We start from the raw sequence: 72,089 nt of genomic DNA, 5'->3' as shown, positions 1-72,089 counted from the left end.
TAAGAACAGTTTAGTAACTAAGGTATAACACAGATCACTACTGCTACCACCAATGATAATAATGATAAAGGAAATAACAAGGGAAGAGAATACAACACCTCAGCACCAGCTGACCGATAACTCAGCCCCCAAGCCCGACCAAGCTCCGACCCATACCTCCTCCAACCCTGCAGTCTCCCAGCCCTTCTGGCTAACTCCGTTACATCCTGGGCATGACGTGCTGTGGTATGGAATACCTCTTTGGTCAGTTTGGGTCAGGTGTCCTGTCTCTGCTTCCTCCTGGCTTCCCCTCCTCCCTGGCAGAGCATGAGGCTCACAAAGTCCTTGGCCAAACCAAAACATCGCTATCAGCTCTGTTCCCAAGCTGAAAGTCAAAGCACTGCACTGCACCAGCTACCAAGGAGGAGAAACATGACTGCTACTGCTGAACCCAGGACACATGCCATGAAAAAGTACAGATTATGTCAAAATTACGGCACAATACCCTCTCAGTTCCTGCACAATCCATTATAATATTGGAGATCTGTTACTTCTAGAAATGTTGATAAGGGCATGCATAATTAGCTGGTCTCTCATTGCTAACTCTTCCCCTTCTCTTATACTATACTACAATAAAGCTGCAACTATGCAATATACTTTTGTGAAAGCTATTTTGGATGTACATATACATGTATATATATAACTATTTATAGCACCAAAAGACCAAAATATGAGTGCTTAGATACCTAAAATTTACCTAAAGTCCTAAACCACTCAAAGTGTCTGATTGGATTCTCAGGCATCTAATGTAGCACTAAGTTGAGCTTAATAGCTGATATCTACCTTTCACACTGCAAGAAGGTGATCAGATCAGTGGTTTAGGACATAGGACATCCAGATTAAAAAACTCCAAACTTATTCAGATCAATATCCCATCTCTACTACTGGGGAAGAGACCAAACAGTGAGATCCAAAAAAAGTATGACTCAGGGTCCCTCTCCATGCTTCTTTGAGTACTCCCCTAGACACAGAGAAGGGTGCATCATTATAAGTGAGTTTCCTAGATATCTACTTTGCTGTTGATTTGGTATGAGTAAGAGTTATCACCCTGTTTTCTGGTGAAAATCTGCCTTGTTTAACTGCATATGAGTGTTACATAAAAAAGGGGAAACCTCTGTTTTCTCATTTAATTACTTCAGTGAATTGAATGCTACCTGGTGTTCACAGAAAATTTCTCTGTATCCCCTGTTGTCTAACACTGAATCACAAAATGTTTGTCTTTTCCACTGGTTTGTCTAGCTTATTTGTTTGTCTGTTCTACTGAAAAGAAATGAATCTGATGACTTAATATTTATATGAAGTCATCCTGTCCTTACGAGATGACTTACATCCTTACAGGACAGGACTCATTCAACTAAATTTAGATTTCTATAATGTACATCCTTATATTCAGGCTAGTTCCCCTAGGCTTCATTGTCCTGACTGAAAAGAAATAGGGTCTTTTAAAAATAAAATTCACCTCATCCTAAAAATAGGTCAGATACATTACTCCTTAGAAGTACCCACTTCATCAATTATAAAAGATGCCTTGGTGATTAATTCAGATTAAGACATTTAGGCCTTAGATATCTGATGGGTGGTTCAGCTAACTAAACATCAGTGTCTGGCAACATTTGCAATGCCCTAGGTTATCCAAGGGCACATGCATAAGACTGGAAAGTGTAACAGAAGGCTCAAGAGAGAAGCCGGCCCTTCCAAAGTGGGAGCTGGAAGCCAGTCAGGGTTCATTAAGAAAACTCACATGAGCTACTTAAGAAAATTTATCAAGTCCTATAGGTATTCCAGTTCCAGATTAGACACCTACATTTGAGTACCTATAGTATAGAGGGATTAAGCATTTCACTAAAACTAATTAATTAACTATACTTTAGCAACTGTACAGTTACCCAAACTCCACAGACTATATTTACAGACATACAATAACAGAAGTTAAAAATTCCAATCACATTTAAGCACCTAAATTTACATGTTAACAATCTGGGAGTAAATCTAACCCCTGAAGTGAGACAAAACAACTCTTATTTCAAATGTATTGATTACAAATATATCAAGTCTATTTAAATTCATATAACTACCTTTTACACATTTCAAATTAAGCTAAATAAATATTTTACAAAATATCTCTGGAAAACTCCAGTGATTTTTAAGTAGGTAGCTCATGGTTCACATATTCATATGCTGGAACAGTAGACACAAGCTGTTAGATTCCAACTGTGAACTAGAATCTTTTTAAGAAAGGCCATCAAGATGTGGCCCAGTTATGGCACGAAACTCTGAAAATCACCTTTATTAAACAGTGACACCCAGGCAATTAAGAAAGGGCAAACACAGGTGATAAAAAGAAAGTAGGTGACTTGAGTGAGCACTAGAAACTATATCAAGAATTATTTAATTAGCTAAGTAAACATACTTAACTAATCAGGCTTTTCTTGCACAGTTTAAATCTCCTTCCTGTAACCTTCTGCCTTCTTCTCAGTCCTTGGTTCAGTTCCTTCTTAGCTTTTGTACATTCATTATCTTCCTTTTCTCACTGTTTCTTTTAACAACTATTTTCTCTTCCCTTACCTTGCTGCTGGGAACTCCCATATACTTCTACATTTCAGCTTTCCCCTTGCCACATTTGACTCTTTTCAAGCATTCTAAATGTCTTTTTACACTTCACAGTGAGGTCTTCCTTTGCTCTTTCTTGTTTGCTTGCAACTCTGAAAAATATCATTTCTTTCAAATGCTTTTCCCTTTATTTTTGTAATCTTTCTAGGTTCATTTCAATCATTCTTTACTAACACCTGATGTTAACAATCTGATTTTAACAAATCATACTGTTCGGTGTGACTAAGCAAATCCTTCTTAGTAAAACAAAGTGCCTGAGAATCTGAATCCATATTAGACCTTCATGACCAATACACAGTTTTCTCTTTGTTATACTGGTTTTGCCAAAGTCTGTGTACATACTGGTAAGTTATACTACAGCTTTTTGTTTTTTGAGCAGGAGGTGTCAGAAAAGTTACCACAGGGATAACTGGCTTGTGGCAGCCAAGCATTCATAGAGACGTCGCTTTTTGATCCTTCGATGTTGGCTCTTCCTATCATTGTGAAGCAGAATTCACCAAGCATTGGATTGTTCACCCACTAATAGGGAACGTGAGCTGGGCTTAGACTGTCATGAGATAGGTTAGTTTTACCCTACTGATGATGTGTTGTTGCAATAGTAATCCTGCTCAGTACCCCTGGTGCATGCGCTTGGCTGAGGAACCACTGGCACGAGGCTACCATCTGCGGGCTTACAACTGAACACCTCTAAGTATCCCGCCTAGATGCTTGTTGTGCTGTTGCGTCATCGAGTCTTGTTCAGAATGCGTGGGTGAAGGTCATCTCAAATCTTCATTAGCGAAGACAGGCCTTCCTCATAGGAGAAGGAAAACTCCTATCTTCAGACCCGGGCTGATGGAGCTCGTCTAGCCTTGTATGGTCTTCCATCAAAGAGAAGGACACTCTTACAAAACCTATGACCTGTGGACTTTGCTGTCACCATCCAGCTAACTAGGTCGTGGCAGTTAAACCTCAGGTGTAAAGGGTGGGGCCAATTCTGTGCAAGCTGCGCCTCACCTAAAAAATCCACTGCGCAGGCTGGAAGGGCTTACTCTCACTTGTCTGAATGGACAGGTGATGGTTGAAACGGTAGGTGTCAAGGTGCATGGGAAGCTGCAGATCTAACCTTGCATGCGGGCAGACCAGCGCATGAGTAGCTTGAGATCACTCAGGAGATGACAGTCCTGGTTGGACACTTCCTGTTTGCCTGAGCACCCTTTTTTCCAACCAGATTTGCATAACCCCCATGCCCTTGGTCATCGTGCTTGTAGTAAGTGTGGTTAAAGCCCTTCCCAAACCTTTGCTCGCAAAGCCAAGCCATCATCATACTACAGCTATGTATATCTTTCTGGTTTTTGTTTGTTTTTGGGTTTTTTTTGAAGCTAATGATCAAACCCAGGTATTCTTCAAATGTCCCAATCTAATAACTTGAAGTTTCTTTTTTTTTTTTAAAGTATTTATTGTTTCTTGCTTTCTTTCACACATACATACGAGTGAGAGAATATATCCATTTAACTGAAGCCACCTGGCAGTACCAGAACAGAAATCTAAAACTGACGAAGCAACATGAGCTTTAAATATGAGCAGCTTCTTCCCTAATAACCATGCCATTCTTTAATGGCTGTAAAATATTCTTTATGCTATACTAAACCAATAGTCTCAGAAGAATACTAAATGCTAGGAAAATGGTACAATAATAAATAAATCTACTTTTAACAGATGAGAATGAAGGGAAAATTACAGAAAAAAAAGAGCTTCTTAAATTACAATGAAGTTCTTAGTCTCAAATGAAAAGCTAGACAGCTGTGTTACCCATTGTGGGCCAAATTGTATTCAGAGCTATGCTAACATCAATTTCAGTTAATCCCCAATGAATTCAAGAGTTATTGCATTAAAAAATTGGAAGGAAAAAAAAAACCCAGACAACGAAACATTCTACTTCTTTGTGTTGTTAGTGCAATTCTTTTTAGCAGAACATGTTGTAATGAGTTTGTCCCCAATATTCTCACACATAATTTCATTATGTTTTTTTTTTCTGAAATACTAAAAAAGACTGGATTCCCTGACTTGAATTTGAAAACAGAGCCTGAAGAGTTCAGATACTGTCTCCATTACAGACTCTATGGCCAGTTTTGGCTTTCCCCAAAAAACAAGTACAGGTTGCATACATGTAGAACTGCAGCTTTCAGGTTTTCAAAAATGCCTTAAAAATACCCAGATCCCTTCTATTTTCCATGAAAAACTAATTCTACACCAGCATTTCTTTGTTTCTACCTTTTTTTAGCTACTGTGTTGTCATGGAAGATATCTGATTGGGAAATATCAATTATTGAAAATTTAATAGAGAATGCATTCTGTAACAAGGGTAGAAATAGAACAAAGAACCACTGACCCATTATCCAGTCTCAAACACAAACCAGTTGCAAATGTTTAGTGTGCCTTAAGTTTTAGGAAAACACGTGACAATACTTCCCAGGAATAAATTCCCACTTCCTGGTGCTATCTCAACAACTTCCATTAATCAAAGAGCTGCATGCAGATACAATAATCTTACTGCCGTAGAAAAAATATGGACTCAGTCACAGATCAATATGATCAGACCAAAGCCATTTATTGCAAAGCCTTAACTCCTTATATACTATTGCTTACATACACTTACAGTGATTTGACATATTATGATTGGATACATGTCTTGAAGACCCTTAGAGGCTAACATATAATTGGTTAAGCACAGGTGTGAAAACTTGACCTCGAAAGCTTGTCAACAGTCCACAGTTCTCATAACTCAGTGAATTCCAGCTTCTTCTCATCTTGCTTGCTTAAGCTTCCTCGGGCCTCTCATGGCCTTGCTATAACTTTCAGGATTATTTAGAGTTCATATACCAAACATATTCAAGGGTAACCTGCTACAAGCTCAGGAGTGTTGCACCCCAACCAGAAGGAAGTGCCAGGGGGGGAGTGCAAGGAGGGCCAGGAGACCTCCTTGGATGGATAAGGAGCTCCTGAGGAAAATTTGAAGGAAAAAAAAGGCTTTTAAAATGTGGAAGCAAGGACAGGCGGACTGGGAAGAGTACAGGGATGTTGTCCAGGAAGCTAGGGACAGGTGAGGAAAGCTAAGGCCCAGTTACAATTAAAGTTGGCTAGGGATATTAAGGATAACAGGAAGGGATTCTACAGGTACATAGCAAATAAAAAAAAGACAAGGGAGGATGTAGGCCCCCTCAGGAAGCTCTCAGGAGAACTGGCTACACAGGATTTGGAGAAGGCTGAGGTTCTGAATGACTTCTTTGCCTCGGTCTTCACTGGCAAAGGCTCTGACCACACCACCCAAGTCTTGGAAGGAAGATGCAGGGACTGTGAGAATGAAGACCTTGCGCCCACTGTAGAAGAGGATCTGGTTCAACACCATCTTAAAAATCTGAACACGCACAAGTCCATGGGTCTTGATGAAATCCACCCGCTGGTCCTGAAGCAGCTGGCAAATGAAGTTGCGAAGCCTCTGGCCATCATATTTGAGAAATCATGGCAGTCAGGGGAAATTCCAGACAACTGGAAAAAGGGAAATATAACCCCCATTTTCAAGAAGGGGAAAATGGATGACCCAGGGAATTACAGACCAGTCAGTCTCACCTCTGTGCCTGGCAAAATCTTGGAGCAGATTCTCCTGGAAGGCATGCTAAGGCACATGGAAAACAACAAGGTGGTTGGTGACAGCCAGCATGGCTTCACTAAGGGGAAATCCTGCCTCACCAATTTGGTGGCCTTCTATGATGGTGCTACAGAACTGATGGACAGGGGTAGAGCAGCTGATGTCATCTACCTGGACTTGTGTAAAGCGTTCAACACTGTCCCACACAACATCCTTGTCTCTAAATTGGAGAGACATCAATTTGATGGATGGACCACTCGGTGGATAAAGAACTGGCTGGATGGCCGCACACAAAGAGTTGTGGTCAATGGCTCAATGTCTGGCTGGAGACCAGTAATGAGTGGCGTCCCTCAGGGACCGGTGTTGGGACCGGTCTTGTTTAACATGTTCAATGCTGACATGGACAGTGGGATTGAGTGCACCCTCAGCAAGTTTGCTGATGACACCAAGCTGTGTGGTTCGGTTGATACCCTGGATGGAAAGAATGCCATCCAGAGGGACCTCGACACGCTTGTGAGTTGGGCTGATGTCAACCTCATGAAGTTTAACCATGCCAAGTGCAAGGTCCTACACCTGGGTCGGAGCAATCCCAGGCACAGCTACAGGTTGGGCAGAGACAAGATTCAGAGAAGCCCTGCAGAGAAGGACTTGGGGGTGTTGGTTGATAAGAAAATGAACATGGGCCTGCAGTGTGCGCTTGCAGCCCAGAAAGCCAACCGTATCCTGGGCTGCATCAAAAGGAGTGTGACCAGCAGGTCGAAGGAGGTGATCCTGCCCCTCTACTCTGCTCTCGTGAGACCTCACCTGGAGTATTGTGTGCAGTTCTGATGTCCTCAACATCAAAAGGACATGGAACTGTTGGAACAAGTCCAGAGGAGGGTCACAGGGATGATCAGGGGACTGGAGTACCTCCTGTATGAATATAGGCTGAGAAAGTTGGGGCTGTTCAGCCTGGAGAAGAGAAGGCTGTGTGGAGGCCTCATAGCAGCCTTCCAGTATCTGAAGGGGGCTTATAAGTATGCTAGAAAGGGACTCTTCATTAGAGACTGTAGTGATAGGACAAAGGGTAACAGGTTAAAACTTCAACAGGGGAAGTTTAGATTGGATATAAGGAGGAAATTCTTTCCTGTTAGGGTGGTGAGGCACTGGAATGGGTTGCCCAGGGAGGTTGTGAATGCTCCATCCCTGGCAGTATTCAGGACCATGTTGGATGAGGCCTTGGGTGATATGATTTGTGTGAGGTGTCCCTGCCCATGGCAGGGGGGTTAGAACTTGATGATCTTAAGGTCCTTTCCAACCCTAACTATTCTGTGATTCTAATATCCATTCTCCTGTGAGAGCACTGTCTTCACATCTTCCCCTTTTAGTTTAATATATCTTTTGGATGACCCTACTTGAGCAGGGGATTTGGGCTAGATCATTTCTCCTATATATGGCAAATACAGGCTGCTGGGCCTGCTCTTTTTCTCCTGTATGGCTTTCCTATAAGAGGGGAGGCCATCCCTCACATCAAGGTCTGGCATGGCATGTGTCCCTACTGCTCCACGCCTGCTGGGTTGCAGCCAACAGCAGAGCTAAAGGTTCTTCTTGGTGGCAAACACAGAGGCCAACACAGTCTTGCCCTTCACTGTGGTAGCAGGCATTTGGTCTACCTCAGTCCTTGCACCTTGTTGTCAATGCAGAGTTTCACCTGCTTCATCCAGTACCAAGTCGCTACTGTGGCAAAGCACACACAGATTTACATTAGCAGAGTAACTATTACAGGGTGCAGCAGCATGTTGAAGATGCTGATGGCAGCGAGGGACTAGCCAAAGAAATTTCTTACCAGTGGAGTTCTCTCACCCTCTTAATTTGTTCCATTACCTGCTTTATAACACTACCATTGTATTAGAAACTTTCCAGCTTTTGCCTTAGCATTTTTTAGCAGCTACTGCAAATTTCCATACTCTAACATCTCTTTTACAAGTGACAAATCTATACAATACAAGGTGTAATTTCTTATTAGCAACTGGCTAGTAAATACAGGTGGTTTTATACACAAAATCACAACCTCTAATAATAGCTACTTTACAAGCACACATATTCAAGTTGCTACTTTTCAGTTGCCCTCAAGTGATGTTTTGCAATCATTTGTTCTTTCTCTTCCTCTATCTCATTCTGCTTGGGGTATTCACGGTCAGCTGCTCGTTTGGCTTCAAAATCAGCCAAATTATTTCCAATTTCCTGATCAGAGTCATCTTGTTGGCGTCCTTTACAGTACATAATAGCTACTCCTTCAGGTAGATGAGCAGCTTCCAGTTATTGTAGAATTTCTGTAGCATGTTTAATCTGTTTCCCTTGTGTGTTCAAAAGTCCTCGCTCTTTCCAAGATAGCACCATGTGCATGTACCACACCAAATGTGTACTTAGAATCAGTCCAAATATTTATCCTTTTATCTTTAGCCAGTTCCAGGCTCTCGTTAACGCTGTTATTTCTGCCTTCTGGGCAGAGGTATTTGAGGGTAAAGGATTAGCTTCTATTACCTGTGAAGTAGTGGTAATGGCATATCCTGCCTTTTGTTCACCATTATTCATGAAGCTACTACTGTCAGTAAACCAAGAATCAGCATCTTCCAGAGGTTTTTCTCTCAAGTCTGGTCAGCTCGAATATACAGTCTCTATAGTGGCCAAGCAGGCATGAGTTAGTGATTCTGTTGACTGTTCCTGCAAAAAGGATGCTGGATTCACGACATTAGTGCTCATAATTTCTATATCATCTTGTTCTTGGTATTTTAAGAAATGTGAAGGAGATAACCAGTGGGCTCCTTTCTGTTCCAGGCCTGCTGATACAACATGGGGCACTAGCACAGTAATCTTTTGTCCCAAGGTGAATTTGCGAGCCTCTTCAATATTCATGATGACGGCTGCCACAGCCCTTAGGCATCCGGGCCATCCTTTGCTCGCTTCATTCAGCTGTTTTGAAAAATATGCCACTGCCCTTCTGTAGGGTCCTAGTTTCTGAGCAAGGACCCCCAAAGCTATTCCCTGTTTCTCATATGAATATAGCCAAAATGGTTTAATCACATCCGGAAGTCCCAGAGCTGGAGCTCTCATTAACTCTGTTTTTAAATTTCTAAAAACCTCTGCTGAATAAGTCCAGTCCAGAGAGGGAGGGTTTCCCTTCAACAGTTCATATAGGGGTCTTACCAGAACACCATAATTATGGATCCAGAGTCTGCACCATCCAGTCATTCCCAGGAATGTCCAGAGCTCCTTGACGGTCGATGGTCGTGGAGTCTGGCAAATGGATTCTTTTCTAGCAGTTCCAAGTTCTCTCTGTCCTCCTGTTATTTCATATGCTAGGTAAGAAACTCGGGTTTGGATCACTTGTGCCTTGTTTGGATAACCGGTCAGTCACAGAAAATTTAATAATTCCACTGTCCACTGGATACATTCTTCCTTTGTTTCTGTAGCAATTAATAGGTCATCCACATATTGTAACAGATTCCCCATCTGAGCAGGTGGCTTTCATGATTCTAGTTCTCATGCTAATTGATTTCCAAAAATTGCTGGACTGTTTTTAAACCCCTGAGGTAATACCGTCCAAGTTAATTGAGTTTTTCTTCCTGTGACAGGATTTTCCCACTCAAAAGCAAATAAATTTTGGCTTCCTTTCAGCTAATGGTAAGCAAAAGAAAGTGCCCTTTAAATCCAGGACAGCAAACCATTTCTGATTATTATTCAATTTAGTCGATAAATCATACAAATTAGCTACTATTGGACAAATATTCTCTGCGATTTTGTTGATTGCTCTGAGACCTTGAACTAATATGCAACTTTTTCTATCATGTTTCTTTACTGGCCAGATAGGAGTGTTATATTCCAATTCACATTCATTTAAAAATCTGTATTTTAAAATTTGTCAATGATTTATTTTTTTTTTATTCCCTTTGATCTTCTAATTTTAAGGGATATTGTTTTATTCTTATTGGGCAGGCCCCCCTTTTTATTTCTGCTTTAACAGGCAAAGCATTTTTCACCTTACCTGGAACTTCAGATGCCTATACTCCCAGATATACCTGATTAAGGTTTTCTTCTATTTCAGGGAGGTCCTCCTTTTTGCTTTTCTGGTGAATTAAAGATAAACTCAAAACTGCAATTAATTGATTGTTTTTAACTCTAAATTCCATTTTGCCTTCTTTAAATGTTGTTTCTCGCCCTAATAAAAATTTTAGGGACTTTGGCATGCATAAAAATGTATGCATTCCTATTTGTTTTCCCAATTTGTACTTTAAAGGGTTTTTTTTTAATTTTTTTTTTTTCTTCACTCCTCAGCTCTGGCGTCCATCCTGGCAGGCAAGTGGGTGACCGCCTGATCAAGAGGACTCGACTGGAGCTCAGGAGGAGGAAGGACTGCTTGCTTGTGCAAAGAGATGTAGGCGAACCGATCAACCAGATAGATCATGGTCACCACTCGATCAAAACCTGTAGCTAGGAATAACGTGGGTACCCAGACTGAGCCTTCCTGCAGACATGCGATCATGCAGGTCTCTGGCTGCAGTGAATGCCAAGCCTGGCACTTGTATGGGAGAGAGCCAGCAACACTGCTTGTGTGAGGTGTCAGCAAATAGATGACCTGCTAAAGGAGGTGGTTGAACTGAGGGAGGACGTTGAAAGGTTGAGAGCTATCAGAGAGTGTGAAAGTGAAATTGATTGGTGGAGCCACACCCTATGGCAAGGGCAGAGGGAAGTGGTTGAACAAGTGATAGATCCTCTTCCCTCCTACCATCAGACAGAAGGAGTAAACTTAAGGAACAAGGAAGCATGGAGGGAGGTCCCTCCTCAGAGAGGTAAACGAAAACCTTCCCAATCCCTTCCTTCCTCCCAGTTGCCCTTGAGTAACAGGTATGAGGTCTTGGAACTACAGGGCCAGGTAAATGGAGATGGAGGGGTAGATCCATCTAGTAAGTCACCTAGGGCTTGTCACTCACCCCCATGCCTTAGAACTTCCTCAACCAACAAGAAAAGAAGAGTAATTGTGGTGGGTGACTGTCGTGGTTTAAACCCAGTCAGGTAACTTGTTCACTCACTCCCAGTGAGTGGTGCCGAGCTGACAACAATTGAGGTCCGTGTCCCCCCCCACCGGGGTTCTCCCCTTCCCCACTCCCGGAGGAACGGGGAGGAGGATCGAAAAAGTGCAACTCCCACGGGTTGAGACAAGAACAGTCCAGCAACCAATGTACACAAATCACCACCGCTACTACCAACTACAACGATAAGGGAAAATAACAAGGGAAGAGAATACGATACCACCGGCCAAGAAAACGAGTTCCACCCGGAAGCCCGTGTCCTTCTGGGTAACTCCCAGTCACCCCCCCCACCCCGACCATGACGTGCTGTGGTATGGAATACCTCCCTGGCTAGCCCGGGTCAGGCGCCCCGTCTCTGCTTCCTCCCGGCTTCCCCTCCTCCCTGGCAGAGCATGAGCCTCACAAAGTCCTTGGTCAGGGTAAACATCACTTAGCAACAACTGAAAACATCGGCTTCACCAACACTGTTCTCAAGCTGGAAGTCAAAACACAGCACTGCACCAGCTACCACAAAGGAAAAAAAAAAAAACATGACTGCTACTGCTGAACCCAGGACAGTGACTCCCTTCTGAGGGGAACAGAAGGGCCCATTTGTCGACCTGATCCATCCCACAGGGAAGTCTGCTGCCTACCTGGGGCTCGGATTGGAGATGTTAAAAGGAAACTCTCTGATCTGGTGCAGCCCTCTGACTACTATCCGCTGCTGTTTTTTTCAGGTTGGCAGCGATGAAATTATTACAAGCAGGGTAAGGGCAATGAAGAGAGACTTCAGGGCCCTGGGACGGCTGGTTAGAAGGTCTGGAGCACAAGTGGTTTTTGCCTCCATACCTGTTACAAGCAAAGGTGAAGAGATAAATAGGAAGAGACTGCAGATCAATATATGGCTACAGGACTGGTGCCAAAGGCAGGGGTTTGGGTTTTTCAATCATAGGCTCCTATATGAGACACCTGTTTTGCTGGGGCAGGTGGGATACATCAGTCCCAGAGAGGGAGAAGGTTTTTGGGCAGGAGTTAGCAGGGCTCATTGACAGGGCTTTAAACTAGGTAGGAAGGGGGAAGGGGAGATAACTGGGCCTGCTGTGGACAAGCCCAAGAGAAACATGCTAGGGCTTGAAGAATGGTAGACTAGGGAGAACTCTCAATCTATTGTTTCATTTGAGGGAAACCCTGTCCTGCAGGGGAAAAAGGGTACCTGGGCAAGAGTTAATAGAGCTCACTCACAGAACTCTAGGTTAGATTCGAAGTGCGAGGGGGTTGTAGCTGGGTTTGAACTAGTGGGGCAATGTTCTAGTATGGATGAAGACCAGAAGGCCTCCCGCCTTCCAAGGGTGCCACTAACGTGCTCTGCTCGCTCCCTGAAATGCCTGTGCACCAATGCACGCAGCATGGGGAATAAACAGGAGGAGTTAGAAGTCTGTGTGCGGTCTAAAGGTTATGGTCTGGTGGCAATTACAGAGACATGGTGGGACAGCTCACATGACTGGAATGTGGTTATGGATGGCTATGTCGTTTTAGGGAAGATAGATCAGCAAAGCAAGGTGGTGGAGTTGCTCTTTATGTGAAAGAGCGACTAGAATGTATTGAGTTCTGTCCAGGGACAGATGAGGACCAAGTGGAAAGTCTGTGGGTGCAAATTAAGGGACAGGCTGGTACGGGTGGCACAACTGTGGGGGTCTATTATAGACCTCCTGATCAGGACGAAGGAGTTGATGAGGCTTTCTACAGGCAATTGAAAGCAGCCTCACGACTACATGCCTTGGTCCTTATGGGGGATTTTAACTACCCCGATATTTGCTGGAAGACTTACACAGCCAGTCATTCACAGTCTAGGAGGTTCCTCCAGTGCATTGATGATAACTTCTTAATGCAAATGGTGGACGAACCAACTAGGAGAGGAGCGCTGCTGGATCTGGTACTCACCAGCAAGGAGGGTCTGGTTGAAGTAGTGACGGTCAATGGCAGCCTGGGCTGCAGTGACCATGAGATGGCGGAGTTTAGGATCCTGTGTGGGAGGAATAGAATACCTAGCAAGGCCCCATTTCTGGATTTCCAAAGGGCAAACTTTGGCCTCTTCAATCAATTGCTAAGGGAAGTATCATGGCAAAGGGTACTAGGTGGTAAAGGGGCTCAAGATCAGCATTCAAGGACCACTTCTTCAAAGCACAGGATCAGAGTGTCCCAATGAGTAGGAAGTCAAGTAGGGGAGCCAGGAGACCAGCATGGTTAAACAAGGAACTGCTGGGCAAACTCATATGGAAAAAAGAGAATCTATGGATTATGGAAGGAGGGGCTGGCCACTTGGGAGGAATATAAGAAAGCTGTTAGAGGATGTAAGGAAGCAATTAGGACAGCTAAGGCCTCCTTGGAACTTAATCTGGCAAGTCAGATCAAGGACAATAGAAAGGGCTTCTTCAAATACATAGCAAATAAAACTAACACAAGAAGCAGTATAGGTCCACTGCTGAATGAGGTGAGTGCCCTGGAGACAGAGGATATAAAGAAGGCAGAGGTGTTGAATGCCTTCTTTGCCTCTGTCTTTACTCCTGCAGACTCTCCCCGGGGGACCCAGATTCCTATAGCCACGGAAGGAGTCAGGATAATGGAGGAGTTTGCTTTGGTAGATGAGGATTGGGTTAGGGATCAGTTAAGTAATCTGGACATCTATAAATCGATGGGTCCGGATGGAATACACCCGTGGGTGCTGAGGGAGCTGGCGGAGGTCATTGCTGAGCCACTCTCCATCATCTTTCGTAAGTCATGAGAAACAGGTGAGGTGCCTGAGGATTGGAGGATGGCAAATGTCATGCCGGTCTATAAGAAGGGCAAGAAGGAGGACCCAGGTAATTATGGACCGTTCAGCCTTACCTCCATCCCTGGAAAGGTGATGGAACAACTTATTCTTGACACCATCTCTAGGCATATGGAGGATGAGGGGGTCATTAAGAGCAGCCAACATGGCTTTTCCAAGGGGAAGTCATGTTTGACCAACCTTATAGCCTTCTATGAGCAAGTAACTAGGTGGATGGAAGATGGTAGAGCGGTAGATGTGTTTTTTCTTGATTTCAGTAAGGCATTTGATACTGTTTCCCACAGCATCCTCATAGACAAGCTAAGGAAGTGTGGGCTTGATGATCAGGTGGTGAGGTGGATCAAGAACTGGTTGGAAGGAAGAAGGCAGAGAGTTGTGGTCAATGGGGCAGAATCTAGCTGGAGGTCTGTGACCAGTGGAGTCCCTCAGGCGTTGGTGCTGGGACCAGTGCTGTTTAATATTTTCATCAACGACCTGGATGAGGGAACTGAATGTACCCTCAGCAAGTTTGCCGATGATACTAAACTGGGAGGAGTGGCTGACACACCGGAGGGCTATGTTGCCATTCAGCGAGGCCTGGACAGGCTGGAGAGTTGGGAGGAGAGGAACTTGATGAAATTCAACAAGGGCAAGTGTAGAGTCTTGCGTCTGGGGAAGAACAACCCCATGTACCGGTACAGGTTGGGGGCTGACCTGCTGGATAGTAGTGAAGGGGAAAGGGACATGGGGGTCCTGGTGGACAGCAGGATGACCATGAACCAGCAATGTGCCCTTGTGGCCAAGAAGGCCAATGGCATCCTAGGGTGCATTAGAAAGGGTGTGTTTAGTAGGTCAAGAGAGGTTCTCCTCCCCCTCTACTCTGCCTTGGTGAGGCTGCATCTGGAATATTGTGTCCAGTTCTGGGCCCCACAGTTCAAGAAGGACAGGGAATTGCTTGAAAGAGTCCAGCACAGAGCTACAAAGATGATTGAGGGAATGGAACATCTCTCTGATGAGGAGAGGCTGAGGGAGCTGGCACTCTTTAGCTTGGAGAAGAGGAGACTGAGGGGTGACCTCATCAATGTTCACAAATATGTAAAGGGTGAGTGTCAGGAAGATGGAGCTATTTTTTTTTCAGTGATGTCCAGTGATAGAACAAGGGGCAGGGGGTGTAAACTGGAGCATAGGAGGTTCCATGTGAACATCAAGAAAAATTTCTTTACTGTGAGAGTGACAGACCACTGGAACAGGTTGCCCAGGGGGGTTGTGGAGTCTCCTATGTTGGAGATATTCAAGGCCTGCCTGGACAAGTTCCTCTGTGATGTACTCTAGGTTACCCTGCTCTTGCAGGAGGGTTGGACTAGATGATCTTTTGAGGTCCCTTCCAACCCTTAGGATTCTGTGATTCTGTGAGTCTGTGAACTGCACTTTTGCATTAACCCTTTCTTGCTCGAAATGTTAAACTGCCTCCCGTTAAAAACTTTTACATGAGCCCAACAACAAAAGATACAGAGAACACCATCTGCCCTCAACACATGCACACACACACGCACGTATGGGATCCCATAGGCACGCTCCACAGAACTACAATATTTGAAGCACAAAATCCAGACAATCATTACTTCCACTACAGTCCCCCGTACAGAACGTGCCACAAGGACCCTATAAAAACTATCAGGAGACCAGCTCCGAGAAGCACCATTGCAGTGCGAGGTGGCAGGCTCAACTTTAGTGGGTGTCCCCACAGAGGCTCTGCCTCCCCCACATCGTATGAGGCTTAGGCATTTATACTGACCAAAATGCACACTCATTCCAACACAGGTGGCCAGCCTATGTTGGAAGAAGTGGCCAGCAATATCTACAAAGATCTCCAAAGGTCAATAGAAACCTGGACATACTTATATTTACCAAATTCTAGTATATGAGTATCACAGAGAGACTGTATCAAATGAGCTGTATATGGGGTCCTAAGTCCATGGTCCGTCACAGTCTGCCCGATACCCCTGATAAGAGCATACGAGAGACCTTCCCACCGCAGGTCTTGATCCAGCACATACACCACCAGGAAAACACACAATACATCTGCATCCCCCACTGGTCTTGCTTCTCCCTTTACAGCTGTGCATTTCACATGAGGATCTGTGGGATATATATCAGGCTCCTTTTCCAGATGAATAGGATCCAGGTCAAAAGGATCATCCAGGTCAGCATCAGAATTATCAGGCATCAGAACCTCAGGAGCAGCAACAGCAGTCTGGTGGACAGGCACAGGCTCCTTCTCGGTGTCAATAGGGGCTGAGTCAAAAGGATAGTCTTCATCTCTGTCCTCAGTCTTCGCAGGTGTGGCGGCAAGTGGCAGAAGTTTAGGGGGATGGGGGGGGGGGGGGGAATGATGACTGAGCTCCACGATCTCATTTTTTGACTTTAACGTCTCTAAAATAGATCTCCAAATGACTAACAAATTTTTCACAGTGTCATTGCCTTTTGTAACTGCATCCCACAATTTAACTCCTGCACCATTCCACAAAGGGATTTCAGATACTCATCAATTTCTGGATTACGTGTCTTTGACCATTTCAACATTAAATTTAAGTCTGTCTCTTTAAAGGTTACTCCCTTCACCTTAAGAAGGACTGAAAACATCCATAAAACAGAGACTTCTTCCTTAGCAATTTTTTTCCCAAGTCCCAGACGCAAAGGCTTCACTAACTCCCTGGATCAGATCTTTTTCTTTACTCCAGAGCAATACTCTTTGACAGATTATCATCATACTCTATCCCTCTCGCTGAGAGGATATGCTGGAAGAATTTAAGGATGGCCATTTCTTCTTTACTTAATTGATTCCCCATCCTAATCCTCTTCCAGACCTGCCGGTTGTTACCTTATTTACACTGCACAGTGTCTTCCAGGCTCACAAGGCTCCGTTCTGAGGCTTCTACCTCCCAGTCCTCGTCCTGCCAGATCGAACCCAGCCAACGTCCCTGCAGCTCCGTGTTTTCCACTTTCTTCGGTGCCACGCACTTTAATTCCTTCAGTTTCAATATGAAAAATAGGGGGGTGCCCCATGTTGGGCGCCATTTGCTGCAGAAATATATGGACTCAGTCAGAGGTTAATATGATCAGACCAAAGCCGTTTATTGCAAAGCCTTAACTCCTTATATACTATTGCTTACATACACTTACAGTGATTTGGCATATTATGATTGGATACATGTCTTGAAGACCCTTAGCGACTAACATATAATTGGTTAAGTACAGGTGTGAGAACCTGACCTCGAAAGCTTGCCAACAGTCCACAGTTCTCATAACTAGGTGAATTCCAGCTTCTTCTTATCTTGCTTGCTTAAGCTTCCTTGGGCCTCTCATGGCCTTGCTGTAACTTTCAGGATTATTCAGAGTTCCTGTACTGTAAGCGACGAGGAGAAGCAAGACAGGCCAACCCAATATGGGTGATAAGCAAACTTCTACTTTATTTGTGGCGCACTTCGCTTATATCTGCTTGGTGTTTAGCCACGCCTACTAGTCAGAACAATATTGGTTAGTTCTACACAGCTTCCTTCACGTTCTCCTCCCACATCCGGTATCCGGTTACCTGTGAGGCCTACCCCTTGCCTTGCTCGCACAAGGCCTCTAAGGCTCCATGGCCTTGCTCTTAGAGCCATTCTGCAACACTGTACCAAATATTCATTCTCCTGTGAGAACACTGTCTCCACATCTTATCTAATTTTAGTTGCCTACTAATTGTTTACTGTTTACTAATATCTAAATTTAAGCTACTCACCCCAAGATTCCTTTTAAATCAAAAAGGAGAAAAAAGCACTTTTTAGAGCGTCATGCATCTTTAGATTACTACCTTGAGAACTGAATTCTACTCTAAAGCTAGGCATACACAGTTGGCCATATAAATCTCACATATTTTACTGATTTATTTTCAGTTAGTATGTCTAAGCTTTAAAAAAAAAAATCATTACTGAATTCTATTATTACTAATGAATTTTTTATTATTTCTGGCTTTTAGCATTTATTTTGGTTATTTGATAGTCTAGTGAGTGGTACTGCTTGGCTTTTCTTTGGATCCATATAGCAGTTATATTTTGAGGATGAAGGATTCTAAATTACTGAGTTGACCTCTGAGGAATGTTTGAACATTTGAACAAACAATAATGAACCTTAGAAAGATTTATAAATATAACTGAGACCCAGCACTGAACACAGACATGTAGCAGTATCAGCATAGGTATTCCAGTGTAACTCTTATTTGTCCCATATATTGAAACGTTGTACAAATGTCGGCTTGGGATATTGTCTTTGCAATATAAGGTTTTGAATAATTAACTTTTGAAAGGTCGAGAGTAACCACAACTAGGAACAGCATATAACAGAAAAATTTGTTTCCACTTATACTTGTGTTTGCCCCCAAACACCACTGTGTTTGATACACTTGTGTTAGATAGATAGAAAATTTGTTGTTTATAGTTACTGTGATTTCTGAGTGACACTCTGTAAGATATACTGTGTTATCATTTTATACCAAAGTGATTGTTTTAATGAAAGTGCAGTCATGTAAGATAATGTATTAGCATGAAATGTACTATATGGGATCAGTTTTATAAAACAAATAAACCAAAGCAAAACTAAAAACCAACCACTAAACTTAGAACAAGATATCTCGATTTAATTTTGTGATAAAGCATCCAGGAGAGTGAACATCAATATATGAAACTGACAGACAAAATAATCCAGTAACTTGAAAGGAAAAATTAGGAATTCTTGTGTGTGTACAGTGTAAAGGCATTTTCATTGTCTCCATACCAAGTGACTCAGATATTCATTCATCATTTATTTAAAGAATTTCTAAAAATATTTGAAACCAGGCTTGGTTCCCTCTAAAGAAACCCACTCAAAACCCTAAACAAGGGTAAATCTTGGTACTGCATCTTATTTATATTGTAAAGTTTTTTCATTTTACCTGTAAAAATTTAAATTATCTATCTATCTATCTATCTATCTATCGAATGTATCCACATACATCTGTATGTATACAAACTCTAAACTACCAGGGAATGGTATCTCAAACATTTTGCATGTTAGTAAATACCAACCTACCTCAGGTTTCTATAAATAAATAATATTATTGAAATAATAAATTCTTGTATCTAAACTGTATGATGACATTTATAGTAAAAGCCTTTTCAATGCTTAAAATATTCTTGTGCAAGTATAATTTTAGTTAACGTGTCAAGTTATTGCAGTTTATTCACAAGCTTAATTTCACAGCTCTGCAGGAGAGCTATCATGAAGAACCATGGATTCTGTCTTTAACCTTCAGACACAACTGCAATACTAAGGATTGGAGGTCTAACTTCTCTAGCATAGAAATGAAGGAGAACAGAAAAAAAAACCAAACCAAGGATTTCTACCTCCTTCAGATGTCCAGAGGTTATGTACTTCTAAATTCACAGTGCACAAGAGCAGAGAAAAATCTGATGTGGAGGTATTCTACTGTGAAGAAGGGGGAGGAAGTGGATCTGTGTTCCTTGAAAAAGAAGAAATGTTGTTTACTCCTTTTCAGGCTTGCAGAGAAGTGTAACATTTTTAAAGAACATGCAGCTGCCATTACAAATAATTCTCAGATTATTTCTTTCTGCACGTGAGAAGCACACTGAAAGCAATTCTGCTTCAGAAATCTGACAGTATTTACTGTAATTCAGTATCAGTATTCTGAAAACAAATCTCTCCATGACTGTGGTCAATCATAAAATCACAGTTTATCCCTATGCAGAAAGTGTAATATCTAAGAATGAGTATATTATTTTTCTCTCCCTTTCCTCTTTTACATCATATTTTGTTACCACCAAAAAGCATTGAGAGATCGAAAATATTGCCTGTTGGTTTCACATTCTCTAGCTCATTTCACTTTCATTCTGCTTTTCTGCAAAAGTCCAATGATATAGAATAAAACCCTTCACAGCTTCCTTGTATATGAAATAATACAGGCAACAAGTCCCAGGTATTTGCAGGTAATCGCACCATTTGATATCACAGAAGAAAAATCAGTAATAATATCTGACATTGTTCTTGTGATATTTCATTTTGCTAATGATTCATAATTAGCAGCATAGCCAAAAAGAGAAATTTCTCATTGTGTTCACCTGTAGTGTGGTGTTCCTAGAACAATTACTAGCTACTGTCCTTGGTTCAGCAGTAGCAGTCATTTTTCTCCTTCTTAGTAGCTGGTGCAGTGCTCTGGTTTTGACTTTCAGCCTAGGAACAACACTGATAACATTACTTAACAACAACTAAAAACATCAGTGTTTAATCTAACCAAGGACCCTCTGAGTCTCATGCTCTGCTAGGGAGGAGGGGAAGCCGGGAGGAAGCAGAGACAGGACACCTGACCCAAGCTAGCCAAACAGATATTCCATACCACAGCACATCATGCCCAGGAGGTAACAGAGTTACCTGGAAGGGCTAGTTCACTGCTCGGTTGGGCTAGGTATTGACAGGTGGTATCGTATTCTCTTCCCTTGTTATTTCCCTTATCATTATTATTATTGGTGGCAGCAGTAGTGGTTTATGTTATACCTTAGTTACTGGACTGTTCTTATTTCAACCTGTGGGAGCTACATTCTTTCTATTTCCCTCCTCCCCATCTCCCCCGGAGCAGGAGGGGGAAGAAGAGGAGGAGTGAGTGAGTGAGACTGCATAGCTGGCAGAGTTTAAAACACTACAGATGTATATAATGGAAGTGCTTAGCAATTACACATCTTTTTTTTTTTCCTCGGGTGGTCAATCTATGAAGGAGACGTTCCCTTACACCCCAGCTCCCTGACCAAGCTATTTACAGCATCATTTGGGAGTTCTGAAGGTTTTGAATGGCTTTTGAATACCCTTGAGACCTGCCTGCTGATTGTGATGGGGACCACCATGTTGGCACACAGAGTGTGTTTTACCCACGATCATTTTGTCTCATATCAAAAGTTAACCAGAGTCGGGTTTGGATCTTGTCTAGGGTTAGATGATGATATAGGAGGACCAAGAGATTTTCCCTGAAGCTGGACAGTCATGAGTGGCAGGGTATGTGGGGTAGTATGGGCAAATATCTAGGCCAGGAGGCACCTCCAGTGCTTTGGAACTTCACCACTGAACAAGTGCAAAATTCAGAAAAGTTAGTAAAACACTTAAATGAGCTGTGTTGTCATCCTGGTCATACCAGAGAGGGACAAATCATGGCAACGTGCTGGGACTTGGCCTATGCTTACAGAGGCCTGTTAAACACTATCCACACCTTCAAAGGGAAAAAGTGTCTCTGGATCTGATGGCAAAGCAACAGACAACACAGCTACTCCAACTAAAAATATAGCAGCTACACAAACCCCAGTGACAAGTACAGCAGCTACTCAGACTCTGACTGCAACAGACAATGCAGCTACTCCAACTTCAAGTACAGCAGCTACATCAACTCCAGTGACAAGTAGAACAGCTACTCAAACCTCAACAGCAGCAGTCAATGCAGTTGCTGGTGCTATTCAACCCCCAAGGACAGTGGCTGCACCAACCCCAACAACAAATACTTCAGCTACTCCAACCCTAGTGGCACACACTACAGAAACTCCAACCACAGTGACAATCGCTGCACCTAAACCAGAGGACCAATTCATGCCAATATCGGTTGCCCCTGTACACAAGGGGAAAGCAAACAAGAGGCACAAAGAGCAACCAGTACAGTGAAGAAAGATGAAGAACCAATCCACTTACTACACGGGACAGCATCTGGACAAGAGTTATTATTATGTGGATCAGAGGAAAAGGAAGAAGAAAAGGTGACTTCTCGACCCCGGACCTCAACCAAGGTACGGAATATGCAAAAAGATTTCAGCCATCATCCAGGGGTCACATCATCACCTGATTGCTCCAATGCTGGGACAATGGTGCCAATGGTCATGAACTAGAAGGTAGGGAAGCCAAGCAGCTGGGATCACTTGCCAGGGAAAGAAGAACTGACAAAGCAGTTGCAAAAGAGAAATTGTCCCTCAGTCTTTGGAGGCAGCTCTTGGCAGCTGCGAAGGAAAGGTTTCCCTACAAGTACAATGTTATGAGTCGTTTGGCCAACTGGACCGTGATAGAGAAAGGCATCCAGTTTATAAGGAAATCAGCCATTCTAGAGATGATCTCTTGTAGGCCGAATGCCGAGAATGCATCTGTAGATTCAGATGAAGTCAAAGGTACATGACCCATGTGGCTGAAATTTACATGGAGTGCACCATAATCATATGCCCACTCACTGGCATGACATAGCACCACCAACAGTGGATGAAGTGATTTGTCAACTCCAAGAGTTCAAAGACAATCTCACCATTTCCACCAATTCAGCTGTGGAAAAACTGTCGCAGGAGTTCAAACAATTGAGAGACGATCTATCCGATCTGTCCAGCTCACCACATTTACCAACCCATGTCTCAGATATTAACTAAAGACGCCCTACTGCTCAAGAGAGAAGATACAGGAGGTAAACGCTACAGGCTACCCTATGGTTTTACCTGAGGGATCATGGAGAAGACATGAGGAAGTGGGATGGAAAACCTACCTCAGCTCTGGAGGAATGGGTGCGTGAATTGAAGAGGAGAACAAATGTCAAAGATGATCATCCCATGAAAGCTATGGCTTCAGTCTCTCATGAGCAGGTTCCCAGATGGAGTGGAAGAGCTGATTTTGCTCCATCTCCTGTGATAAAGACGAATAATCCCTGTCTACAAGATGTAAGTGACCAATATTGTGATCACTATTAGAAGCGCCCTGACTCCAGCCAGGTGGAGGTAGGGGACAGTCGGGCTTACTGGACTGTCCCCTGACACATCAGTCCCACAGGAGTGTAAGGCTCTAGTAGACACCAGTTGTGGGAAAAGCCAGAGGCAGCAGAGAACTGTCCTCAGGTCACCATCAACTGACTCTGACATCCCTCTCTGATCATCACCCCAGCAAAGAATGAACTTTGATGAAACCAGACAAGCTCAGCAGTGACCAGACAAGTTCAGCAGCATTGTCAGTAGGCACCAACCCAACACTACACACTGTCTCTCCTGCCCTGAAAGACTGTTACAAGAGATGGAGCCTGACATCATGGAATGAATTCAGCAACTTCATAGGGATTTATCTGTGGACTAGGGAATGATACCTATCTCTTTCTCTGTGTGTGTGTGGGGGGGCATATTTATGTATATCTGGGACAAAAAGTGATGTTATATTGAAAAAATAATGGGATCTGAGCATGATGTGAATGGTATGGAATAAGGGGTGGATACTGCCCTGGGCTCAGCTGTAACAGTTATTTTTTTCCTTCCAAGTAGGTGGTGCAGTGCTGTATTTTTGACTTTTGTCTGAGAACAAAGCTGTTAACTCACCACTGCTTTTGTTGTTGCTAAGTAATACTTACGCTGATGAAGGACTTTTCATTCTCTCATGCTCTGCCAGTGAGAAAAGGCACTTGAAGCCAGGAGGAAGCAGAGACAGGACACCTGACCAAAACTAGCCAAAGAGGAATTGCATTCCACAGCACATCATGCCCAGTATGTAAACAGGGGGGAGTTACCAGGAAGGCCTAGATCACTGCTTGGGTCAGGCTAGGTATTTGTTGGCGGGTGGTGAGCTATTGTATTGTGCATTACTGCTGTTTATTTTTTCTTTTCCTTTTCACATTTTATTTTTATATTTGTATCCTCTCCCCTTGTTATTTCCCTTATCATCATTATTATTGGTGGTAGCAGTAGTGGTTTTGTGTAATACCTTAGTTACCGGACTGTTCTTATCTCAGCCCATGAGATTTTCATTTCCCACACCTCAGCTGGCAATACCATACTGTCACTGCTGGGACAAGTGAGGCTGCAGAATTCCTGAAGTCTGAGGAAGGCAGCTTCTTTCCACAAGTACTCAGTGAGCCAACTAGGAAAGGTGCCCTCCTAGGCTTGCTCTTTGTGAATCAAGAGGGTGCATGCGAGGTGTGATGGTGGGAGGCTGTCTTGGCCACCCTAATCCCAAAGAGTTGAGCTCAAGCTTTTGGGTGTCATGAGGGAAAAGTTCGGCAGATTTGGTACCCTGGGTATCAAGAAAGCAAAACTGAAGCTACAAAGGGACCTCCTTGACAGGGTCTCCTGGGCATGAGCTTTTGAGAACTTAGGGGACCATGAGAGCTGCTCGCTTTTAAAGAACCATCTTTTGAAAGCACAGGAGCAGCACTCCCATTGTGTCAATGGAAGTCAAGCAGGTGCAGCAGAAGAGCAGCTTGGAAATCCTCCTGGAACTGGGGTGGGAACAGAAATTGTATGCTCTCTAGAAGCAAGGTCAAACTTCTCAGGAAGACTGCCGAGCTGTGGCTCACACATGGAGGGAGACATCACAAAAGGCCAAAGCTCAGCTGGAGATGAAACTGGTCAGTGTTCTGTCAGACAACAACAAAAGGCTTTTTGAAGTATGCTAATAACAAGCAGAGACCTAAGGAAAGTATTGGGACCTTGACTTTATGATGGACACTGAAAAGTGGGGATGAAGAAAAGACAGAGGCATTTAATGTTTTTGCATTGCCTCAGTCTTCAATGTTCATGGTAGACCTGGGGCTCCCCAGGTCCTGTGAGTGGGAAGACCATGGCTGCAGGAGCAGTGACTTTCCATTGGTGGACACAGCAGTTCTAAAGCAGGAGACCTTGGGGCCAAGGCTGGATATGGACACCCTGGGGAGAGGCCCACAGGGCTCCACCCCATCTGGGCCCCTGGGTTCCAGAACCGAAGTACAATGGTGCTCTCTTCTTACCCAGTGCTGCCCCAGCAACAGCTCCAGTGCCTGCACGAACAGTGCTGCGAGTGGCAGCACCAGAGGCACTGGCGGTACTTCCTTTTTGCGGAGGAGTACTCCTGTTGTATTTTTCAAGGAGTTTTCTACACGTATGTTTTCCCCTAGCCCTTTCAGGATGGGGCAGTGGCTCTGTTGCTGTGGGTCCAGGTGAGTTGCCCCACAGCTTGGGGATGCACAGGCACAGCAAGGACCAGCAGCAGCCACCTTGCTCAAGCCAAACGCCATCTGCTCTGCAGGGATGACCCTTGCCCCGACCAGCACCGTGAGCCCGATCTGGCATTGCCTGAGACGCTGCTCAGGGAGCGTGTGAGGGTGACCCAGGGCCGTGGCCAGAAGAAGAAGAGGGACCTCCTCCTCTTCTTCAGAGACACCCTGGTCATCGCCAACACCAAGTAAGACAACCAGAGCCCAGCTGCCTTTCCTCCCAAGCCCTGCCCCTAGCACCAGGGCACCAGATCAGGGACAGCCAAGGAGCAGCCCCAGGCCCCTGGCACTTTGGTGCTGGATGCACTTGTGGCCATGCCCATGGCAGGCAGGAACAAGAGGGGATCCAGTGGGCTCGGCCACCTCCAGCTGACTCCCTGCCGCTCTTCTCTGCAGACCTGGCAGCACCCCGCACCCGCTGCTGTGCCTGGCCCTGGGCCTGCTGCAGGTGCTGAGCAGTGGGAAGGGCTGAGCTGGTGATGCTGCTGAAGAGGAGGAGGAATGGAATGCCTCCAGCTCCCTTGTCTTCCTCTGGCCCTGTGGCTCCTGTGTTGTCAGTTTCTGGTGAGTCTCGGTGCAACTTCCCACCAGAGGGGTGGGCAGCTCCTCTGCCCTGCCTCATGGGGCATCATCTGCTGGGGCACAGCAGGCACTGAGGCTGTTTCTTCTCTTTTTTTGGCAGCTCCCGAGTAGTGAAGGAACTCTGGGTCAGCACCCTCCTTGGGTAAGCCCTGCCAGGCACTGCAGCCTGGGCTGCCTGTGCTCCCATCATGGGGAGATGCTCCATGAGTGGCATCCAAACAATGAGAAAACACCTCTTCTGAGCTGGGCACAGGTGCTCCACAGCTGCAGGCAGAGGTGCCCCCACTGCTGAGCAGGCACATCTGGTGAAGATACTTCATCCAGCTGTGTCCAGCCCCATCCTCGCCACTCCCACTGCACCCCGCTCCACTGCTGGGTGGTACCGGCTGTTCTGGGCACTATGGAAGCACTCCCCAGGCTGGCAGCAGAGGGAAGAGCTAGCTTGGGTCTCACACAGCTCTTTCTCTGCCCCTTCCCCATGCACAGACCACAGGAAGGAGTTCAGGGAGCCAGGGTGACCCAGCTGCCGTCCATCAGGATGGTGATGAAGGAGCTGAGTGGCCACCATGCTGTGAGTGTCCCTCCTGCCTCTGCTCTGTCCCCAGGGGCTCCTCCAGCCCAGCATCAGCTGCATTGCTCCTCACCTTCTGCTCTTTTCCTCTTGCCCAGGGGACGACACTGGATGACGGCAGCCTGGAGAAGATGCTCCAGCTCCAGGCCCAGGTCAGGGTCCGTTGCAGTGCAGTCTCACCCATCCCCACTTCTCACACACAGCCAGGGGCTGATGCAGCTCTCCAGGGGCCCTTTCTGCTGTGGGGCTCCTTGGTGAGTGCAGCCCATTTCTTGCAGGCTGGTGCCAAGCAGCTGCCAGGTCCTGTGCCATCCGGCAGTGAAGGCAGATGTGGCCACATGGATGGTGAGTGTGGAGAAGACAGGGGCAGGATGGCCCTTCTCTCCTGCTCTTACAGGCTGGCACATGTGTGGCAATGGGGATGCTGCTGCCCTTCCCGCAGGGCACGTCCACCCTCATCACTCTGCAGCAGGAGAGAGCTGAACCCCACGTCCCCTCAATCCAATATGTTGCTGCCTCTTCTGTGCCCTCGGTGGCAGGGGGGGACAGCACTGAGGGAGGGTTCTCCTGGTGCTTTTCCTCCACGGCTCTTTAATCCATTTCTCTTTGCAGGCGGGACCCACAGGAGCAGGAGGAGGCTGCCCTGGCCATTAGCACGGCCAGGGACCTTGGCTGCAGTAGGGGCACCAGGGCCATTGGGCTCTGCTGGTGTAGGAGCTCTCTTTGGCCAGCCCCTGGCAGATCTGTGCAGCCAGGATGGCATGCTGCCACAGCCCATCCAGGTAAGCCAGCCTGGATGTGGGGTCCCCATCCGTCCCATCCCATCCCATCCCATCCCATCCCACTGACTCCTCCAGAGAGAGGCTGTCCCTTTCACCTATCTCAGGGCCTGTCTCCAGCCCAGCAACTCTCCTCCTCTGTGCCCTCAGGACCTGCTGGCTCTGCTTAATGAGCATGGCCCATCCACGGAGGGGATCTTCCAGCTGGCAGCCAGCCAGCACGCACCCCACAAGGTCAGGGAGGCCCTGGACAGTGGGGTGCCAGTGCAGCTGGAAACCCAGCCCGTGCTGCTGCTGGCTGTCCTCTTGAAGGTGAACCCTGCTGACCCAGAACCCTGCAGCTCCTGGCTCTCTTGGTGCTGATGGGCACCTGCGGGAGCACAAGCAGAAACCCAGCTGCCTGCTCATGAGCCAGAGGGCTGGGGATATTGCAAGTGCTCCTGGGTGCAGTGGCCGAAGCCTCACATGGAGCCCTTGGCCCTGCAGGACCTCCTCCACAATATCCCCTCAAAGCTCCTTGACATCCAGCCGTTCGAGGAGTGGATGCGTGCCATGAACAAGACCAGCAGGCAGGAGAAGCTGGCAGCACTGAAAGAGTAAGTGTGGCAGCAGCCAGCAGGGACTGGCACAGGCTGGGACTCATCAGCAAAGCAATGGCCTGCCTGAAATAGCCATGGCTCGTACAAGCCACCTCCTGGTGCTGTGGGGTTTATGTTTAGGGGGAAAGGGGCACCCAAAAGCTTTTCTTTCTGGGGATCACTTCCCACAGGTGTTGGGGATTGCTGCAACAAAGACCTCTTTCAGAAGGGCAAGGAGGGAGGTGGCCGTATCTCAGCATAGGCAGTCTCTCTGCTGTAGAGCAGGCAGTGGCCTTGGATGAGATCAGCCTGGGAGACCTGTGCTGTCAACACTGACTTCGTTAACGCTGTGCTCCTGTTCCCTCAGGGTGGCCAGCAAACTACCAGAGGCCAACCTGCACCTGCTGCAGCACTTGCTGTTGCTGCTTAACAGGATCAGCAGGAATGTGGCCACAACGAAGATGACTGCTGGGAACCTGGCCATCTGCCTGGCACCAAACCTCCTGAGCCCACCCCAGGAGCTGCCCCTGGATGTTCTTGCTCTGGAGACAGGGAAGGTACGCTGTGTTTACCACCCGGCTACAGAGTCCCCAGCCCAGCCCAGCTTTGCTGCTCAGACGGTCCTGGCTTTCTTCTCCTGTCAGCAAGGCCATGGGTCAGCAGCTGGGAAGAACAGCCCCACGGCTACACCTTCCTGCACAGAAGCACAGGTCAGGCTGGGAAAGATTGTTTGAGCCCTCATCAGCCCCCTCAGTGAAACCAGTGGTTTGCTGTGTGCAGGTAACGAAGCTTGTTGAGTTCTTCATTGACCACCATGAGGAACTCCTTGGAGAGCAGGTGGCCAGGCTGGCCAGAGAGGGGGATGAGGAGACACCAGCAGCACAAGCAGAGCTGGAAACAACAGGGGTAAGTGAAGTGCACAAGAAGTGTGGCAACAAAAACCTTCCCTCTCAGAAGGTGGGGCTACTGCTGCTGCTACAGAACAAGCATAGTCATCCAACTCCAAAGTGCAGAGCAAGGCTGATGCAGGTTGGCCATCCCACTTTGTGAGGTGGTCCCACCACAGCTGGCTCAGCTGAGCTGACCAAACCCATCCAAAGGATGTGCTGTTTAGAGCCAGGGTAGCAATTGTGCATGGAGGTCCTTGCCCCCTGCTAATCTACACATTGCCATTGCAGGTGCCTCCTGTTTCTCCCAAGAGCAAACAGAGAGGAGCTTTTCCAGGGAGAAAAGGTAAAATTGCCTTACTTTGCTTGGCTCAGGGTAATCATGGCTTTACCTGTCTCACAATACTATTGAATGGAAAGGTTCCCAGGCTCTTCACACAACACCAGGAAGCGAAGAGCAACCTGGGAAGAGGGCCGTGATGGACCAACCATGCCGGAAAAAGAGCAGAACTGATCTCTCAGGGCGGGCAACTGAAGAAATTCAAGCAGGGGAAGAACAAGGCACCCAGGTATGTAGCAGAGCCTGTGTTCCTTCTTTTTGCCAAGCTCTGAGTACAGGAAACACTCCTGAGGTGTACAGTATGGTCCTTCCCTCAGGGGAGCATGTATGTCAGGAGAAACATGCTCACCCAGCATTGCCTGCCAACCTCTGATTTTAGTATGGCAAAGCAAGGGATGCTGCTGCTAGGTTTTTGGAAAGGACCATATCCCGGATTCCCAGGCTCCCTGCTGAGCCCTGCTGCCTGGCAGGGTGGCACTGCACATCTGTTTCAGCTTCCCGTGCTCTGAGGGTATCACATGTATTGAGAAGGGACAAAAGCAACACTATAGTTGCCAGTAGGAAACCTGTAAGGAGCCTCTCTCTTGCGCTAGCAATGACCTCTTTTACAGCATACTTCCAAAAAACCTAGGAGCCAAGTCCCACCTGCTCCTGCCCTCATGGGTTCATCAGTGCTTTCTGACTCTGCCCTTGTAGGTGCCCTTTTACTGCTTTGAATTCCCCTCATGCACTCTGCTTCCTGGCCTTGGAGTTCCACCCTGCGGCCCCAGCACCACCTCGGCAGTGGCGAGGACAGAACCACCATGTCCTTCTTCTCTGGATAGAAGGTTCTACCACCTTGCCCCGGAGCCAGAGCAGCTCCCTCAGACCCATTCCAGCCCTTACAGGGGGCCTTGCTGGCTCACTCCTCAGCTCCACCAGCAAATCCCCACCTGCTGGTGCATCTCCCCAAGTGGGGAGCTGGCCTCTGGACTTCAGCTTCCCATGTTCGCTGCCACATTTGTTACTATCATTGTTACTACACTGGTTACTATACTTGTTAATACACATGTTAGTGTGTTTATAACTATGTTTATTCATCTATTACTATGTCTTTTAGAACCAAATTTTAGGATATACTTTAGGAAAAATTTAGGTTATAGTTTAGGAAACAGATTATAGGATATAGGATAGATTTAGGATATAGTTTAGGAAGCACCTTATAGGGTTGTTTTTATTTCATACTGTTTGAGTACACACTTCATATGATCATAGAATAGTTAGGGTTAGAATAGGATAGTTAGGGTTGGAAAGGACTTCCAGTAACTTCATGGTATGTCACAAGACTACTCTTTGACTGGCTCTTTAGCTTTGGTAGTAAAAAAGCAGAAAGAATTACAAAAGTCGTATCTCTCTGCCTTGCCATCTGCATCCTGCAGAATGGAAAATAAGAAAGAAAGTATTCTGAAAGAGTCTTTGGATTAGGAAAGTCTCCTGGGTTCAGCAGTAGCAGTCATGTTTTTTTTCCTTTGTGGTAGCTGGTGCAGTGCTGTGTTTTGACTTCCAGCCTGAGAATAGTGTTGGTGAAGTCGATGTTTTCAGTTGTTGCTAAGTGATGTTTACCCTGACCAAGGACTTTGTGAGGCTCATGCTCTGCCAGGGAGGAGGGGAAGCCGGGAGGAAGCAGAGACGGGGCGCCTGACCCGGGCTAGCCGGGGAGGTATTCCATACCACAGCACGTCATGCCCGGGGTGGGGGTGACTGGGAGTTACCCGGAAGGACAAGGGTTTCCGGGTGGAACTCATTTTCTTGGCCGGTGGTATCGTATACTCTTCCCTTGTTATTTTCCCTTATCATTGTTGTAGTTGATAGTAGCGGTGGTGATTTGTGTACATTGGTTGCTGGACTGTTCTTGTCTCAACCCATGGGAGTTGCACTTTTTCGATCCTCCTCCCCGTTCCTCCGGGAGCGGGGAAGGGGAGAACCCCGGTGCGGAGAGGGGGACACGGACCTCAATTGTTGTCAGCTCGGCACCACTCACTGGGAGTGAGTGAACAAGTTACCTGACTGGGTTTAAACCACGACAGTTCTTTTTGGCGCCCAACGTGGGGCACGAGGGGTTGAGGTAAGAACAGATCTGACTGGATTGATAGTCACTCGTCACAATGCTGATTTATTGGCTCTCAAGGTTGTTCCTCTTGATTTCACAGTTTCAGTATATTGTATCTTACGTCCATCTGGTATTTGCTGTATTAGTGTTTTTCAAGTGTGGGGCTTAGGCTAAGGTTTTTGTCCCATTGTACTTTATGGTAATGACTTGTAATACAATAGAATCATTGATCATGAAACTGATCTGGCTTATGTTCCCAGTGTGGTCACCACCTTTATACTTTGGGAGGTATATGATGGAGGTGCTTAGCAATTACACATCTTTTTTCTCCTTCTCAGGTGCTCAACCTGTGAAGGAGACATCCTTTTACCCTCCCAGTAGTCCCCCCAGACCATTTACATTTGAGAGTTTTGAATTTTTTGAATGGCCTTTTAATGCTGTTGAGACTTGTTTGCTGATGGTGATGGGAATCACCATGCTAACACGCATACAGAGTGTGTTTTGCCCACTACTGATTTCAAGAGTTAAGCAGAGTCAGGTTTGGGTCTTGTCTGGGGTCAAACGACAATGTAGGAGGACCGAGAGATTTTCCCTGAGGCTGGACAGCCATGAGTGGCAGGGTGTGTGGGATAGTATGGGCAAGTATCTAGGTCAGTGGGCCACTCCAGTATTTTGGAATTTCACTACCGAACAACTGCAAAATCCAGAAGAATTAGTAAAACACTTAAATGAGGTGTGTGGTCATTCTGGCCATACCAGAGATGGACAAATCACGGCAACGTGCTGGGGCTTGGCCTATGCTTACAGGGCCTTGTTCAACACTATCCAGCACCTTCAAAAGGAAAATAATGTCGGCGGATCTGAGGGCAAAACAACAGTCGCTACTCAAACTTTGGCTGCAATGAACTGCGCAGCTACCCCAGCGGCAAGTACAGCAGCTGCTCAAACCTCAACTGCAACAGACAGCGCGGTTACCCCAGCTCCAAGCACAGAAGCCGCACCAACCCCAGCGACAAGTACAGTCGCTACCCAAACTTTGGCCTCAATGAACAGCGCAGCTACCCCAGTGGCAAGTACAGCAGCTGCTCAAACTTCAACTGCAACAGACAGCGCAGTTACCCCATCTCCAAGCACAGGAGCTACACCACCCCCAGCAACAAGTACAGTCGCTACTCAAACCACAGTGATAATCACTGCAGCCAAACCAGAGGACCACTTCGTACCAATATCGGTTGCCCCTGTACGCAAGAGAACAAGCAAAAAGGAGGCAAGAAGGGTGAAGCGAGATGAAGAAACAATGAATTCACCACCCGGTCCAGAATCTGATCAGGAGTCATCATCACATGACGAAGAAGAAGAAGAAGAGGTAACTTCTCGACCTCGGACCTCCACCGAGTAGCGGAATATGCGAAAAGATTTTACCCGTCCACCAGGGGAGCACATCATCACCTGGTTACTCCGATGCTGGGACAATGGGGCCGATGGTCATGAACTAGAAGGTACAGAAGCCAAGCAGCTGGGATCACTTGCTAGAGAAGGGGGAATTGACAAAGCAATTGCAAGAGAGAAAAAGTCCCTCAGCCTTTGGAGGAGGCTCTTGGCAGCTGTGAAAGAAAGGTTTCCGTACAAGGACGATGTTACGAGTCGTTCGGCCAAGTGGACTACTATAGACAAAGGCATCCAGTCTCTGAGGGAATCGGCCATCGTAGAGATGCTCTATCACATCAAGCCGAATAACGGGGATACACCTATAGATCCATATGAAGTTGAATGTACACGACCCATGTGGCGAAAACTGACACGGAATGCACCGTCATCATATGCCCATTCATTGGCAACAGTGACCTGGAATGACATAGTACCACTAACAGTGGATGAAATGGTTCATAAACTCCGAGAGTTCGAAGACAACCTCACCCCTTCCATCATCTCAGCTGTGAAAAAACTGTCCCAGGACCTCGAACAATTGAGGGACGATCTATCTGATTTATCCAGCTCCTCACGTGTACCAACACACGTCTCAGCTATTAACAAAAGGCGTCCTATTGTTCAAGAGAGGAGATACAGGAGGTATACGCCACAGGGTACCCTATGGTTTTACCTGCTGGATCATGGAGAAGACATGACAAAGTGGGATGGAAAACCTACTTCAGCTTTGGAGGAACGGGTGAGTGAACTGAAGAGGGGAGCAAGGGCCAAGACTGATCATCCCATGAGAGCTACGGCTTCAGTCTCTGGTGAGCAGTTTCCCAGATGGAATGGAAGAGCTGATTTTACTCCAGCGCAAGTGACAACGAAGAATAATCCCTTTCAACACGACTTACGTGTCCAACACTGTGGCGACCATTAGAGGGGCCCTGCCTCCAGCCAGGTGGAGGTAGGGGACAATCGGATTTACTGGACTGTGTGGATCAGATGGCCTGGCACATCAGTCCCACAGAAGTATAAGGCTCTAGTAGATACCGGTGCACAGTGTACCCTGATGCCATCAAGCTGTCAAGGGGTGGAATCCATCTATATTTCTGGAGTAACAGGAGGATCCCAAGAGTTGACTGTGCTGGAGGCTGAAATCAGCCTGACTGGGAGGGAGTGGCAAAAGCACCCTATTGTGACTGGTCCAGAGGCTCCATGCATCCTCGGCATAGACTACCTCAAGAGAGGGTACTTCAAAGACCCGAAAGGGTACCGGTGGGCTTTTGGTATTGCTGCTTTGGAGACTGAGGAAATTGAGCAGCTGTCCACCTTGCCTGGTCTCTCAGAAGATCCCTCTGCTGTGGGGTTGCTGAAAGTTGAAGAGCAACAAGTGCCAATTGCGACCACAACAGTGCACTGGTGGCAATATCGCACCAACCGAGACTCCATGATTCCCATCCACCAGCTGAATAGTAGACTGGAGAGTCAGGGGGTGATCAGCAGGACCCGCTCACCCTTTAATAGCCCCATATGGCCAGTGCGAAAGTCTAATGGAGAATGGAGACCAACAGTAGACTATTGTGGCCTGAATGAAATCACACCACCATTGAGTGCTGCCGTACCGGACATGCTAGAACTTCAGTATGAACTAGAGTCAAAGGCAGCCAAGTGGTATGCCACGATTGATATTGCCAATGCATTTTTCTCCATTCCTTTGGCAGCAGAGTGCAGGCCACAGTTTGCTTTTACTTGGAGGGGTGTCCAGTTCACTTGGAACCGACTGCCCCAGGGGTGGAAACACAGCCCTACCATTTGCCATGGACTGATCCAGACTGCACTGCAACAGGGGCAAGCTCCAGAACACCTGCAATACATTGATGACATTATTGTGTGGGGCGATACAGCGGAAGAAGTCTTTGAGAAAGGGAGGAAAATAATCCAAATCCTGCTGAAAGCCGGTTTTGCCATAAAACGGAGTAAGGTCAAGGGACCTGCACAGGAGATTCAATTTTTGGGAATAAAATGGCAAGATGGACGTAGACAGATCCCCACAGATGTGATCAACAAGATAACAGCAATGTCTCCACCACCTAATAAGAAAGAAACGCAAGCTTTCTTGGGTGCAGTGGGATTCTGGAGAATGCACATCCCAAATTACAGTTCGATTGTAAGCCCTCTCTATCATGTGACCCAGAAGAAGAATGATTTTAAATGGGGCCCTGAGCAGCAACAAGCCTTTGAGCAAATTAAACGCGAGATAGTTCATGCAGTAGCCCTTGGACCAGTCCGGACCGGGCCAGATGTAAAAAATGTACTGTACACTGCAGCTAGGGAGAACGGTCCTACCTGGAGCCTCTGGCAGAAAGCTCCAGGGGAGACTCAAAGTCGACCCCTCGGCTTTTGGAGTCGGGGATATAAAGGATCTGAGGCCAGCTATACCCCAACTGAGAAAGAGATACTGGCAGCCTATGAAGGGGTTCGAGCTGCTTCGGAAGTGATTGGCACTGAAGCACAGCTCCTAGTGGCACCCCGGTTGCCTGTGCTGGGCTGGATGTTCAAAGGCAGGGTCTCCTCTACACATCATGCAACTGATGCTACATGGAGTAAATGGGCTGCACTAATTACACAACGAACTCGAATAGGAAATCTCAGTTGTCCAGGCATTCGAGAAGTCATCATGGACTGGCCAGAGGGCAAAGATTTTGGAATGTCAACAAAGGAGGAGGTGGCGCGTGCTGAAATGGCTCCACCATATAATAAACTGTCAGAAAGTGAAAAGCAGTATGCCTTGTTTACTGATGGCTCTTGCCGTACTGTGGGAAAGCATCGGAGATGGAAGGCAGCTGTATGGAGTCCTAGACGACAAGCTGCAGAAACTGCTAACGCAGAGGGTGGATCAAGTCAGTTTGCTGAGGTGAAAGCCATCCAGCTGGCCCTGGACATTGCTGAACAAGCAAAGTGGCCAGTACTTTATCTCTATACTGACTCATGGATGGTGGCAAATGCCCTGTGGGGGTGGTTGAAGCAATGGAAGCAGAGCAACTGGCAACACAGAGGTAAACCCATCTGGGCTGCTGCACTGTGGAAAGATATTGCTGCCCGGTGCAGAACCTGGTGGTGAAGGTACGTCATGTAGATGCCCATGTACCCAAGAGTCGGGCCACTGAGGAACACCAGAACAACCAACAAGTGGATAAAGCGGCTAAGATTGAAGTGGCTCAGATGGACTTAGATTGGCAACATAAAGGTGAATTATTTTTGGCCCGGTGGGCCCATGACACTTCAGGCCATCAGGGCAGAGATGCAACATACAGATGGGCCCGTGATCGAGGGGTGGACTTAACAATGGACACTATTGCCCAGGTTATTCATGAGTGTGAAACATGTGCTGCAATTAAACAAGCCAAGCGGTTAAAGCCTCTTTGGTATGGAGGACGATGGTTGAAGTATAAATATGGGGAGGCCTGGCAGATTGACTATATCACACTGCCACCAACCCGCCAAGGCAAGCGCCATGTGCTTACCATGGTGGAAGCAACCACCGGGTGGCTGGAAACATATGCTGTGCCCCATGCCACTGCCCGGAACACTATCCTGGGCCTTGAGAAACAGATTTTGTGGCGACACGGCACCCCAGAGAGAATTGAGTCAGACAATGGGACTCATTTCCGGAATAACCTTATAGATATTTGGGCCAAAGAGCATGGCATTGAGTGGGTATATCACATCCCCTACCATGCACCAGCCTCTGGGAAAATTGAACGGTTCAATAGGCTGTTGAAAACTACACTGAGAGCAATGGGTGCGGGAACTTTCAAGCATTGGGATACACACTTACCAAAGGCCACCTGGTTGGTCAACACCAGAGGATCTGCCAACAGGGCTGGCCCAGCCCAGTCAGAACTTCTACATATTGTAGAGGGGGACAAAGTTCCCGTGGTGCATATGAAGAATTTGCTGGGGAAGACAGTCTGGGTAATTCCTGCTTCAGGTAAAGGCAAACCCACTCGTGGGATTGCTTTTGCTCAGGGACCTGGATATACTTGGTGGGTAATGCGGGAAGATGGGGAAGTCCGATGTATACCTCAAGGGGATTTGATTTTAGGGGAAAACAGCCAGTGAACTTAATTGTATGCTGTTGCCTGCTGTGTAATGCTTTTATAGCCCATCAACTAGATGTCTCCAGGTCACCAGCGACTGGCCCTGACTTCCTTCCAGCCATCATCCCAACAGAGAATGAACTTTGAACATCATGGACCGAATGGACTCGGCAGCATTATAGGGATTGGTCCATGCACTAAGAAAATGATTTTTTCCTCTTGGTCTGTATGTATATGGATGTATATATATGGGAGAGTGATGGTGTATTGAAAATGTGGGATCTGAGCACGACGTGAATAGTATGGAATAAGGGGTGGATAATGTCCTGGGTTCAGCAGTAGCAGTCATGTTTTTTTTCCTTTGTGTTAGCTGGTGCAGTGCAGTGTTTTGACTTCCAGCCTGAGAATAGTGTTGGTGAAGTCGATGTTTTCAGTTGTTGCTAAGTGATGTTTACCCTGACCGAGGACTTTGTGAGGCTCATGCTCTGCCAGGGAGGAGGGGAAGCTGGGAGGAAGCAGAGACGGGGCGCCTGACCCGGGCTAGCCAGGGAGGTATTCCATATCACAGCACGTCATGCCCGGGGTGGGGGGTGACTGGGAGTTATCCGGAAGGACAGGTGCTTCCGGGTGGAACTCATTTTCTTGGCCAGTGGTATCGTATTCTCTTCCCTTGTTATTTTCCCTTATCATTGTTGTAGTTGATAGTAGCGGTGGTGATTTGTTGCTGGACTGTTCTTGTCTCAACCCGTAGGAGTTGCACTCTTTCGATCCTCCTCCCCGTTCCTCCGGGAGTGGGGAAGGGGAGAACCCCGGTGGGGGGCGGGGACACGGACCTCGATTGTTGTCAGCTTGGCACCACTCACTGGGAGTGAGTGAACAAGTTACCTGACTGGGTTTAAACCACGACAGAAAGAAATGACAGAAAGATATTTGTGAATGCAGATGAACTACTGCTACACCTTGAAAAAGATTGAGATAAGCTCCAGAATAGTACTGCTTGCTGTTGGAATACAGCTGCATATCTTAGACACCTGTTAAGGTCCAGAAATAAAGAGAAACTTGCTTCTAAAATGAAATGCAGGTAAGCAACAGAAAAAAGCACTGAATTGCACCACTTTGTTTTCATTGACAACTGCTCATGGTGGGGAGAGAGATGCTGAGACAGAAACAAAAGAAACAACAAGGAAACAAAATTGAAAAAAAAAAACAATGCAAAACCAAATAAAAACACCTGAAAAAAAAACATACTAAAACCACAACAGGGGAAAAAAAAAAAAAGCCAAAGCAAACCAAAAATATATATAAAAAAAAAATAAATCAACAAACACCAATAACCAACCAACCAAAAAAAAAAAACAAAAAACAACAAACAAACAAACAAACAAAAACACAACCAACCAAACCCTAAATCCTGTTTTGGAAAAAAAATAAATAAATAAAAATTCCCTCAGATCCCTCTGCACTCTGATGGGATAAACATCAGCTCTCAGGATCTTAGTGTGCTCTGCCATAGATGTCCAGTGTTTATTGTGATACTTTATAAACAGAAGACTGGGTAAATGCCCCAGGTGCTACTTCTTCTGATCTGAGAATCAAAAGCACTACTTTTGCCCAGAAGGCCACTGGTCAGTATTTCTGTGATCTGGCTATGTTTTCATTCCATCCTTCTTCACATTGGGTACCAAAGCCTCAAATCCCTTGGCCATGTTGCCATCCCACAGACTCTCTTAGGAAGAGAGTAATTTAAAGAGCGTAAGGAACTTCTGTTTATGGAAAAGAGATTGTATTTTATAACCTGGAAAAGTTAGAAAGAACTGGTAAGTTACAAGGGGACAGCCACTTCAAATCTACCTCACCTAAAATGTAGATGATGAATTAAAAGTTATTCTCTATTAGCTGACAATGATAGGAAAGACTCCTCTTCTTCCTCAGGGAAAAGTAAAAACCCAAAGCCATACAGGATGTTGGCCAGGGATGGAGCATTCACAACTTCCTTGGGCAGCCCATTCCAGTGCCTCACTACCCTCACAGTAGAGAACTTCCTCCTTATGTCCAGTCTATACTTCCCCTGTTTAAATTTGAACCCATTGCCCCTTGTCCTATCACTACAGTCCTTGATGAAGAGTCCCTCCCCAGCATCCTTATGGACCCCCTTCAGATACTTAAAGGCTGCTACGAAGTCTCTATGCAACCTTCTCTTCGCCAGGCTGAACAGCCCCAACTTTCTCAGCCTGTCTTCAGACAACAGATGCTCCAGTCCACTTAGGATGCTCATGGCCCTCCTCTGGACTTGTTCCAACAGTTCCACGTCCTTTTTATGTTGAGGACACCAGAACTCCACACACAGTGCTCCAAGTGGGGTCCCACAAGAGCAGAGCAGAGGGGCAGGATCACCTCCTTTGACCTGCTGTCATGCCCCTTTTGATGCAGCCCAGGATATGTTCGGCTTTCTGGGCTGCGAGTGCACGCTGCCAGCTCATGTTAAATTTCCCATCAACAACAACAGTTCCTTTTGGTGCCCAAAGTGGGGTTTGAACTTTGAGATAATGGCAGATCTGACCAGACTGTGTATATTTGTGACAAGCATTCATTGTTTTGGATTTATAGTCACAATGTTGATATATTTGCTCTCACAGTTGTTGCACTTGGGCTCAGAATCATGCCTTACTTGCAGCCAGTATTTGCTGGTTTAGTGTTTATCAGCGGGGGGGGCAGGGCAAATGTTATTGTTTCACTGTAGTTTATGGTAATGACTTGTAATACAATAGAATCATTGATCGTGAAGCTGGTCTAGCTTGCATTCCCAGCATGGTCATTACCTCTATACTTTGGGAGACATATAGTGGAATTTTTTAGCAATTGCACACCCTTTTTTTGCCTCCTTTGTGGGTCAGCCTATGAGGGAGACATTCCTTTACACACACCCCTCCCCCACCAGGCTATTTACAGCAGCATTTGAAAATTCTAAAGGTTTTGGAATTCTAATCCCTTTACACAAGATGCAAGTGGAGAATCACAATTGGAGGGGCCCTGCCTCCAGTCAGGTGAAGGAGAGGAACAATCAGGTTTGCTGGACTTTGTGGATCAGACAGCCTGCCACATCAGTCCCATAGGAGTATAAGGCTCTAGTGGATACTGGTGAACAGTGTACCCTGATGCCATCAAGCTGTCAAGGGGTGAAAAGCTTTGTATTTCTGAAGTAACAGGAGGATCCCAATAGTTGACTGCACTGGAGGCTGAAATCAGCCTAACTGGGAAGGAGTGGCAAAAGCACTCTATTGTGACTGGTCCAGAGGCTCCATGAGGAGCACAGACTACCTCAGGAAAGAGCATTTCAAAGACCCAAAAGGGTACCGATGGGCTTTTGCTATTCCTGCTTTGGAGACAGAGGAAATTAAGCAGCTGTCCACCTTGCCTTGTGTCCTGGGTTCAGTAGTAGCAGTCATTTTTCTTCTTCTTAGTAGCTGGTGCAGTGCTGTGATTTTGACTTTCAGTCTGGGAACAGCACTGATAACACGGATGTTTTTAGTTGTTGCTAAGTAATGTTTACTCCAACCAAGGACTTTCTGAGTCTCATGCTCTGCCAGGGAGAAGAGGAAGATGGGAGGAAGCAGAAACAAGACATCTGATCCAAACTAGCCACAGTGGTATTCCCTATCACAGCACGTCATGTCCACTATATAAATGGAGGGCAATTACCCGGAAAGGCCAGATCACTGCTCGGTTGGGCTGGGTATTGGTCAGTGGGTGGTGGGCGGTTGCATTCTCTTCCCTTGTTATTTCCCTTATCATTATTACTACTGGTGGCAATAGTAGTAATTTTGTGTTATACGTTAGTTACTGGAGTGTTCTTAACCCGTTAGAGTTACATTCTTTAGATTCTCCTCCCCATCCCTCCATGAGCGGAGGGAGGAATGGTGGGGGAGGAAGCCAGCGGCTGCGTGGCTCTGGGTTGCTGGCTGGGCTTAAACCACAACTCCACAACACAGAAAAGTCTAATAACTGTCATATAAAATTTGTTTGTTGAATGAACCATTTAGTTTGTTTCTTGTTTGTAGTAAGTTTGTACTAAGCCTGTTGTTGTAAACAATTTTACTATAAAGGATGGACTTAAAAATCTCTGTACCTCAAGAATATAGTTAAGCTGTCTCTTACACTGACAGTTTATAAATGCTAGTGACTTTCAGAACAAAAAATCTACTGTACAATATTGTCCATGATAATCTGACAGCATTATGTTACTATTTTATCTGATGAAAATATTTTTTCTCTTAAGTAACCCAGTGGTTTTGCATCTTGCTCCTCCTGATTACTCTTGAAGATATACATGGAAAAACCTCAGCAGATTAAGGTGGAAATCACCATAGTAGTACCAATTCCCTGAGTATCTCCTTCCCCAGCTTTCAAATTTCCTGAAATTTATTCTTGACTTCCAGGAAGAGCTGACACACATTTCTTTGATTTGGATTTTATAAGCAAAACAATTTTTCTCTGCCCATATTTCCTATTTGATATCATTGGCAATCAAAAGAGAATAAACAAACTCCAGGCCTTCAAAAATAGTTGTGCAGTTTCCCAAAATATTATGATATTTAATTGTTAAGAAATACTTTAAAAATGGGTGTTTTGCTATTGACTTCTAGTAGGCATGCTTTTATAATACATTTTGTAAAGTCTTGCTGAGATTTAGACAGTTTATCTTGTAGTTATTTTTTAGAGAAGAATCATTATTCCTTGGAGTTTCTGTCAGGCTACTACATAATCTTCATTGACATAAAGGAATTCCTCACATTCATGATATATTTTTTCTGTTTTGTTCAACCTCAACGCAGCTCTAATGATTAAATAATTAATCTCATAGGAGTTATGCAAATATGAATTTTATGAATCAGCTGCAACATCGCTACAGGGAAGGGAACACTATGCCCTGTACCAAAGTCAGTAATAGTTTTAAGGGTAATCCTAGAATTAACTCAATTTTACCATCATAAATAATAAAGGCTGATGGTTTTTTGAGGAGTTTTTTCATATTTGATAGGATAGGATCTTGATTTGCAGAATGTATTAATTAAATCTCTACTTTTTGTCTGCTGCTTAGCACTAAAAAACATTGATACATGCAAATGAATTCTGCAAGCATGACTTTTTCTTTTTTATTACCTTTCAACAGGAAAGAGCAGAGCTTCTTTATAAGTCTCCTACCTATTGATAAGATTCATTTAACAAAAACCATGGAAAAGGTCAGTTGAATTTAAAATATTCTCATTAAGATTTTCCTGCTTGTTCATACAGGCTATAACAAAGAACTCGAACTGTTTTAATCCTCTGTGTCTGTAATTTGGATTGATGCTGTTCATGAATTTAGATACACAGCAGCTTTTCTTTTCCTGATTCAGAAAGGAGTTGTCATTACCTTGTTGAAGTGCTGAAAAAGAAGCTACTTTTAGAAAACTGCTTCAAAGCTACATGCATTTGTAGGACAGATAATTCTGTCTCAATTAGGAGCTGCTATTACCATTGTAACCCCTTACCACTTTCTGTACACATGCACGCATATATACACATGAATATACACGCACATACACACACACATATTCTCTCTCTCAGTGCATATTTAAAGATACATAGACACTGCAGGTACATCAATAAACAGGAGTCTTTACCACTGCTTCCACATCGCAATTTGAATTCTTGACACCTGAAGACTAGTTCTGGTGTGTTTTTACAATATGTATAGACCTTCAGGAGTCCATTCCCCCTGTTACGGAAAAGCCTCTGCACCTTGTCCTGTCAAGTACAAAACTTTCTGTTTGAGAGATTCTAAGGACAATAAAGGTAGTTTAGATATCAGTGAAGTAAAAATAGTAAATTTTTTTTTTTTTACTTCACTTATAGTTTTCTTTATGATTTCAGAACAGTGGAAAGAGGTATAATTGCAAATGGGAATCAAACAGTATTGTTAGTATTATTTTGTAATTAACTAACATTTAAAGGATAATAATTTTGTGGTTGGTAGTAAATCAAATGGAATTAAGGATACACATCATTTAAACCAAAACTAAGAACAAGTGAAAGTGCAGTTGATGTTACTAACAAGAAAAGATGATCACATATAAAATCATACATATAGCAACAGCCACACATATTCCCATTTGAAGCTGAGAACAAAATTCCTGACTCTGTTAAGGCCACTCCTGGAAAAAAACACAGCTGCCAAGCTAAAAATTTGAGAATTAAAAGAAAAAAGAAATCCACCTGTTCATTCAAGATTTTCTCCACACCTAATGTAGACAGTCTCATAATGCACTACCTGCTCTCCCCCCACCTTGTTGCTGAGGAGCAACAACAACTTCCAGACACTGCTTGAATTCCATCAGGGTATTTTGCTGCCAGAGGCCCCAGGAAGCACAGATAGTCTGTATGGTTAGGTAATGCTAGGTTGTAAAAGTAATGAAGCTGTGTATCTGTTCTCCTGTATTCTATAGTCATTTAATCAGTGTTGTTTTCAGTGATATTTCTCATTATGTGATGCAGAAAAACATACGGAGAATATTTTACAGTAACTTTTTGCTTCTACTTTTATGAGAAGTAAACATGAGTGTCAGAACAGGTATTATAGAGTTAATTTATCACTGGATAATTCTGTCTCTGACTGAGGTGTGTTATTAAGTTGCCAAGTTAAATATTTTTGTTAGCTGCTTGAATACTCACAGACCTTCAGATATCATGGTAATGAAGGTAAGATGAAAGATGAATTGCTGTTACAAGCCAAATACATTGATTTATAATAGTAAATGCTGGTGGAAATAGGCACACCACTGTATATTCCCTTCTAATGAACTTCTCATTTTATGCTTGCCTATGCATATGTGTCGTGGTTTAAACCCAGACAGGTAATTCGTTCGCTCACTTCCCCCCCTTTCTTGCCCTCCCCCTGCTCCCGGAGGGACAGAGAGGAGAATTGAAAAGAATGCAACTCCCACGGGTTGAGATAAGAACAGTTTAGTAACTAAGGTATAACACAAATCACTACTGCTACCACCAATGATAATAATGATAAAGGAAATAACAAGGGAAGAGAATACAACACCTCAGCACCAGCCGACCGATAACTCGCTCCCCAAGCCCGACCAAGCTCTGACCGATACCTCCTCCAACCCTGCAGTCTCCCAGCCCTTCCGGCTAACTCCCAGTTACATCCTGGGCATGACGTGCTGTGGTATGGAATACCTCTTTGGCTAGCTTGGGTCAGGTGTCCTGTCTCTGCTTCCTCCTGGCTTCCCCTCCTCCCTGGCAGAGCATGAGGCTCACAAAGTCCTTGGCCAAACCAAAACATCGCTATCAGCTCTGTTCCCAGGCCGAAAGTCAAAACACTGCACTGCACCAGCTACCAAGAAGGAGAAACATGACTGCTACTGCTGAACCCAGGACAATATGCAATGCATTATTTAGACTTTTTGAAGGGCTTGCATTTGATTTCATGGAATTCACTTTCATGAAGAACAAGTTTCTATTAAATTTTCAGGTGTTATTACAGGTCTTTTTTTCCTGTCGAACTGTTAAGTTTAGTTGCAGTCTTTATCTGCCCTCTGCTTTCCTCTGTGTTGAGCTATTACAGGAAGATCACCTCATAAAAAGCTCCAATGCTACATTATTGTGGCTTTTTACTTCTTAAAACCCAGTTCTGATGGTCAAGAGACCCTTTTTGTGTCAAGAGACCCTCCAAGCAACTCAAAAGATGGAAGGCACTGAGGGAAGCTGAGTGCCTGTCCGTGGTGAGCAGAAGATTGCTGGTGAGGGGGCAGGGAAGGGATCACACTCCAGGAAGGTGGGGGATGGTTTCCTGTGTGCCTGCCCTGAGCCCGTGAAGATCAACTGCCCAGAGACAGCGGCACAGACACTATGGCGCCCGTCAGGGCACAGCGTTAACTCGGTCTGAAGCTTACCCGATTCCGCTGCCACCATCTGAAATGTTCCGGACCAGCTCACGACTCATGTGCAGGGATGGAAATGACTGGGAGGAACCAAGAGAGCCTGACCTGATAAAAGGCGGCCTTTGAGCACATGGATTGTGCTCCTCTGTGTTGAGATCCTTGGATGTCTTGCTGTAAGGGGTCACTGATGGAGCAAACGTCACAAGATGTACTTGGTGGTGAGCTTAGTGGTCTTTGTTTCTTTCCTTACTCTTCTTTTACCGCTACTTCAGGTCTTTTATAAAAGCAAGAGCTTGTCAAATCTGACAGTGTTAGAGAAGTTTACAATAAAATCAATCATTTTGTTTCCAGTCTCTGGAGGGCCTGTGGTTTCTCCTGGAAACCATGTCGTGTTGTAAAAGATCAGTTCCCCTTTTACCCTGCGGGCAGGACACCAGTAACAGCACAAATATCTTGAGATTATGTAGGCCTTGATCATGTTTTCTCTTTTTTGTTCTTTAACATTGTGTTCTTTATTAACATCATGTTGTCCCTGCTCATACAGGTTTTTTACAGATTACGAGACAGGATCCTCTTTTTCATAGTGACTGCAACACATAGATCTGTTCTTTCATGGCGTCTCTAGAGTTGTTTTACAAGTTGATACAATAGGGATAATACAGCTGTATAAGAGATTGGATAATGAGAAGTTTGCTTAACAAATAACCACTGTTACTCGCAGACTTGCCACTGAATTTGGCAACTCTTCGGCCTCGGTACAACTGAAACTATAGTATTACTTCATTACTAGGTGAGCTTGTTTTTCCCTTAAAATGGGTAATGTTTTTGCTAACGAATTAAAGTACTTGTCTCCAGGCATTTTTTGCAGTGATGTGGATTGAAAACAAAGGACTTGAGCGAAAATATACCTGCTGTCAACTCATGGCAGACAAAAATACTATTTTATATTTTAGAATTAATGATAGTGTACAAACTGCTGTGAATGAAGACAATTTTAGAAATACATATGCGCTCATGCTTTGAAAAAAAAATCCATTTTGATTCTGAACGAGTTGCAAGTGGGTTAATGGAGTGTAGAAGCATGCAGCAAGCTAAAAGGCTAATATTATCTGAAATGAATTAATAGACCTGTTTTGCATTGTGGCAAAGTCTCTCATACTTTGTTGCAGAAAGGCAGACTTGACAATATTAGCCTCTGGCTCAGGGATACTGTTTTGTGTTCCATTCAGTTGATTGTTTCTCTGAAGAATTTCATTGGAGTTACCTACAATTAGGTTCTGTGCAAGTCTCAGGAGTTGTGTCCAGAAGAAAAGCTGAAATGTGTAGGTATCCTGATAAAGTTCAGTTATTTGTAGTATAGAAAGTAATAGCTGATACATATCTTTTATGTTTTATTATTTACACTTTTAAATAGATAATGATATTTAATTTTTGAATAAGACACGTAAAACCTTATGTATGTTATGTCTGGAGATAAGGCAGAGCATATTATGAGGTATGCATTAGAGTCTGAAGGCTTCAGATGTTAGTATTCATTGAACACCAGATGTACACCAAGTCCTTTACTAAAATATTTAGAGAGCTTTATTAATATCCACAGTTGAATACAGTAACTGCCACAGTGTCAACATTATGAATCGGTCTCTGAATCTGTTAATAGCTCTTTTGTTTACCTTCTAGCCATCTGGAATATTTAGCAGATTCAGACTCTCAAAACAAGACGGTGTGCTTAGGTGCTACCATCCTTTTCAGGTGGGCAACAGTTAAAACACAGTTATTAGTCTGAATATTCTTCATCTGTAGTGTCACAGCCCACCTATAACATAGGTTTAATTACCTAAGTAAGTTATTTCTTACTAGTTTTACATTAAAAAGTAGTTCATTTAGACAGTTAAATTGCACATAAGAGTAATGTTGTGAAGTTTGTTAGAGATGACTGCATTGATCAGCTTTTCCTGGCAGACAGGTATGTAAAACTAATGACATGTAATTTTGTAGATATCATAGCAAATTGTAAGATGGAAGCCAGGCAGTAAAAGCAAACATTCAGGAATATAGAAGAAACATTTATGTAAATCTGAGAATGTTTTGGAGATAATTAATTATATTTGAGTTGATTTGCAGAAACATGTATCACCTTCTTTGGAGGTGATGCAAAAAATTAAAAGGATCTGCATTATTTAATCCTAGATTACTATACAAATGGAAATACAATTCTACTGCAACTGACAAAAAACTATTTAATAGAAATATGCAATGAATAACACTAAATGCAAAGATCATATATGGTCAGTTGTAAATTGTAGCAAAAGTTGAATTCTTTTAACTTCCTTAATATAACATGGATGAGAACAAGTTTGGAAAGCAGTTATTTATTAACTCATGCTATTGGAAATGGATTTGTATTGAATATGTAACTATTTCTGTGTACTTAATATGCCAAAGTTCAAACGAGTTAATGAAAATATTCATATTATGGCCCAGATGGAAGGAATTAACTGGTGATACGATTTGGACATCATAGTGTGACTTGCTTTAGTGGTGGACTTGGCAGTCCTGGGGTGATGGTTGGACTTGATGATCTTGAAGGCCTTTCCCTAGTTGATTCTGTCTTAAGAAAACAGAAGGGGAAAACAGCAAAGATTAGTTAACATGAATATTATTATTCTTTGACTTGTCCAAAACAAGACAAAAATTTTAACTAAATTACATCTGCATATGTTTTGGGTAAATACAGGACCTCATTATTGTCTCCAGGTCCACTTCTTATATTCTATAAATTTTATGTCTAGTTAGTCTAAGGCTAAAATTGTTCCTCAGTGTGCCATTGCAGCCAGGAGGGCCAATAATATCCTGGGGTGTGGCCAGCAGGTCAAGGTTGACAATCTTCCCCCTCTATTTGACCCTGGTGAAGTGACATCTGGAGTACTGTGTCCAGTTCTGAGCTCCTTGGTGTAAGAAAGACAAAGAGCTACTGGAAAGAGACCAGTGGAGTGCCTTAAAGATGATCAGGGGTCTGGAGCATCTCTCTTAAGCTCCAGATTGTGGAGGAGAGATTGTGGAACCTGAGCTTGTTTAGTCTAGAGAAGACAAGACTGAGAGGAGATCTTATTAGTGCATGTAAACATTGCAAAGGCAGGTACCAAGACAGTGGTGCCAGACTCTTTTCAGTGGTGCCCAGTGACAGGACAAGGAGCAGTGGCCATAAACAAAAAACACAAGAAGTTTCACCTCAGCATGAAGAAGGGTTGAGGGTGGCAGAGCACTGGAAAAGGCTGCCCAGGGAGGTTGTGGAGTCTCTCCCTCCATTCAAAACCTGCCTGGACGTGTTCCTGTATAACCTGCTTTAGGTGGCCCTGCCTTGGCGGGGAGTTAGACAGGATGATTTTGAGCTCCTTTCCAACCCTAACAATTGTGATTCCATGCTTTATCAGTTTCATAATTAGGAAAATTCTTGCAAGACTTTGCAAAACTTTGCATAACTGTAATCAGCTCTGTGTTAAAGATGGTAATATGTAATTTGATATAAATACATGGCATAATTCAAGTGACTGATACCTCATGCTAGAGCAAATACTAATTTTTTTACTACATTACATGGATTCTTATTCATAGATGTAGTTTACAAGCCTTCAAAAAGAAAATTATTTTTTATTGTCATTGTCAAAACAATGAGTTAACTAAATCTTTGCCTCAAAAGTTGTATCTTACCAAATAACACTTTCTGATTTTCACACGTGTCTCGAAGGAGGAGTTTTATGGGAAAAGCTAGATCAAAGATGAGAGGGCATTTATCCTTTTTCGAGTGGTACCACAGTCACTGGTTGCTGGTTTTTACATCTTTTTTGTTTCTTAAAAGACAAGTTCTTTATAACTGTTTTGACGTGTTAAAACTATCATTTATGCAGACACCTCTGTTCTCTTATGCTATTTTCCCGCCCTCTACTTTATGTATGAATAGTGTGGGTAACTCTGATGTTTTAGCAAATAATGTATACTTTTCGGGAATAAACAGCGTGTAACAAAGCTCTTCAGATACTGCTTTTTGAATTTGTGACATCTTTAAATAGATGTATTTGAGTGTGTTTTTTTTTTTTTGTATGTCATTTTCTCAGCTCTTTCAGGTGCTTTAGCTGAAGCAATCAGCACCTGCCTTAGAATTGATTTTTTTTTGATGTGCTGTGCAGTATTGAACCAGAAAAAACTGGTTGTCAGACTGACTCCTACAGGAAGACTTTCAGTAGTACCATTCCCTTCATAAAAGATTAAGTAGAGCTTTTTGTTTTGCAACATATTGAAGTGTAGCTGAGAAATGAACAGGGTCTGGTTTTCTGGATGGGGGGAAATGTCATTATCACTTGGGAAAAAAAGTAATGTGTACTGTGCTACTAAATCTACCCTAGAAATAGCTTTATTTATCCTTTTCCTGAGTTCAGGGAATATCTGCCTGTTCAGTCAGGCCAGTGGTCTTCCCTGCCAGTAATGTCAGACTTTGCTGTTCATACACATATTCAAGTAGCTGAAGTTAAATGAACTGAATATCAGTTTTTGTTCCTATATTACTGAAACCATTTTTTTATCCTTTTAAATCTTTACATAGTTTGCATATCCTTATGCAGACATGGAACCAATGAAATGGAGCAGAGACTCTTACATGAAACTTCCCCTCCTCTATTGTAATTTAGTTAAGGTGCTAGCTTACTGCATATGTGCTTTTGATGCTTTTGGATAATTTGGTCCTGGTCTTTGTCTTCAAATTATGTAAGACAGATGTCTGTAAATATTTCTTTTTTTTTTTTTTTTTACCTTGCATTTAACTCCCATTTGATTACTGCTGCTATTTCCTGAATTTACGTATGACCGCCTCCTTGAAGACCAATTCTTTGTTTGCTATACCTTCTTGCTTTAAGGTTCATAAACTCCATAGTTGCTCTTGGTAAAGTTACATTGTGTCTTCAGATGGTCTTCCAACAGATCCCTGTTAGCAGTAAAAAAAAGCTAGTTTATTTCTGATGTGTTTCTTATTCAACAACAGTTTTCTAATCTTTGATAATGCACAACAGGTGATCTTTAATACATCCTTAATATGTCTTTAAAATATCTAGGTTAATTTACCTATTCTTTTTTCCTGCTGTTTAAAGTGGTAGAATGTGATTGTTCCTTGACTCTGCTGTTTAAATCATCCTTATTTTGTCAATGTCTTCCTTGCTGTCACTGGGGAAAACCTTAACTGAGCCACTTTCTCTGTCAATATGTTTATGTAACAGCAGGAAACTTGATGAGAAGCCAGCAAAAAAACTTGTCTTCTCTGCAATAGGTGTAAAAATCTGTGAAACCTGGATAATTCAGACAAGTTCATGTGTTCTTCAAAGTTGGGATTATGAAACTCAAGGTATTACAGAAGTGGAAGCTTCTACAAAAAAGTAAATCACAGCCACATAAAACAATGGTGTAAGCACTATATTTTCAAGATTTCATGTACATGAGTCGTATATGAAGTCTAAACAGCAATAGCATCTCTTGAAGTGATTTGACAATCATAATTGTTGAAATGCAAGGGTTTTAAAATTGGTTCCAGGTTCAAGGAAGTATTAAATGTTCAAGTTGTCTGTGTAGACATAATGTTCTTGGAAGTAGGCACTTGAAATACTGTTTGGCACAAACATAAACTAGGGATAGTGCTTATATCTCTTGTAATTCAAGTAAATGTTACTTGCAGTCAGTTACTTATTCAGTGTTGTGTTTATAACAGAAGAAAGAAAATTTTTGCAAATTAAAGAATGTTGGGATTTATTGGGTGTAATTATTTATCAGGGTTCACAATTGATACCATTTTCACTGAGGCGGCATTTTAGGGGATCAGTACTGAAACTGGGTAATGGAGTCATATAAAAGAATATACTTCTATTAAAAGAATTTACTTCTGAGGAACTTGTAAATAAGCAGTCTTTCTGCCAGGAACTGCTCCATGGTGAAGTGGGGAGGTAGTGAAGAGGACTTAGTGGTAATAGTGAGGGAATAGTAGTGGAACTGAAGATTGTGACTGTTGATAGGAAGGCTTGTGGTAGGGTTTTCAAAAGAGCACTAAAGATTGTGGAGCTGCAGAAGCAGACTGTGCCAATTTCATAAAAACGTCAGTCTGAAACTCACATTGGGTTATTCAGGGAAAAATGGATATAAAGTCAGGTATACAGAATTCGGATATTCTCTATTTATAATATACTGTGTCACTGGTGAAAGTACAAGAAGTGTGTGATAGAGTTCATCATAAAGTAGGAATCTAAACATCTAAACTAGTTCAAATTAATCGTACTCTAAACCCCGTCTATTTCTTTGTTAAAAGAGAAGGGATATTAGAACAGACACTTGCATGTAGAAACTTGTAGCTGGTTAAAGTTGCGTAGATAGCTCCCACTGTCATTGACTGCTGTTTAACTTTTATGCTTTTGGGATCCCTTGGAAAAGAATTACATATACACTTTTTCTTTCGACTTAATTAGAACGTGTTTAGATTTTTTTCTTTGCTAGTAACTGCCATTTACTTGCCATTTTCCTTTGTTTCACTTGGAATTAATATTTTACCATTTTCTGGGATGGCTTTAATCAGTTTGTGGTTGATTATGTATGTTGCTATTAATTTACATAGCTCTGCATTTGTTGGTTTTGCTTTGCAGGCTTCCTTGCACTTGCAACTTTATGACATTTTATTTACATTCCTTAAGGCTGTAGTGGCAGTGTCACTGCTTCTGATTCTCCAAATGCTCTTGCCCTTACTGCCTTGTACCTGCAACCTCCAACTCTGCTATGGATCACTGCTGTGTCTGTTTTGTTGGATTTCTATAGAGAAACAATCACCACTGATATGTGAATCTCCCTTCCTGTTTTATGCCTTACTTTGCAACTTTTAATTTGTTAATTTGTGCTGGAGAAAAATAGTTGAAAACATTAGTATATAAGACATCCAATAAATATTACTCACTGATACATACATGCTCAAAATTTAGCATCCATTTAATGTGTTCAACTGCATTGATCATGTGGGCACCAGTCAGTAGCATAATGATGAATGCTGACAGTTGTGAGCAAGGAAAAACTTGATAGATATACTTGATGGGTTACCAGAAAATGAATATCTGGGGACGTGTTGCTTCCTTTCCCAGCTGGCCATTGAGAAAGGATTTATTTCCTTTCTCCTTTTTTTTATGTTCATTTTTCTTCTAACACACTTGGAGTATTTGTCGGTGTAAGTAGGTCATCAGCCTTGTGAATACATTTCTGTGCATGTAAACCTGCCTTATCATGCTTTGTATAGCAGTGAATAGTGCATGTAAGCCTGACTCACTGTTCTTTGTGTAACAGTGGAAAGTTGGGGCTGTTCAGCCTGGAGAAGAGAACGCTGCGTGAAGACCTCATAACAGCCTTCCAGTATCTGAAGGGGAGCTATAGGGGTACTGGGGTTGGATTATTCATTAGGGACTGTAGTGATAGGACAAGGGGTAATGGGCTAAAACTTAAACAGGGGAAGTCTAGATTGGATATAAGGAAGAAGTTCTTTACTGTAAGGGTGGTGAGGCACTGGAATGGGTTGCCCAAGGAAGTTGTGAATGCTCCATCCCTGGTGGTGTTCAAGGCCAGGTTGGACGCAGCCTTGGGTGGCGTGCTTTAGTGTGAGGCTTCCCTGCCCATGGCAGGGAGGTTGAAACTAGATGATCTTAAGGTCCTTTCCTACCCTAACTGTTCTATGATTTTATGTAGTTTTGGTTCACAGCGTCAGAGCAAAGATACTCTAGAGTTTGTCAGCACTTAACTCAAAATATTTGTTGCTCCATAAAGCTTCAAGCTTTCAACTGCTCATTTCATTCTGGGATTAAGATGAATGTGGGGATCAAATAATCCTAAAGAAAAATAATTTTCCTGGCATGGATTGAGGGAAAGATACAGTGCTTTCAAAAGTATTGGTTTGAGGTTAACCTTACAGTTTGGTGTTCATATGTTGATTTGGATCTTTATTTTTCCCAACTAGAAAGGAAACAAAATTATACATTAATCACTAAATAGCATTCTCCTACTGCGGGTGCAGAGTGATCTTAATCTCACATGATTTATTCAAATTAGGTTGATGTGTGTTAACTAAAGTAGTATGTAGCTAAGTGTCAGAAGTCAAAAATATTTTAGTCAATCACTGTACTAAATTCAAATTTTAGGTCTCAATAGTATCCTCTTGAAATATGTATTGTGACAGTTAGAAAATTAAAAATTGCATAAATACTTCTGATACTTTTAATAAAGATATATGGGCTGTCATTAGGATGCAGATTTAGCAGGAGTAAGCGCTTACTGAGTTCACTAGAAATAATGAAGTTGAAAACATTTGGGGAGGGAGGCGGGGGAGAATACTTTTAAATATTCATCCAAACCCAATCCATATAAGATACATTTGGGTCAGGATTTAAGCACCTAAACCCCATGTATCTTGAAACAGCATCAAGGGCTTATGAGTATCTCTGATGCATCTGTATATATGTGTAAGCAAAAAATAGTTTGTCTGCCTTATCTGTCTGTAAACTTGAAAAATAAAATCTTAAATGGAGAAAAAGCACGTGTGCTGGGATTTCACAGCCCTGAATGATTAGTTCCTATGTTGCTGCCGTGAACAGCTGCTATGAACAGCTGCTTTCAGGGTAGCAAGGAACTGAAAACACCCGACACCTGTATTTTCTTTCTTACTGTGTCTATCTGTTTGCACAGTGATGTGTGTTATATTTTTGTGGTGGTATTTTTTTTCCAGCATGCCCATCTGTTTATTTCAGAAAAACCCAACAGAAGACACATTTGAATTGGCCAAAGAATTTCATAAAATTACATTAAATGAAATCACTAATACTGGGAAAAATCAAACACTAGCCAGAGACCTGTGGTTTTTTTTTATTTTTTTAAACCTAGATTTTATGTAATATTTCTACAACGATTTGGAAACCTTATCAAATACCTCTGGATCAAGATTCTAAGGGGAATCTTGGCGTAAACATCTGTCAGTCTCCAAACTATATGATAAGGTCAGTGACGCAGTATTTGTCACTTGAACAAGCTTTGGGTCAACAGAACCTGTTTTTTCTAGGTGACTTAAAATACCCAGACATTTGTTGGAGTTAAAGCAGCTAACATCATCTGTCAAGGTCCTAGAATGTGTAGAGGACTGTTTCCTCACACAAATGATGGATGTGCTACCAGGAATGAGGTACTGCTGAAACCAAGAAAACTTGCTTTGTAGTCTCTCAGTTGGTAATGGCCTTGGCTGCAGTGATCATGAGATTGTGGAGTTTGGAACCTGACTGGGCACATTGAAGGCTAGTTCTCAGGTAAATGTTTTAAATTTTGGAAGTCTTCCAGAAAATAGCTGATGTTGTGGCTTTGTAAATCTTCCTCTCTATCTGAATTCCAAATCTGATATTCAAATTAAATGCATTGAGCATGAATGTGATATTGGCGGAATCTGTGGCTTCAGCATCTTTAAAATTCAATGTGAACATGGATCTGGATTTAGCAAACAATTTACATAAATTATGATGATGTAATAATTCACTGCTATTTCCTTGTACTATGAAAGTTAACGCATGCATATATATGTGGGTTTGTATATATGAATGTATATATCCGTATATATGTATATGCATGTGTATGCATATGTATATGTATATGTACATACAGACATATACGGAGAGAATGAGACAGATCTTATTTTCTTTACCATTCCAGAGCTCTAATTGTCTCATTCAGAGCACATAGTAGTTCTTGCATTTTCTGTTACCCTAATGTTTTCTGCAGAGCCCAGATGTAAAACATCCGGAGACACGTGAATTTGAGTAAATGCTGATACTTGAAAATTCTGGGCTTCAGTATTTGAATTTTTTGTCAATTTTGATAAAAATGAAAAGAAGTATTTTCTTTGTGTATGTATCCATCTGGATCTAATTATGCTAATTGCTATAAGTTGCCTAGCAAACTTAAAATTCTTTTTTTATTTATGATCAGAGGTAAAATACAAGTGAAAAATGTCTATTGGTATAAAGAGTTGTTACGTGTAGTAGTTACTAGGTTGTCTCATGTTTTATAATTATGATTTGACTTTGACTTCAGTTTATTTCAGTATTTCAGTACTAATTTAGCTAAAAAATCTTGTATGCAGACATACATAGTTCTACAATATGAGTTGGAACTCTCTTTTTCCTGTTTTTCACTGGCTTTTCTTTCTGGGACTGTTTTACTGCTTATGCAATCCAAGCTTAATGTGTGCAGCATTTTCAGTAGCTCATCTTGAAAGGTTATTTGTCTTCTGCATAAGCTTCTTAGAATTGAAGACAGCAGGGCAATAGAGGTGGGAATATTTTGATATCATGGGTAGAAGAGGTCATTACTCAGGACCTATTTGAAATTTAGGTATATGGTTGCATGGACTTCTGAGTAAAAATGGCAAAAGTTGGTCCCATACAGATAACAGCTTCTTGCACTGTTAAGATACTTATTTAAAATAAATGGCTTGTTTTCCCCTCTGGAGCAACCTTTCTTTGACCAGGTGAAGAGTTCAGGCTCCTAGGATACATTACATAGCTACATTTTTATATTGATAAATACTACTCTGATGTAAAGCAGCTAATTTAATTCAGACAAATTCCTGAATGAAATTAAATACTATAATGCCAAGTGGACATTGGTCATAGTTATCTTAACAGCCTATGCTAAATGAAGTAATCCGTCTAAAGCAAAGACAAGCGTAATTTTTCTAGGCTTAAAATTTTACCATAGTACTTAGTATAATTATTCATATATAACTTTAATTGTTTAATACAGGGTATTGTTTATGAAGAAGAGGAAGCTACCAGATTTGGCACTGCAATTGCCTAAAATGTTTCCTAACAAATATCTGCTAGTAAAGGTATGATGTATTTACAATATTTTTATAATCAGCTATATTCTTTGATAATTCTCTTTATCTGTTTGATAATATCTGTTTGATAGTCAAAATATTGCATATTAGAGGGAAGGACAGTTTTTCTGTAATATAAAATAGCAGGCTATAACTGATGACAAATACACTGTTCCAAAGGGAAAGCATTGACTACAGTAGGTTGTATTATCTTAAGTGACATTTTCATGGTATATTCAGAGAATGACAGTTTTGCAGCTCTAACTTCTTTGAGTCTGTTTTAATTTGTTCCATTTATGTCCAAATTTCTGTGTTCGATGATTTTCTCTTGAAGCACACGATGTATTTCATAGAATCATAGAATAGTTAGGGTTGGAAAGGACCTTAAGATCATCTAGTTCCAAACCCCCTGCCGTAGGCAGGGACACCTTACGCTAAATCATATCACCCAAGGCTTCGTCCAACCTGGTCTTGAACACTGCCAGGGATGGAGCATTCACAAACTCCCTGGGCAACCCATTCCAGTGCCTCACCACCCTAACAGGAAAGAATTTCCTCCTTATATCTAATCTAAACTTCCCCTGTTTAAGTTTTAACCCGTTACCCCTTGTCCTATCACTATAGTCTCTAATGAAGAGTCCCTCTCCAGCATCCCTATAGACCCCCTTCAGATACTGGAAGGCTGCTATGAGGTCTCTACGCAGCCTTCTCTTCTCCAGGCTGAACAGCCCCAACTTCCTCAGCCTGTCTTCATACGGGAGGTGCTCCAGTCCCCTGATCATCCTCGTGGCCCTCCTCTGGACTTGTTCCAACAGTTCCATGTCCTTTTTCTGTTGAGGACACCAGAAGTGCACACAATACTCCAAGTGAGGTCTCACGAGAGCAGAGTAGAGGGGCAGGATCACCTCCTTTGACCTGCTGGTCACGCTCCTTTTGATGCAGTCCAGGATAGGGTTGGCTTTTTGGGCTGCAAGCACACACTGCAGGCCCATGTTCATTTTCTCATCAACCAACACCCCCAAGTTCTTCTCTGCAGGGCTGCTCTGAATCTCGTCTCTGCCCAACCTGTAGCTGTGCCTGGGATTGCTCCAACCCAGGTGTAGGACCTTGCACTTGGCATGGTTAAACTTCATGAGGTTGGCATCAGCCCTCCTCACAAGCATGTCGAGGTCCCTCTGGATGGCATTCTTTCCCTCCAGGGTATCAACCGAACCACACAGCTTGGTGTCATCGGCAAACTTGCTGAGAGCACACTCAATCCCACTGTCCAAGTCAGCGACGAAGATGTTAAACAAGACCGGTCCTAACACCGATCCCTGAGGGACACCACTCGTTACTGGTCTCCAGCTTGACATTGAGCCATTGACCACAACTGTTTGTGTGTGGCCATCCAGCCAGTTCTTTATCCACCAAGTTGTCCATCCATCAAATTGATGTCTCTCCAATTTAGAGACAAGGATGTCGTGTGGGACAGTGTCGAATATTTTGCACAAGTCCAGGTAGATGACATCAACTGCTGTACCCCTGTCCATCAGTTCTGTAGCCCCATCATAGAAGGCCAACAAATTGGTCAGGCAGGATTTCCCTTAGTGAAGCCATGCTGGATGTCACCAAGCACCTTGTTGTTTTCATGTGCCTTAGCATGCCTTCCAGGAGAATCTGCTCCAAGATTTTGCCAGGCACAGAGGTGAGACTGACTGGTCTGTAATTCCCCGGGTCATCCATTTTCCCCTTCTTGAAAATGGGGGTTATATTTCCCTTTTTCCAGTCCTCAGGAACTTCACCTGACTGCCATGATTTCTCAAATATGATAACCAGTGGCTTCGCAACTTCATTCACCAGCTCCTTCAGGATCCGCGGATGGATCTCATCAGGACCCACGGACTCGTGCATGTTCAGATTTTTAAGATGGTCTCGAACCAGTTCCTCTCCTACAGTGGGCACAAGGTCTTCATTCTCACAGTCCCTGCATCTGCCTTCCAAGACTTGGGCAGTTTGGTCAGAGCCTTTGCCAGTGAAGACCGAGGCAAAGAAGTCATTCAGAACCTCAGCCTTCTCCAAATCCTGTGTAGCCAGTTCTCCTGAGAGCTTCCTGAGGGGGCCTACATTCTCCCTAATCTGTTTTTTATTTGCTATGTACTTGTAGAATCCCTTCCTGTTATCTTTAATGCCTCTAGCTAAGTTTAATTGTAACTGGGCCTTAGCTTTCCTAACCTGGTCCCTAGCTTCCCAGACAACATCCCTGTACTCTTCCCAGGCCACCTGTCCTTGCTTCCACTTATTATAAGCCTCTTTTTTCATTTGAAATTTCCTCAGGGGCTCCTTATCCACACAAGGATGTTTTTCCCTAGCAGCACCAGTAGAGATCTTCTTTACCAGGGCATCAGCCAGCTGTTTCTGGCTCAAGTGCATTACTTCATTAGCCCCCTGCAGGACAGCAAAGTGGTTCTGCATGGGGACAGGGGATTTAGGGGGAAGCCCCTTGCTTTTGGTTGTCCTTTTCCTTCTTTTTTTTGTAGTTTTTTTTTTTTTTTTTTGTCACTAGTTCCCAGCTTCCCAGGTTAACAGCCTCCTTCTTTCCTTCATGAGGTAGAGGTGAAGCTCGAGGCCCCTGCACAGTTTGGGCCAGGAGCAAGCATTCCTGCTTACTCTCAGCTTCCCTGACATCTCGCAGTTTATTAACAGCATCCTGCAGCTCAGTCCCTGCTTCAGGAGGACCTCCACCAGGGAGCACCGAGTGCAGCCCTGCCCATTGTGCACCCTTCCCTCACCAGACCAGTGCAGGCACTCTCTACACCCCGAGCTCTGCACTGCAGCCTCCCCTCTCATCAGCTGTCTGGGTGCCTCCGCTGGCCACCGCCGGGACAGCCAGAGCAGAGCTCCCGGACCGGGCCCTGATCATACAATGAGTGCCCACCATCCCGCTCGAACTGCCGTGCAAACTGCCTCGACCAGCTCCTGGTCACTCATCCTCCCTGGGGCAGGTTTTTACCCAGTCAGGGCTGGTGCCACTGCTTCAGACTCTGCCCCGTGTGAGTCAGCTGCTCACATCAGCTGAGCTGCCAGCTCCTGGGCAGGTCCGGTTGAGGACTTGAGGCTCCCTCGGTGGCTCTTGTCGCTCTGAGTTGAGGTTCCTGGACGCTGATCCCTCCCCGACTCCGGTGCTGAAGGTGTCCTCTCTCGAGCTACTCACCTCAGCAATAAAAAAGAATGGCAGACTGCCATGTGCAGCGCCTCACTTGGATGTGTCTGCAGTCTTGGAAGCTTGACTACCCTACGTTCTCCTACAACTGGACCTTGAGCTTGTTTGGAGGTTCTAGCAGGGGAGCACAGCTACCCTATACCCGTGACCAATGAACGGTACCACCTGTATCAGGGAAGGTCATCCTCTTCGACTGAGCACAGAGCTTCGGGAGAGATGCACGTGGAGTGGTGACGGAGAAAGGGGACATCCGCCTAGCCAGCCAGATCAGCCGAATCAATCCTGGCAATCTATGGGGTGACAGATGTCGCAGCCAGATCGCACTCACATCCAGCTTTAGAAGCTGAAAGTTTGCTGTATATTTTTTAGCCTTTGTGCTACAGCTGCTGTTTCTAAAATGACTCCAGTAAGCCATAGTATCTTGAAAATTTTATTATATTGACTAAAGCAGTCTGTCTTCCTGGAGAGCAGCCATCTCCAGGAGCTACAGACTTCCTGGCTCACATTAGTGTGGTGTTCCTTTATTTCTCTCTGCCTCTTTTCTTGGAAATATGAGAGGTTTGTTAATTTCCATTACTGTCTTGTTTCTTTGCTTTTTTTCTGAAAAGGCCAGCATGACTGTGATACCTGACTTGTTTGGGTAAACTGTTGCTGAAAATCTTGAGTAAAAGACCTGATACTTTAGTTCAGAATGAAGCATGTAATTACTATGCGCAGTCTTAAGCATCTTACACCTTTAGTGGTTTCTGAGATGACTTGTGTTTCAGGAAAGTAACACTAGGATATCTACAGATAGCAGCAGAGCAACAGAAGACTTTCATGGCCCACAGAACTCCCTCAAAAAGGGATGGAAAGAGGTACTTTGGCTGTAAGAACATCCTGAGCCCTGTACTGATTTAGCTGCATAGCTGTTCGTATCTGTGCTGAATTTTTAATATTTAATTTATATTTAATTTACTTTTAATTCACATTAATAAAATAATATTTACATTAGTAGCAATTATTGCAATGCAGGTATAATCTTAAACTCCTGTTTAACTATGGATTGAGCTATTGAAATACGCACAAATACCTTCATCACCTTCTTCCCAGTACAGGGATAGCCCTACAGTAAACCTTACATTTTTAGCTCATGGTGTTTGTTTGTGGCTTGGCCAAATGTACCTTTTGCACCACCTTAAGAATTGTGCTCCTCACTTTTGAACACGTTGCGTAAATGTTTTAACTCTGTCTGCGTTCTGTATGGGAAATGGATGGGCTGGACTCAGAGCTGAGGCTTCTGCCAATAGGCAGATGGTAAGATTCACCTCATCTTAGTGTAGGTGTGTCAAATAGGTCAGTTGAATCAGAGAATAATAGAATTATGAGTTATAAAGAATTATAATTAAGAATAATGGAATTATAGAATTATGAGAATTAAGTGGTGCCCCTCAGGGGTTGATGTTGGGACTGATCTTCTCCAGCATTTTTGTTGGTGACATGGGCAGTAGGATTGAAGGCACCCTCAGCAAGTTTGCCGATGCCACCAAGTTGGGTGGTTCGGATGATAGGCTGGAGGGAAGGAATGCCATCCAGAGGGACCTCGACATGCTTGTGAGGTGGGCTGATGACAACCTTGTGAAGTTTAACCATGACAAGTGCAAGGTCCTACACCTGGGTTGGAGCAATCCCAGGCACAGCTACAGGTTGAGCAGGGAAGAGATTCAGAGCAGCCCTGCAGAGGAGGACTTGGGGGTGTTGGTCAATGAGAAAATGAACATGAGCTGGCAGTGTGCACTCGCAGACCAGAAAGCCAACCGTATCTTGGGCCGCATCAAAAGGAGCATGACCAGCAGGTCAAAGGAGGTGATCCTGCCTCTCTAATCTGCCCTTGTGAGACCTCACTTGGGTTGTTCTGTACAGTTCTGGTGTTGTCAACATATGAAGGACATGGAACTGTTAGAGCAAGTCCAGAGGAAGGCCACGAGGATAATCAGAGCACCTCCTCTATGAAGACAGGCTGAGGAAGTTGGGGCTGTTCAGCCTGGAGAAGAGAAGGCTGCGTGGAGACCTCATAACAGCCTTCCAGTATCTGAAGGGGGCCTATAGGGATGCTGGGGAGGGGCTCTTCATTAGGGACTGTAGGGACAGGACAAGGGGTAATGGGTTCAAAGTTAAACAGGGGAAGTTTAGATTGGATATAAGGAGGAAGTGTTTTACTGTGAGGGCAGTGAGGCACCAGAATGGGTTGCCCATGGAAGTTGTGAATGCTCCACCCCTGGTGGTGTTCAAGCCCAGGTTGGATGGAGCCTTAAGTGGCGTGGTTTAGTGTGAGGTGTCTGTGCCCATAGCAGGGGGGTTGGAACCTTAACTGTTCTATAACTCCAATTCTAATCACAGTATCACAGTATCACTTGGAAGGGACCTCGAAAGATCATCTAGTCCAATCCCCCTGCCGGAGCAGGAACACCTAGATAATGTTACACAGGAATGTGTCCAGGTGGGTTTTGAATGTCTCCAGGGAAGGAGACTCCACAACCTCCCTGGGCACCCTGTTCCAGTGTTCCGTCACCCTCACTGAGAAGAAGTTTCTTCTCAAGTTTAAGTGGAACCTCTTGTGTTCCAGTTTGTACCCATTACCCCTTGTCCTATCACTGTTTGCCACTGAGTAGAGCCTGGCTCCATCCTCGTGACACTCCCCCTTTATATATTTATAGACACTAATAAGGTCATCCCTCAGTCTCCTCTTCTCCAAACTATAGAGACCCAGCTCCCTCAGTCTTTCCTCATAAAGGAGATGCTCCACTCCCTTAATCATCTTAGCTGCCCTGTGCTGGACTCTCTCCAGCAGCTCCCTGTCCTTCTTGACCTGAGGGGCCCAGAACTGGACACAATACTCCAGATGGGGTCTCACCAGGGCAGAGTAGAGGGGAAGGAGGACCTCTCTCGACCTACTAACCACCGCCCTTCTAATACACCCCAGGATGCCATTGGCCTTCTTAGCCACAAGGGCACAGTGTTGGCTCATGGTCATCCTGTCGTCCACTAGGACCCCCAGGTCCCTCTCCCCTACACTGCTCTCTAACTCGTCGTTCCCCAACCTATACTGGAACCTGGGGTTGTTCCTGCCCAGATGCAGGACTCTACACTTTCCCTTGTTATGTTTCATCAAGTTATTCCCTGCCCAACTCTCCAGCCTGTCCAGGTCTCGCTGGATGGCAGCACAGCCTTCTGGCGTGTCAGCCACTCCTCCCAGCTTAGTGTCATCAGCAAACTTGCTGATAGTACACTCAATTCCCTCATCTAAATCGTTGATGAATATATTAAATAATACTGGTCCCAGTACTGACCCTTGAGGCACTCCACTAGTTACAGGCCTCCAACTAGACTCAGCCCCATAGACTACAATCTAATTATTTAGATTGGACAAGACCTTGCCATTGCCATGCCTTAACTTTCCTACTTTTCTCTGGACCTAATCCAATTGCCCGCATTTGGGCATTTTACATCACATGAGATGCGTTTGATATATCTCTGGCCTCCATCTGTCATTTTATAGGCTTTGGATCTCTCTTAGGTCTTGTGTAATAGCTGCTTGGCTAATATAAATATTTCAGACACCATAGTCTGTCAAAAATTTTACTAAGCACATGCGTTCAGTGAGTAATTTGACTATAAACTTTACCTCAAGAGGCTAGTTTTGCTATAGTTTCTTATGTACATACGTACACCAGAATTATCTGGAGCTAGCTAAGATAACATGCATTAAGAATACCTAAATATTAATTTAAATGTCTTCATGGAGTCTTCTGACACCTGAATATCAATATCACTAAGAGTGGTTTCAGCATGAACAACAAGCGATAACAGTTGGGAATATATATATAAACCAGGGGCACCTGTGGTCTCAGCAGGATTCACTTTTCTGTGACAGCTCTGCAGCAGCTTGAGAATCCTGTCTTAAGAGATGTGCCCAATGTTACAAAAAAAAAGACTACATAAAACTAGAAACTGCACACTTTTTTTTTTCCACTCTGACTAGTGAATAATTTGAAACAGTTTTCTTCTCTGCAGTGTTATCTAGGTACTTACTTATATAAATACATCAAATACATGAAAGCATTCAATTACTTCTTATATAACTAAAAGTTAAGTCTTATCTCAGCATTTTATAAATATTTATATTTATATTAATTGTGAGTGTCAAGGACTACAAGAGAAAACCCTAAATGAGAGTTCCTCATGCTGAAGTGATGAGACTTGCTCATGCGCTGTAAATTGTACTGTTGGCTAGTGTGCAAAGATGGTAAGATGTTACTGGTCTTGAATCATTAATACAAGATTCAAATAACTCTGAACAAATATCAACCAGCAATAGCCTGAAGCATATTGATTAGTGGATAAAAATACATTTATTCAACTTCTATCTGTGCAAATGTGAAATAAAACTACTTGTCTCTCCTCTTAATGTAAAACAAGGCAATTTATTATGTGAAGTGATAAGTTGACAAGAACTTTAATTCTAAAAAGTGTTAAATACTTGGGACATTCACCTATCTTCTGGTGAACGTGACAGTCTAATCTGTCAGCATTTATTCTATTATCTGATCATCAGCCACATTAATACTGCCAAATCTTATTGGTAAGGATAAAACTGCAGCATCGCTGTGTCTCATTTACTGGAAGTTAAGAGTCTAAAGCGATTTATAGCTTCCATGCTCTAATTGACCTACTTGCCAATTTTGTAACTGCTGATAGGAAAAAAAAAAAGAAGGGGAAAAAGAATTAACTTCACATAATTTAGTGTTGTAATAAAATTACATATAAAATAATTGTGTTATGTGTATAAGCCAAATAATAATTCAACTTATTAATGACAACAGTAAAATGGATGCTCACTGCATTAGAGCATGTTGTGATAAAAGCAAGAAACTTTTGTAAATTGTCAGATGGAATTAAGAAAGGAAATCCAGAACAAGTGAGATGGTATTTTTAAGTCTCCATCTGTATCTGCCTTTACATTTTTTTTTTCAAAAGCATTTATTTAAGATTTGTTTAAACTACATGGTAAATTGACATCTGTTATAATTTTGGTTGACAAAAGATCATGAACAACTAAACTGCAGGCACCTAAATGTAGAGTTCTACATTTGAACTAGAAGCCAGGATTTAGTTGTCTAAAAACAATCATGCGCTGACTTAATTTAAGAGACATCAAGATGACCACTTCCCTCTGTTTGCCAGGTTGCCTGACATCTTTATGCAGCTGTCTCTGATACTCTTAACTTCTAAAAAAGCAGCAGTAAATACCTGCAGTCAGGAAGTTAGCCCTGCCCCTATTTAGTGGAGCCTGGAGTTACTCAACTGCTCATACTTACATCTTCTGGTTAAGTGGAATATTTAGCTTTAACTCTAGGAACAATTTCTTCATTGACTGTTGTGTGAGCTTAGTAACATAGCTCACATTTAGACATCTGCATTGTAAGCACTGAAGAGTGTCTGAATCTGGATCTGAAACCAGTCATGATTCTCCACATCTTCTCTCCTCTTCATCTTTTAAATGACTTATTGGCCACCTATACGCATGACTCCCTTTCTGCAATTTAGGGCTTTGATTCAGTTGTCTAAACATAGGCCTTCAGTAACATCTGAGATGCTCTGGACTATCTGTGACATTTCTGCTGGTCCAGTGGGCCTATATTGAACCAAGTCCTAGACTGACAGCTGGGTGCCAGGACAGACGGACACTGTTGAACTTGTTGCCCAGCAGTAGGCTTTTACGCTCATACAGCTGAACAGTTCTGTCTCTGAGTTAGGGCTGTTTATATTCAGGAGTCACTGTTTTTGAATACATAACAAGACTGAATCTTACTCCCTAGAACTGGCCCAAGCAAAACTTGATGATTGTTTACAAAATTGAGCTTGTGCAATCAATAACTATTCAGCTGTTATGTTTTGTGAATACTCCATCTCTGGAGGTGTTCAAGGCCAGGTTGGACAGAGCCTTGGATGGCATGGTTTAGTGTGAGGTGTCCATGCCAATGGCAGGGGGGTTGGAACTAGATGATCTTAAGGTCCTTTCCAACACTAATTATTCTATGATTCTATGATTATATGTGTACTACATACTTGGATTATGTAGAAGCTACACTGAAAATCATCCTATAGTGTTTATTTAGAAGTTTTTGCTAAGACTTAACAAAGTTTAAGAATCCCTGAAATGTCATTTTTTGTTAGACAAGAGGTTATCCGTGAGGTCTCTGAATCATAATGTACATGCACAAGAATATCTTTACTGTCTCTTGACCATATACTATCTCTTGAGCTATTTACTTATGGCTGCATAAAGTGGGTGCCTTGCACTATCATGCTTTTGGTAGTTTTCAAATCCCTTTGTCAAACTTAAAAGGGAAAGAGAACAACAGACAGCAAGATACTATATAGTTATGGGATTTGATAAATATGTATTTTAAAGGATCTTGGACTAAGTCATATCAGAATATTTCTGAAATATTCCATGCAGCTTCTCACAAAGCATCTACAGGAATAAGTACTTAATCTGTTTGTCATGGTTTAATGAGAGAATACAACACCTCACCACCCGCCAACCGATAACTCGCCCCCCCAGCCCAACCGATAACTCCTCCAACCCCACAGTCCACTAGCCCTTCTGGGTAACTCCCAGTTACCTCCTGGGCATGATGTGCTGTGGCATGGAATACCTCTTTGGTCAGTTTGGGTCAGGTGTCCTGTCTCTGCTTCCTCCTGGCTTCCCCTCTTCCCTGCTAGAGCATGAGGCTCAGAAAGTCCTTGGCCAGACTAAAACATTTGAGTGGTAACTAAAAACATTGGTGTTACCAGCACCGTTCCCAGGCCAAAAGTCAAAAACACAGCACTGCACCAGCTACTAAGTAGGAGGAAAAAATGACTGCTACTGCTAAACCCAGGACAGTGTTGATAAAATCTGTCAAATTCAGGTCTTTTGAGATATGGGCTTACATATTTGACCACATTGATTAGCAGAAATAGTATGATAATTACAAAGAAATGAAATACTTCTTAGTAAATTGTTGAGTCCTGAGACTAAAAAAATCCTCAGAAGTTTAGAAAGCCTCATTTAAAAAAGCCACTTTTTAAAAACCAAGCTGCTAAAAGTGGAAATTTCTGAAGTGTTCTTGTGCACTGAGATGAGGCAATGCAGAGATTAAGGTTAGGTATTAAAGGCAAAGCAAAATAAAAGATTTTTTTTGAATGAGGACTTCAGCATGATAACAAAGTATCTAGAGAGCTTGTAAAATCTCACTCTTCAAAGATCGTCAAGAATAAGTTAGACAAACAGAAAGAGGGCTCATCTACAAATACATCTTTAGATTTTCTTGCAAGGAGTGAACTATTGAGTATCCTCATGTATCTTCTAGTACTGTATTATTTTTATATTATTAAAAAAAATTTGGTAACAACTACATTCCAGCCCTGGGCTGTAAATATTTCTAAAGCACTGGGAAGAGGGAAATATTTTTTTTTTTTTTGTTGAAAATCTTCCATTTGTAAAAAGTTAGTAACTTTAAAGATTTATTTGAAGAAGAATTCTTACTGCTATGTGTTATAAACATCTGGCCACAATCAACCTTTTGCTTTCCTTCTCCTGAGTCAAAAAACCTTGAAACATTGGTGTGTGGCTTTGGTGTGTTTCCTTCTTTTTTTTTTTTTTTTTTTTCCCAATTGAAGCAGAGCTCACGCAGAAGGAGAGAAACGTCCATGTTATTTTGATAGCTCCAACATTATTTGATGAAGAAGGCTTTATAGGTTTGTATTCTCTCTCCATCAGAAAGTCATGGTATCCCATCAGCAATATTCTCCGATTACCTAACCATGAGCAAGTCACCAACAGAATGGGGCTAATATGTATGAGATTCTTCTGGCTACATTTAGGAGATAGTTACTGTCAGTTCACATATGTGGAGATTAGTTGATAAGGTGTGCTCTAAAGAAATTCACTAGTACAAATTTCTTAATATTAATGTGTAGAAGAGCACTTTAGTTCAGACTTGAGCTAGTCACTTGCATTCACAGAAATGTTGACAGTCTCCCTCAGAAGCTAAACATCCAGGGCTATGAAATGCATGTAGCAAATTCTAGGAAAGCTTAAAAATTGCAGAGGCTGAACAGTTTCCTTTGATCACTGTTTTGTACCTGTTTGATTTCTCTGAGGTACATAGCTTAAACTTCCTTTGTAGAGAAAAAAAAAATAACACCTGGAAGAATATTTTCTCCTACTTCAAGTATATCAAATAAGTAAGATGTGTTGTAGTCTGCAAAACCTGCTTTAAAAAAAAACAAACAACAAAACAACAAACCCAAACAAAAGAATATCCAAATCAACCAAACAAACAAAAAAAACCCCAAAGAAATCAAAGTTGAATTGCATTGATTTACTCTAAGTTACACCTCAGGAATATAGGGAGAAATGTTGTTGGCCAAATACAGGTACTCATGTGTGTTAGTGTACCCTTGTGGTTTTCAGAATATGGAGCTGGCAGACATGATGTAGGAACTACCTTGCTAGGAACTTGCAGCTAAAGATCTGTGGGATACTTTAGGTTACCTCAAGTAGCATAAAAACCTATCGTGAAATCTCTGAATCCTACTTCTGGTATATTTTCTGTGTTGAGTTTTATAGGACTTTTTAGGACTTTTGTTGAAAGTATTGACTGTTTTTGTTTGTTTGTTTGTTTGTTTGTTTTTGTGACCTGGGACAGTCTTAAGTCAGTGTAGCATATGCTACTGAAACAGTGTTCAACTTTTGCCATGAAAATGATGGCACAATACCTATAAGACACCAGAGTCTTCCTTAAGTATGTTGAAGCCATCTGGGTTATTACTAGGAATTTTCAAGTTGATTGAATCTATGTTTAGATGATTGAATTTAGTCATATGTGTTCTAAACTCTCCTCTTTGTTCACCTAATGCTTTGTGATTTGGAATGTTTTTACCATGTGAAGGGCAGTTTGTCCTTTCTCCTCAGCTGTTCCAAACCTTCACCTGAAATAATAGAATTCAACACAATATTTTAATGAATGACCTTCTGTTCAGATGAAAAATATTACCTGAAAGATGATTACCACTATATGGTTTAGTATACAGGAAATAGTTTCTTCCTAAAACATAGAGAAATTTGATAACATTACTAATTCTGTCATTTTCCACCTCTGCCTGTTCAAATCCACTTACAAAACAACAATAACAAATTCCTGGAAACAAATACACAGTTTTTTGATGTATTGCTTGTTTAGCTTATTAGGAGACTTGCTATCTTCTAGTGACACTATTAATGACAATATTTATTAATATTTTCTTTACCTCATGACTGTCCTTTTATCACCATCCCTGTAACAACAGTATCTGAGAGCAACAGGAGATACTGTAAATGCATAACAAAGTCTTCCATTAGAAGATCATATTTAAATTGTGACTGTTTAAGTTTTAGTAATGGTAAATGCATTTAATTGTTTTAAAAAGAGTAATGAGTTTCCCATGGTGCACAGCACAGCAGTTTTGTTACCTGCTTTGATGTAATGTAGTACCTTTTATAATGAATTAGGTTAAGTGACCCAAATGCATTTTCTTTGGATATAACAACTACTGTTAAGGTTAAGCTGATTTGATCCTAAGAATTTTGACAGAATAATTCTAAGGTCATTCTGACTTTAATGATGTTCAAAGTCTGCATGTGATTTAATCTTGTCTAACAAGTAATTGGATCAAACCAAGTGGCTGATTTTCTTTTTGCTTTAAAATAACAAAAATCAATGGCAGATTAAGATGTTCATTTGCGGATATGGAAGATTTAGACATGCCAAAAGACTGTTTTATATTCTGGCACATATTAAATTCAGGTTAGTGAAAAATTACTAATGAAAGAATCTTCCCTTACCCCTTCATTAAACAGAAACAAGAAAAAAAAACAAAACAAAAAAAAAAAAACACCACTCGAATGTGCAATGATTACATTCAAGTTTAAAGATCAGAAATAAAAGGAATGAATTCATGTGCATGTTTTTATGTAATCTTCAATATATGTCAAAGATAAGTTATATTTATCCTGCCTAACTTCAAGCACAGACACAGGTGAGGCTCCTGAGACTACGTTAAGATTCCTACTGGAGTCTGAGTTACTTTTCACTTCTCTGTGAAATAATACTGCAAATTCGAAGGAAATTGAACAAAAAGATGGGTGGTTTCACAACATACTGTACTAGGTGAAATTAACATGACTTGCTGCTTCTTTGCTTCTGGACAAATTGTTGGTCAGTCTATCAGGCCCATTACTTGTGTTTGTCATGTAAAGGAAGCCATCAAACCCCTGAATTCCCTCCTCTGAATTCCCTCCATCTGTCAGAATCTGACTTGCACACATAAATCATTCAGTCATATTCAGTCAACAGAAGCAATGAAACATTTGCATCATCTAATTCTGATGAGAGTTTTCACAATATTTATATTTTTAGTCCTGCAGATGTTTGTGATTATATGTTTCCCTGCAGAGCATGTTAGCTTTGACCTAACACCTTGCTAATGTGGCTTTCTGGTTTCCATTCTGTTGCTGGCCTGTAGCAGCCAGCTTGAACCACAGACATCTGTGTGTTTCTCTCCCCATGATCTCTCTGGCAATTTTAATGAATTTGTTTTTCCCTTTTTGTTTCAGCAGAGGAGCCAAAGAGGACAAGAAAGAAAAAGGCTTATACCAAATTGCTTCTTGTGCTAGTATGGACTAGTCAAAAAGTTATATGTTCTTTTGGGAAGCTGTTAAGAACACAGGATAGTAGTACTCAATAATTATTTTTGATAAAACACTTTCAATAATGTCGAATTAATGGATATTTAATACAATGTTCAAAATCTCTTGACGAAGTCGTGCCTTGGTGCCTCTCTGGGGCACCAAGCTTGGTCAACTTTTACCATGCCTAAGTAGGTTAAACGCAAAAGTACAAGGTAGTATCTGTTGGACACACCTACATAATAGACAGCTAAGATTAATAAGCTTTAAAGCTGGATTTTAATATTGTCATCACCTCCAATAGGACTTTTTAGGAGTTAACTAGACACTTGCCAGTAAGGTAAGGAAGGGTTATGCTATTTGAAATGACCTGATGCTCAGTGTTGACAAGCTGCTGATTCCCTGTTTTTTTTCTTTTCTTTTTTGATAGTTTTACACATTTTCACATCACTGTTCTTGATCTTGGATCTTTACCTGCCAGTTATACACAAGGATCTTTACCTGCCAGTTATACACACCTCAACAATTTTACTTCTGCCTGCAGTTCTGCTTCTACAGTTCTCTCTTGCACAGCTATGTTTGATGTGCTTTCTCATAATTTCCTCTGAATTTAGCATTCTTCTCTGAAGTCTGATCCTAGGGTGGACAGGCATATAATACTGAAACTATAGACCTAGCATAGAAAAATGAACACCCTGGTAAAAGCATTGATGGAGTTAACATGCTGGGGATAAGTGCGTATTACTACCTGTGTCTTAATTTCTTTTACAGTTCTCTTCTGAAATGATTCAGATGAATCAAAATAACTCAAATGCATTCAGAAATCATTCAGAGTGCAGTTCCAGCTGGGGATCTGCACCATATACTGCAGCAGTGATCTATGCCTCCACCCAGCCAGAGCTGCTAAAGGGGAAAACAGCAAAACTGGAGAGGGAATTTTTACAAGGATATGTAGGGAACAGAAAAGGGAAAATGGCATTAAACTGAATAGAATAAAGTAAGGTTAAAGATGAGGAAGAAACTTTTTACTGTAAGGGTGGTGAATGCTTCTTACACTGGAACATGTTGCCCAGAGAAGCTGTGAATGCCCCATCCCTGAAAGTGTTCAAGGCCAATTTGGATGAGGCTTTGGGTAATGTGGTCTAGTGGAAGGTGTCCTTGTCCATGGGAGTGGGTTTGGAAATAGATGATCTTTAAAGGTCTCTTCCAACCCAAACCGTTCTGTGATGTAGACAACCAGTGCTTTAGTATTCCTCTGTGTGTGGTGTCACATTAGCTCTCACCCTTTCCTTGAAACTTTGTCCAGATGCTTTCAGACACTCCATCCTGATGCTGTAAATTCTGTGATAATCCTTTTGTATTCCCTTTTCCCTTCGTTTCTTGCATAGCAAACAAAGGCGCATAACATATCTGTGGATTCCTATGTTTTAGTGGTAGGATTTGCCTTGTTTACACCTAGCACTGTAAAAATCTAGTGTGAATTCTGTTGTTCCCCTCAGGTGTTACTTATTCTGTCTTGCATATTAAAAGAAGGAAAGGGCTCTTATCACAGGTATAAATGCTTGTTATTTGACTTGTAACAGATGCTGGATAAGTATTTTAAACTAGACAAGTAACTTCAAAGAACTACAGCTCTGTAAGATTGATATAAACCATGTCAGTCCTGACGTTTCTTCTGAAACCTTAGAGATACATTTGAATTTTGCCATAAGAAGCAGTGATTTCCTCACCTGGGATTTCTTAGGTGCTTAGACAAGATAAGATCAGTGAAGAGTCTTCACAGAGAACTTAAAGATTGACTTTCATATTTCCAGTTGTTTTCCTATGACACTGAGACACTGGTTTGCTTCTTAGTTTACAAATGAAAGTAAGTGAATTTTTCAAATAGTTGTCTCACTTCTTGCTAAGTACAATGGTTGTCAGGTAGATAAATCTGATTTGAAGATTTACCATTAGAGGTGCTCAATATTCATTAAAAGAAGCATACCATGACTTGCAGTACTTTCTGTCATGACACTGCCGTTGCATTTCATCTTTCCTTGACTTCAGTCCTTTTGCAGTTCATTCATATTACTTGTGACATCTCAGCCCTTGGGACTGTTGCCTTTGCGCAAGAACATTTAAATTTGTCATCTCAACCTGGTTAATATGCTGGACTGAAAGCAAAGCTTGTGAGGTTTAAAAAGCAATAAGAAAGGATTCTCTTGCAGGGAGAGCATGCTCAGGAGGGCTTTAATATTCCTTCAGCTTTTTCAGTTTGTGGGAAAGAGGAAAGTAAATACCGTCTGGCTTTACTTGTCTTGTGTCGGTTTATTCAGACAGACAAGTTCTAAGAGTGTACTGTGAAGTAAATCAATGTTCATATTTCATTTTTAAGAACACAATTGGTTAATCTCTTAAGTAAAATATTTTCAAATAATCATAAAAGAGAGAAGGCTATTGGGCTGATGATGTTTATATTATGTGATTTTTACATGGTTTTCCAAACTTGCTGTTTAAGTACATGGTAGCAAATAAGTCAAACTGCTCTTAGTGCTATAGCACCCATAACTCTTACCTTCTGTTCAAAAAGAAGGAAGCACATAGAATTTTGTCAGTGGAATTTAATAACTCTCTTTTTGCAATATAAATGAGTCCAAGTTATAAAATTTTGAAAAAATTAAATGTTAAGAAAGCTTAGCTTTAGTGTTTAAGTGTAAATCTGTGCTTTTGATTAGAAGTAAATTACAGTGGGAAAACCTAAGTATTTG

The sequence above is a fragment of the Pezoporus wallicus genome, unplaced genomic scaffold (genome assembly GCF_028554395.1).
Source record: "Pezoporus wallicus isolate ANWC-B61680 ecotype Strahan unplaced genomic scaffold, APGP_CSIRO_Pwel_v1 contig_2352, whole genome shotgun sequence".
NCBI lineage: Eukaryota > Metazoa > Chordata > Aves > Psittaciformes > Psittacidae > Pezoporus > Pezoporus wallicus.
Note: the sequence above shows the minus strand (reverse complement) of the source record.